At 49.6% G+C, this 67,788-nt stretch overlaps 7 protein-coding genes and 1 long non-coding RNA gene across 11 annotated transcripts; 7 read left to right on the top strand and 1 right to left on the bottom strand.

The window, feature by feature from the left end:
• The first annotated feature begins 30,985 nt into the window (after window positions 1-30,985).
• LOC136539450 (uncharacterized) lies at window positions 30,986-33,152 on the top strand. 2 transcript variants are annotated; one of them, XM_066531410.1, is made up of 8 exons: window positions 30,997-31,351; window positions 31,485-31,506; window positions 31,624-31,680; window positions 31,797-31,878; window positions 31,998-32,093; window positions 32,206-32,330; window positions 32,451-32,469; window positions 32,573-33,149. In XM_066531410.1, exons 1-8 carry the CDS (start codon window positions 31,243-31,245, stop codon window positions 32,657-32,659), a joined length of 597 nt encoding a protein of 198 aa, XP_066387507.1. In that variant the 5' UTR covers window positions 30,997-31,242; the 3' UTR covers window positions 32,660-33,149. The 2 variants fall into 2 exon arrangements, with proteins under 2 accessions (XP_066387506.1, XP_066387507.1); XM_066531409.1 differs by having other exon boundaries at window positions 30,986-31,351; window positions 32,451-33,152.
• Window positions 33,153-34,656: 1,504 nt separating this feature from the next.
• LOC136536927 (predicted GPI-anchored protein 58) lies at window positions 34,657-39,102 on the top strand. The gene is made up of 4 exons (XM_066529060.1): window positions 34,657-35,182; window positions 35,613-35,739; window positions 38,515-38,647; window positions 38,998-39,102. Exons 1-4 carry the CDS (start codon window positions 34,657-34,659, stop codon window positions 39,100-39,102), a joined length of 891 nt encoding a protein of 296 aa, XP_066385157.1.
• Window positions 39,103-41,082: 1,980 nt separating this feature from the next.
• Window positions 41,083-41,555, top strand: LOC136539449 (uncharacterized). The gene is made up of 3 exons (XM_066531408.1): window positions 41,083-41,201; window positions 41,321-41,339; window positions 41,443-41,555. The coding sequence occupies exons 1-3, from the start codon at window positions 41,083-41,085 to the stop codon at window positions 41,527-41,529; spliced, it is 225 nt and encodes a 74-aa protein (XP_066387505.1). The 3' UTR covers window positions 41,530-41,555.
• Window positions 41,556-42,949: 1,394 nt separating this feature from the next.
• Window positions 42,950-45,091, top strand: LOC136539448 (uncharacterized). 2 transcript variants are annotated; one of them, XM_066531407.1, is made up of 8 exons: window positions 42,966-43,278; window positions 43,418-43,439; window positions 43,557-43,613; window positions 43,730-43,811; window positions 43,931-44,026; window positions 44,139-44,263; window positions 44,384-44,402; window positions 44,506-45,086. In XM_066531407.1, exons 1-8 carry the CDS (start codon window positions 43,170-43,172, stop codon window positions 44,590-44,592), a joined length of 597 nt encoding a protein of 198 aa, XP_066387504.1. In that variant the 5' UTR covers window positions 42,966-43,169; the 3' UTR covers window positions 44,593-45,086. The 2 variants fall into 2 exon arrangements, with proteins under 2 accessions (XP_066387503.1, XP_066387504.1); XM_066531406.1 differs by having other exon boundaries at window positions 42,950-43,278; window positions 44,384-45,091.
• Window positions 45,092-45,379: 288 nt separating this feature from the next.
• On the top strand, window positions 45,380-51,545 carry LOC136539447 (uncharacterized). 2 transcript variants are annotated; one of them, XR_010779667.1, is made up of 7 exons: window positions 45,380-45,644; window positions 45,732-45,783; window positions 48,023-48,162; window positions 49,490-49,561; window positions 49,784-50,541; window positions 50,627-51,035; window positions 51,132-51,545. It is a non-coding gene; the product is annotated as an uncharacterized lncRNA (long non-coding RNA). The 2 variants fall into 2 exon arrangements; XR_010779668.1 differs by having other exon boundaries at window positions 49,478-49,561.
• Window positions 51,546-52,960: 1,415 nt separating this feature from the next.
• On the top strand, window positions 52,961-53,850 carry LOC136539446 (putative expansin-A30). The gene is made up of 2 exons (XM_066531405.1): window positions 52,961-53,114; window positions 53,219-53,850. The coding sequence occupies exons 1-2, from the start codon at window positions 52,961-52,963 to the stop codon at window positions 53,848-53,850; spliced, it is 786 nt and encodes a 261-aa protein (XP_066387502.1).
• A 1,007-nt stretch (window positions 53,851-54,857) lies between these two features.
• LOC136539445 (uncharacterized) lies at window positions 54,858-57,559 on the top strand. Its single transcript, XM_066531403.1, has 6 exons — window positions 54,858-55,191; window positions 55,747-55,874; window positions 56,180-56,241; window positions 56,350-56,407; window positions 56,486-56,629; window positions 56,928-57,559. Exons 1-6 carry the CDS (start codon window positions 54,918-54,920, stop codon window positions 57,273-57,275), a joined length of 1,014 nt encoding a protein of 337 aa, XP_066387500.1. The 5' UTR covers window positions 54,858-54,917; the 3' UTR covers window positions 57,276-57,559.
• Window positions 57,560-58,312: 753 nt separating this feature from the next.
• On the bottom strand, window positions 58,313-60,311 carry LOC136539444 (SUMO-conjugating enzyme SCE1-like). Its single transcript, XM_066531402.1, has 5 exons — window positions 60,082-60,311; window positions 59,902-59,985; window positions 58,974-59,126; window positions 58,777-58,890; window positions 58,313-58,686 (listed from the first exon to the last, which is right to left on the bottom strand). Exons 1-5 carry the CDS (start codon window positions 60,148-60,150, stop codon window positions 58,624-58,626), a joined length of 483 nt encoding a protein of 160 aa, XP_066387499.1. The 5' UTR covers window positions 60,151-60,311; the 3' UTR covers window positions 58,313-58,623.
• Window positions 60,312-67,788: the final 7,477 nt, after the last annotated feature.

Below are 67,788 nucleotides of genomic sequence, written 5' to 3'. Positions count from 1 at the left end.
CCTCCACTAAAGACCGCTCTGACTGCCTCCTCGCTAGAGGTGTGATTTGTGGCGATTTTGAGTAGGCCATGGGTGGTATAGGGCTTTAGACAGCCAAGCTTGTGGATCAAGGACTCACATGTTGTCCTAGAGAGGAACGCGCTAATGATGTCTACGTCAATGACATCAGAAAGGGAGTTGCACCATTTTGAGAACCTATGGATGTAATCCCGTAGGGACTCATTGGGCTCCTACTGGTAGCTCTTGAGGTCCTAGGAATTTCTAGGACAGACATATGTCCCCTGAAAATTCCCGATAAAGACCCTCTTAAGATCCGCCTAGTCGTGGATGCTGTCAGGCGGGAGGAATTCGAGCCACGCTTGAACATGTTCCCTCACATAGATGGGGAGGTATTGAATGATGAAGTGGTCATCATCCACTCCTCTGGCTCAGTAGGCGAGCCAGAAGTCTTTGAGCCATATATCGGGGTTTGTTTCCTCGGTGTATCTGGCGATGTTGGTGGGTGGTCAGAAGCATTATGGGAACGAAGCTCTCTGGATGCGACAGCCAAAGGCCCATGGCCACGGGCCATCTGGGCTAGGGCTCTAGTCATTTGGTCGGCCACCATGCCTAGGATGCGTGTCCCCACACTCCTCGATGGTCAGGCCGAGGCCCATGCCGCCTGCTCTTGCCACCACTTGATGGGCGTCATCATCGTGCTGGGCTTGGTGCCGATTATTGATGATGCTGTGAGCGTCACGGTTTGGCCTGAGCCATTCACGTACAGGTGGTCGGGCCATGGTGTAGCCGTGGCCTCCTGCTCCATGCTTGACACTATAGTGGTGAGCGGATGGAGCGATTCGATTGGTGCGGCCCCATTCTCCCGGTGGGGCAAGAGGCTATGAGTCGGTGTCGCGATGCAGAGCTCTCCGCCTGTTGAACGGTGGCGGTTTCCACCAGCGCCCGAAGGTTCCAGTGGATTGCCTGCTCCTAGGGGTCGATAGGCTTGGGAAGACCTCGTAGAAGCATCACCGCAGCAGTGATGTTTTGACCGGCCCGAGCAAACTATGGGGGATCATTTCCTCCATCCAGGATGTTGCGCTGGACCTGACGGGCGTGACCCTAGGCGTAGTTCATCGAGATATGAGTGCATGGCGTAGCATGCTGCGTTGAGTGCGCCAGTGTAGGTGGCGGCTGGCTCTACTGCCTTTCTCGTAACTCCTCGCCATGCTTCTATGAGGGCCTCCGCACGAGGGTCTAGAGGGGTGTGAGTCTGTAGAGACTTCGCTACCACCGATGGTTGTCTCGAAACATCCACCATAGCACACTCCCAGGACAAAGGGTGGCCAGGTGCCATGGCGTCGCTGATGCTAGAGCCATCGCTTTTGACCTCATCCTCCACGAGGTCATGAAAAGAAGCGGAAGCATAGCCCGCCATCCCCATGAATTTGGATGTGAGGGGGCGGCGGTAGTATTCTTCGAAGCCCCCATGAATACGCATCCATAGGGGATGTGAAGCCATAGGGAACCGGTCACACGGCGGTCATGGTGGGGATAATGGGGTCCCTCCAGAGAGCCAGCGGAAGGTATTAAATAGCGAGTAAAGAACGACATGTGTGTTACTCACCGTGGAGTTTGAGCCCAGCGTGGGCTTGAAGCGAAGCGCAGGTGTCTTGACGTTGAGGTCTTTGAGTGGCCGAGGCCGGTAGAGGGCGCTCCTCCTCCAGTGGGCGCCGAGAGAAGTGCCTTCTCATGGAGGCGAAGTACGCCGAGCTGGTAGGCTATGAAGTCCAGACTTCCAAAGAGGAAGGTCTAGAATGGCTTGAAGATGGGAGCAACCCACACCCCAACAGGTGGGAGCATGGGAAACTCTAGCGAGCTGAAGTGAATCATATCTCTTGAGCCCGCCATGCCAAAGATGGTGGAAAGATAGGCCATCCGATGACCAAAAGCTTGAATGCACGGCATTCTCCCCATGGACGATGCCAGCTGTCGGTGTAAAAAGTGACCAACAAGTAAATATTTATAGTTTTGTCGTGTGTTGTGATCGGATGTGGCCTAGCACTCAATGACATAGGATTTATACTGGTTCAGGCAACATACCCTACATCCAGTTTCAGTCGGTCGGAGACTTTATTCCTGAGCCCAGGTGCTCAAAGTTTGTTGTGGAGTTACAAACGAGTAGGAATAAGAAGGGGGTGTTAAAGGCCCGGTCAGACTCTGAACCGAAGGGCTGAGAGTGACTAGGGCTCTAATGTGCGCTAAGTATTGGAGTGTGAACTCTATGTAGCTTTAGAGTTCTAGAGCTGTGGATCTGTTTCAAATGCTTAGATTGTCTAGAGCCAACTAGAGAGTCTGAATGGCCGTCCTCTGTTGGGAGAGAGCGCATCCCCTTTTATAGATAAATGGGATGGTCTTACAAGTTTAGAGAGAAAGTATATGTGTGCTTCCTAGTCTTGTTGCCCACGCTTTCGGGTATAAGATGGTTGTCGGCGTCCACAATACTGTTTATGTCGAGACGCGTCTGGCAGGCTCTACCATGTTCGCCTGGCATGCCCCAATGGCACCATCCTATAGGTGCATAGGGCATGGCAGGGTACGGCAGATGACGGCGCCTACAACATTGTTTGGGTTCTGACACGCCTAGAAGGTTGCATAGTGCCTATCTGGTATGGTTTGGTGGCACTGTCCTACAGGTGCGTAGGGTATGGTCCTTAATATTGCAGTTTGACTTGAGCGCCTTACCTTATCTGCTCCACCTGATCCCCAGGACTCTACCGAGCAGGCGTCCCTAGTCGATCGTTCCCTGTTGGCTCCGACCATGTCGGTCGGAGAAGAGCTACAAGCAGAGGTTCGACATATTTTTAGCCGGAGACCGAATCGTTCACCTAGTCGGTCATTTAGGTAACTGGGCCAGCCCGAGAGGCACGCGTTGTCGCTACACCGTCTGCTGGGTTGGGTTTTTGCTAAGGAGCGGGCCTATCTGGCTTGTGGGTTATTGTATTTGTAGGAAGCATTACTAAACGTGTGTCCTTATATTCAATTTTATTAGCAGTCATCATTAGTTCATTAACTAACCATTCTATGTAAGCACCTATGCTACTTTCAAGCAGGTGGTAAGCAATCAGAACCATTTCACCATCTTTCATATTCCAATTCTTACTATGGTGCTAGACCATAGCCAAGTCGTACTGTCTTACAGAAACGGCGATTCCCGAATCAATGTATCCCAGCTAGGTACCCCGAAACACACGCTTCGCTTGTACCCTAGGAACAAACAAGACCAACCCGTTCCACTCCTATCAAGGGGTCTAGGTCCCCGTCCAACTTGGACTCCAAGTCCCCACACTTGAGACCCCGTCTCAGCATGGTGCTTTGACCTCCACCTTTTCCCACCTCCAATCAATCGGTTCGAAAAGAGCCGGAACCCACGACAAGAGCGCAACGAGCCTTCCAGCTCCCCTTTTCCCACCTCTAATCAATCGGTTCGAAAAGAGCCGGAACCCACGACAAGAGCGCAACGAGCCTTCCAGCTCCTATAAGTAAGTATGTGCTCAGGATAATAAGTCTGTGACCTGACTACCATCCACAGCAACGGACGGTCCTGAATTGATACAGGCAGACCAAATACAATCCGAGCCTCGCTCGAATGCCTAGACAAGTCTAGATCCAAAGTACCATTCCGCCTGGTCTCCAATTATCATCTATATATATTCCATGTGATAGTAATATAATAACACCAATAATGTCTTTCCTATCTCTCGCGGGTGACAGGTAATCACTCTACTTCTACCGGATCCTATAGCATAACAATCTACACAATCCTAACATACTAGTAGGACTCATAGGATAAGGATATATATGCAAGTAGGTTTCATTCAACTCCTCAAAACTTAATGCACAAGCATAAAATAAAATGTAGAATAATTAACCAACAGCAATCGTAACTCTAAGAATACGATTACGTCTCTCACGCTAACGAGCTAGCTTTAACAGCTAACGCACTAGGCTACGTATCCATGTTGCCGAATAAGGCATTCTTTCCCAATAAATGTTTCCGTTCTACCATCCCAAGGTGTTTCGGCGTTTTATTGATTCAATATATATATTCGAACTATGACTCATTTAGCTACCTTAGCAACTAAATCTTATGGAGCTACAAAAATTACAGTGAGACCCTAATAATGTTAGGAATTTATTGTGAAAGTTTTAGAGCCAATACTATCACTTATTTATCACAATAATTCCTACAAGTTTATATCTTACAATATTAAGTATCTCAAATTAATTAGATAACTCCTAAAAATATTATAAAACTATATGAATAAAATATACTAGTAGATAGATCATGATTTTAGGAATCTAACAAAATTAGTTTCATAATTTTTGGCCAACTACACAAATTTATATTGCATTTACAAGTTTGCCTTTGAAACTAAATTAGAAAATGCTTAGAAAAAGGAAAAGGGCCGGCAGCAACACATTCTGGCCTGGCAGCCCAGCGCGAGCGCGGCCTCGCACGGGTCATGATGGCCCAACACGGCCCAAGGCCGGGAGGCCCACGCATGGCGGCGGCTTTGCAGAAAATCCCCTGAGCTTTCGGATATTAATACAACTACTATGCGTACTATTCCTACCGTTAGCAACCTTGCAACCAAACATTCGGATGTTTTCACCTTTACCATAGGGAGATCCCTGAGATCCACGCGCGTGCTAGCATAGTGGCCGATGGCCTAAGGCGGTTACACCAGGCAAACCAGACTCGCTATGACGGAAGTAAGAGGCCGACTACAATCGACGGCTAAACACGCGAGGATGGGTGGCGGTTAGGGGCTCAGAGATGCACCGGCACGAGCTGTAGTGGCGAGCGGCTATCCGCGTGCCAGTTCCGATGAGCTAGAGCCGCTAGAGGACTAACGCGTGAGCGAGTGAGCATGAGGAGCTTACGGCGAGCTTGCCCGTGATGATGGTTCAGTCAGAGGTGGTCCGAACAGGGCTAGTTACATGCGACCGAGCGGGGCGGCGGAGCTCTGCGATGGACACCGGCGTGTCACCCCACCGACGATGAGCACCCTGGGCAAAATAGCGTGAGCACCGGATGGAGGGAGTCAAGGCGAGCTCAGGGTTACGAGCAATCGAATTGCTACCACTCCTACATGCCTTACCTCCCAACCTACCGATTCGGCAGCGCCCATGATCGGCGATGAGCAAAAGGCCAAATTGTCGGTCGGTAGGGCAATGACCGAGCTTGAGACGGAAGAGACGGATAGCCTACTTCCTAAGCTACCCACTAGAGCGAGGAATTATACGGCGAAGCCACTGGCGCTAGGAGGAAAGGAGGAGTGGAGGCTCAGCACACCGTGCAATCATGGAGAGGGCACACGAGCGAACCCGAGCAAGTTAAGATGGGTGGCTCCGCTCGATGGTGGTAGCAGTATGAGCCTATGTGTACGAACGATGAGACCTCGAGGCTTAGAACGAAGCGCTCAGAATGGCATGGCCAGACCCGAGCTGGCTCCCCAGCGTTGGCTCACGAGCGCAAGTGAGGCAGGGAGGTATCCCATCGCCGCTATGACTGGGGTCGTCGACCTAGACGTGGCGTGCAGCGGCACATGCTCAGAGACTCGACGCGGTAGGTAAAATAAAGGGCGAGGCGAGCGCCACGATGGCGACAGCCGCAGCTCTATCTCGACCACGCGCGTAGCTCGGCGACTGGATGTTGGCGCGCACACACCGCGGTAATGGGACCAGACCAGAGCCAGCCAGGTCAGACAACGCAAGGCCAGGGTGCAGCGCGACATCGGCCTAGAGCACGAGCTAGCTAGCGACCGTAGCTCGGTCATGACGTGAGCCCGGCGCCAACAGCGTTGTGCCCGCGGTGACCGTGAACTCAGACCGAGTGACTGCTATTGGTGGCATGCACACATTTTAAAGCGAAGTGAAAGCTACTAATGATCACAATTAAGGTCCAACTAATTTTCCTATCCTAAAGTCAACATTACCAGCGACCTAGCAAAGTCATCGCCATGGCCAGAGAGCAACCAGAGAGGGAGATAGAAGGATGCCAACATGGGCTCGTCGCGTTGAATGCTAGTTCACGAACAGAGGGTCAACAACACGGTTACAACACGTTCCAACGAAGTTTGGGGAATATTTAAGGGAGCAACGCGACATCCAACGCAACTATGACATACCCCATGCCCAAGAGCTTACTTAGATGCAACCAACAATATAAGAATATGAAACTAGTGTTTAAACATTTTAGTTAGAATTTAAACACCAAAATGGCATTGTCTACTACTCTTTCAAACTTAGAAAAGACAAGAGTTCACTTTGAACTTAACAACCATGAACACTTTTGCCACAATTTTTAAAAGGCCTAATCTTGATTAATTTCAACCAACAAGTAATCCATGCAATAGTCCATACTTTATACTAAATCATAGGAATAAAATATTTAAGTACTATTTAATTACTTTGCTCAATATAACTCGCCAAAAATAGTACTTTAACATAAGTTCAGATCTTTGCTGACTTAACGAAAAGGTTGGTTTTCATTCCCAATTTGATTTTTGGAGCTTCCAAGAACATTAGTTAACACGTTTATTTTCCAAAAATTAAAGTTGCATTTTCACCTATACCACTTGCTCATCATCTTTACATAAGCACTATACACAAGTTAAATTTTATTTTTGTTTATAGAAATTATTTTTCGTACCAAATAATTAAAACTACTTATTTTATTCTTCTTGTTAGGATTTTCATTAGCACATTTACGCACTGAGTAAATTAAATATTTATTTAATTTCTCTCAACCATAAAAGTGAGTCGCGTAGGGTTTGTTTATCATTTCATGTGTGTTTTAAAATTTTAAAACTCGAGAACTTGTTTTGATAATTTCTCTTAGGCCTTAACCTAGGTGCTAAGCAAGCTCGTAACACCAGAGGTGTTACACTTGTTCGGCTGCTAGTTGCAGCTGCAGCTTTCATCCATCCAAAAGGTTTATATTGTCAGCAATACTCATGCAGCAGCAGCAGCTGGATCAGTGGTCTTGACAATCAGCCGAACAGGCTAAATAAAATCGTTGATATGAGCATCTCCGAACGAATGAGTTGGCAATCGCAGATCTAAAATTTAATAGAAGAGGAGGCTGAAGTCATCTTCGTCCTCTAGAGCCCCTCATTTTTCGTTCATGTCTAAAAAATTAGGAGGGGCTCCATAGTCACGGAGGTGGTAGGAGGGGCTTGAGCCTCACTCGCCCCACTGTTAGATCCACCCGTGTGAGTCGGTACTCAAGATTTACGAAGTTTCCGTAGATGTCTTACTATCAGCGGGCATGTTTCTTACCATTGAAACAACATCGCCAGATTCTAGGATATACATATAAAAAAAATACAAGAACCCATCAGGTTAATGAATTTACATAGACGCCCAACAAGCACCACGAGAAACCTAACCAGCTACCTCAGTTTGTCATGTTGGCTCTTTTTGACTGGCCCTCCTAATTTGGTTTATGTTGAAATTTACTTTATGCTGATGTTTATGCTGAAATATTATGAGAGAAAACTACTATTTCATTACTGAAAAATAGCTATGAATAAGCTCGAGCCAACGGCGCGTATAACTCCCGGCTCCGCTCCAGCGTACACCCAGACACGCCCTTGGTATCGGGACGACCGCAAGATTGGCCGGCGCTATCGCGGTGGAACACATGGCGGACATGTGTTGCGTGCGGCACCGGGGGAGGCAGAGCCCAAGCCGACCCAGCCAGCGGGGCTCGAAGGCTCGAAAACCACATGGCGCGCACGCAGGACGCGAGCGAGTGCACGCTGATCGGCATCGCATTTACGTAGCCAATAGCCACGGGGGCTGCCCTGCAAGTGGCACGGCGCCACCCAGCCCCGGCACGGTGCGCGCGCGGGTCTGCTCATCTTGTCTTGTTCTATATCTAGAAGAAAGAATCAAAGAAGTCGGAACCGATAGCCATCAGCCAAGTGGAGGCGGAGGCGCTCAGCGTAGCGCCCCCGATAACAGCTAACCGCCTGCAGCCGATTAATTAATTAATAGTTGTGCTACTACCCAACTACTCGTAGTATAATTGAGACACGACACGATACGATACGAGCACGATGAATCAGTCTCCTTCCATTTTTCTTATAAGGCCGTGTTTAGTTCGAGAAAATTTGGGAATTTGGCTACTGTAGCACTTTCGTTTTTATTTAGCAATTAGTGTTTAATCATGGACTAATTAGGCTCAAAACGTTCGTCTCGCGATTTTCACCCAAACTGTGCAATTAGTTTTTTTTTCGTCTACATTTAATGCTCCATGCACGTATCGCAAGATTCGATGTGATGGCTACTGTAGCACTTTTTGGAAAACTTTTTGGAACTAAACATGGCCTAAACAAATAAACGTGAGCAATAAGTAGCTCTCGTACAGGCCAGCACTTCAGCTTAGCTCTGTTTGGATATCAGGGTTTATAAAGTTTAGACGCCTCGCGGCCTAGCTTAACACGGACGAATAATAGGTAACAAGATGGATGGATAATTTGATAGAGCTGTCGTCTGATGAAGATATAATAAAGTATTACTCCTTAATTAAGGCTTAAGTACACATACGTCGCTTCTGTGGCCATATAAAATCATAAAAAACTAGGAGTACACTCCAGGGTCTCCAGCGGTACAGATTTTCATTGGTAGATCAGGTGGATATACTCTGGACTCACAAGGACGTACGGATCAATCGAAGCAAGAAATGGAAGCCGCTTCGGTCAGCTCTGCCCGCACAAGAACGATGCAATTCCTTTCCACTTCACGCTCAGTTTTATACGCACTGTTCGCTTGAGCTTATTCAGAACTACTTTTCAGTCATAAAACATTGTAGTGGTTCCCGCTACTAGCATACAGCCCACCTGCTGGGCTTAGCGGCAAGGCGCATCAGGTTTGTGGACAGCTGCCGACGCTTGCTTTCAATTGCGAACGAGATGGAAGACAAAAACAACACATAGCACGTGCCACAAATTAAGGTCGAAAGTGTCTCAAAAAATTACAATCGCGGCCATCAAATGGGAGGCACGCCGTTTGAAGGCAGCCCGCACCGCCGCAGGCGAGAGATGAACGGGTGGAGGCTGGAGAACAGGGACCGGCGGCAACCGGCAAGGATGCTCTGCGGATCAGTGGACCCTGACTCCCTCCTGATGATGCAGGTGACGGAGGATTGGTAGGTTCAGAGTTCAGACGATTAATAAGCCTAATAGACGTTGCAGGCCGGCCCACTTATGGAAGCGCAAGTGTCTGCATGGACTGCCCAATGGTCTTTTTGCATGCCGTATGTAGCAGGTTGCAGGCACACAAATTTTCCATCCAACGAGACAACTAAACATAATTTACTATTACTTTGCAAAAACCAGAGAAATTGGTAGAAAAAAAATCTCAATTTCAGTAGTTGAACTTTTGTGCCTAGAACAAAATTAGCCTACTACCATGTTCTATAATAATTCAACTTCTTGACTTTCCTAACTCGAAACATTTCAAATTTGACTAACTTTACAGTAAGAAGTACCAACATATATAACCACAAATAAATGCACCATGAAAATGTATTTGACAGTGTATATAATGATACTAATTTGACGTCAATATATATATATATATATATATTACTATACGGGTTATTCAGTACCCAGCAGACTAATAGGCAAGCAAACAGGCCCACCCCTCCCTTCGGCCTGGAGGCTCACTTGGCCCGGCCCACTTTGTTAGGCCGAGGTCCAGCGGCATCTCAGCTCCTTAGCTCCCCCGCCCACGTTCTTTGCGGTTCCAATTTCTCAGATCCTGTCCGCTCGGTCTCCTCTCACTCCGCCGGCACCGCCCGTCCCCCTCCCTCTCCCTACCACCTCCCGCCGGCGCCGCCCCTCGACTCTTCCGCATCCGGCACTGCTCCTCTGCCCACCCACCGCTGGCACTGCTCCTCTGCCCACCCGCCGCTGTCGCCGCTCTCAATCCACCCCCGTCGTCGCCGACCGTTGCCCATCCACATCCCTCCTGCATCTGCGCCGCCCCTCCACATCCCTTCCCAGTCGGCGCCGCCCCTCCACATCCCAACCCCACCTACCGGACTTCTAGACCATGACATTCAGGTAGGTATCTACGGGCGCCGCCGCACAGGTCTCGCCCCTCCCTGCAGCGGTGTGGCGGCCCCGCTGCCCTTCCAATGCTGTTGCAAGCAGGCAGCCTTGCCACACCTCCATCTGGGAGGGAGGCTGCCGATTTAGTTGAAAACCAACGCAATCCGGCTGTGGGACAGTAGCATGTTCATCAAGATCGAGGTATGCTACGAGCCCTGCTCTTCCCCTCTGCGAGATCCATGAGATCCACCGTGATTTCAGCTCTGGATTTCCATATAATTTTGAAGTTTCTAGCCCACAAGACAATATTTTTCAGCTCTTTATCTATTTGCTTGCCAAAGTAGCACTTGTTGAACTAACTTAGGCCCCATCTGTGATCATGATCTTGCCCGCCTTGATACACAGATGTTGCACATATGTTTTTTTAACTTATTATTTGTTCGTTTACAGGTAGTTGTACCATTTATTTTTTGCATTGAGATTTTTCGATTATCAAAAACAGATGTAATTCTTGGTTACCTCTATTACCCGAATACCATCGATTTCCCCCTGCCAGATATGAAGTAGCATTAGCATTATAGTACCACTGCTTGTGAAATCTACATATTTTATCATGATCTCATTTTTGTATCTGCCACAAAAACTAAACAAAAACTGAACTCTCAACTTCTGTCAAAATAATACTGAATTTGTTAATCACTAAATTTTTATAGGTGTAAGATTATTATTTTATAGGTGACTTTCTGAATGTCCGCTTGTCTGGTTGTTCAGGAGGACCTTAACAATCTCACCAAGATCTATATGGACTGGCTTCTTTGAATTTTATCATTTGAGCTCACCATCAAAAGGTACTCTAGATTTTTAAAAGTCTATTTGCTGTCCATCTTTCTGATTTCCAGTTTAGCATAGTACCATATTTATCATATTGTCATAAATTAAGAGCTTCAATCATGTGTGATGTGTGTTCAACTATTGATGTTTGGTCATCCTCATCCATTAGGGGGACTATTAGACTTAGTTAAGCAACATGTCACATAAATTTCTGTTTCTTTTCAGAAGGGACTATGCTAAACATCCATGGATACTAACATAACACAATATATTCACCAGGTACTTTCTAGATCAGGCTGCCCGTATGTACTCGTGTAAGTAATCAAGCGGCCATCCCTCAATTCTTGTTTATTTGCCACTCGCATGTACTGGAATTGTCTTTTAATTAAGATATGGCTAGCTAGATGTGCTATGCGCCGGTCTCTGGATTAGGTTTGCTGATCTTGATGATTCATTGTCTGTGATTGTTCCCTTCAAAGCATGCTACTATGCTGCTAGTTGATTACTGTCGATGTTTCAGACCGGAGGGTCCTCAACCGACTAGTGAATTTGTTCTGCGTGCTCCCGATTCCGGATGGTGATGCAAAGAGACACAAGATTTATACTAGTTCGGGCAATCGGTACCCTGCGTCCAGTCTGAGGGATCGAACTTGTATTCCTTGCACCGAAGTGCTCGTAGTAGGGGGTTACAAGCTAAGGGAAAGAGGGAACTAGTCCCGGGTCTCGGCAAGGTGTCGTGTGGGCCGTCTGAGACGTTGCTCTCAAGCGGCGGGAATATGTGCGTGTGTGCGTTCCAAGGTGTTCTTTTTTCTCTCCTTCTAAGTGGCCCAAGTCCTCTCCTTTTATAGTTGAAGGGAGGACAGGGACAATACATATATTACTATGCGGCGTCATGCCAACAGGGGCGGCATGTCCGAACCCTGTGGCCTGTTCCTGTGGCGGCGTGGTCGTCGGAGTGGTCCGTCCTTGGAGTACCGGGGTGGCGTGGTCGTCCCATCAGATCCTGTGCGTCGTGGGAGCCCCGGGAATGCCTCGGAGTGGACGCGGTGGCGAACGTGCAAGCCACTGTGGATGGACTGTGCATGAGGCCGAGACTTGGTCGGTGCCGAGGCTTGTACTGCGGTGGGGAGGTCTCGGCAGGCTCGAACCCCAAGATCGCCGAGGCCCTGGTGTACAGTGCTGAGGCCTTGAGCGGGCGGCCGATCATGGGTACAGCGTTTGGACACAGTGCCCGATAATCCCCGTCGTACCCTGTCCCAGCCGGTATGGCACTGATCGTGGAAACAGTGGTAGGACACAGTGGCCGGAAATCCCCGCCGTGCCCTGTCCTGACCGGTATGGCGCTGATGCAACCTCGGGTCACGTCGGCCGTCCTGTGGCGTTGAGCCACCGTCCGGCTAGGATTGCGGGAGTGGTTGAAGCATTAATGAGACATGACACGCTGTCGGGAGGGTCGGCCGAGGCAGGGGGCGACGGACCGCTGACGAGCCGGCCTCGTGCGACACGGAGAATGAGGCCTCACGCGAGACGGAGATCAGGCTCCTTGCCGAGGCCTCAGGCGAGAGGCCTCGCGTGATACGGAGAATGCGCCTCCTGCCGAGGCCTTCCGTGGAGAGCCTCGGGCGGGGCGGAGACGTCGCTCCCTACCGAGGCCTTCCCTGGGGAGTCTCGCACGAAGCGGAGTTTGCGTCAGGATGCCGAGACCCCCTTCTCGAGGCTCGAGACGAGGAGGGGGAGGACCCAGTGGGCTCGGTCATGGTGGGTGAGGGGCCCACGACTTACCTTCTAGCTGGCACCGACCCATTTGATGTTTTGCTTGGGGTACCCCATTCTAAGGTACCCGACAGTAGCCCCCGAGCCTCAGGGGGAGTGCGTGCACTCCCCCCGAGGGTTTTCTGAGGCTTGGTTTATACCTACCCCGTAGGAATTGGGGTTTGTTTTTTGAGGTTCCGGTGGGTGCACGCGAGCGCACCCGCCGGGTGTAGCCCCCGAGCCCCCGGAGGAGTGGAGTTACTCCTCCAGGGGCTTTCTTCATTTTCGTGTTTGAACGAGTAGTTCTTATTGCATTTGCTGAGCCCCCAAGCGCAAGTTTGGGTTGCGGGGGTCTCGGCAAGGCTGCAGGAAGAAGCCCTCTAGCCTCCGCACGGAGCGAGAGGTTCGTCAGGGGTCCCCTGACTTTGGGTATGATCCTCACGCTTCCTTTCGCTCGGAAGGAGGGGTGGAATGTGCCAGGCTACCCTCGATGGGCACAAGCGTGGACACTTTCGATGAGCTGTTAGCGGGTAGTCCGAGTGGAGGCCCAAGCCCCATTCGCTGGGGGATGGCTAGTGGTCCAGAGACGCACTCCAAGAGTACCAAGGGGTTTTCTAGTGGGTGCCGAGGCCGTTCGCGGGCCTCGGTGGCTCGGTGCCTCCCTACGGTGGGATCCCATTTGGATACTTCCCCACCGGTCTCGGACACGACTTAGGATGCCCCGAGCGACCGTTCGCTCGGGCCTGGGCCATTCATAGGCTCGCCCCGCTGCCGTCCCTGACTCTGTTGCCCTAGGGCGGCTGTCGAAACCTTTTGGAGGCCCAGCCTTCGAACCCCTGGACCGTAACGGGCTGGTTGCCCTTTTTATCGTGTTTGTAGCGAAACTTCTAGCGCGGTTTTGGACTGTTTGTCTTTGTCTTGGGTGTTCTGGCCCTTTCATCTGATCTTCCCATGTCCTTTTCGTTCGGACGGAGGGTTAGTTTGCCGAGCCCATTCTGGTCTCGGCAAGGTTGCAGGAAGAGCCCCTAGCCTCTGCGTGAGAGGGCCGTCGGGAGTTCTCCTGACTTTTTATACGCCCCTCGCGCGTGAGGGTTTGTTTGCCGAGGCCCCTTTGGGCGCGAGCCTAGGTCGTGGGGTCTCGGCATATTTGCAGGAGGAGCCTCCTAGCCTCTACATAGGGCGAGAAGGCCATCAGGGGTTCCCCTGACTTTTTATGCGACCCTCGCGCTTCCTTTTCGCTCGGAAGGAGGGGTGGAATGTGCCTCGCTACCCTCGATGGGCACGAGCGGTGGCACTTCCGGTGAGCTATTATCGGGTAGTCCGAGTGGAGGCCCGAACCCCATTCGTTAGGGGATGGCTAGCAGTCCAGAGACACACTCCAAGAGTACCAGAGGATTTCTCTAGTGGGTGCCGAGGCCGTTCGTTGGGCCTCGGTGGCTCGGTGCCTCCCTACGGTGGGATCCCATTCGGATACTTTCCTACCGGTCTCGGACACGACTTTGGGCGTCCCAAGCGTTTCGCTCGCTTGGGTCTCGGCCCCGTATAGGCTCGCCCGCAGTCGCCCCTGACTCTGTTATCCTAGGACAGCTATCGAAACCCTTTGGGGTCCAGCCTTCGAACCCCTGGATCGTAATAGGCTCAGAGCCCGGTTCCTTCCTATGAAAGGAACAGGCCGTGGGAAATATCTTCCCTATCGGCTCGGCCGCGGGTGGCGCGCCTTTTGAGGCGGTTTCATGGGGAGGCAAAACGACGCCTGCTGCCGTAGTGGCCGAGCGCGACGTGATGGACGGGACATAACTGTCCTCGCATTTAATGCGGGAGACGTGGGCGCGTGGGCCGCCAAAATCGGCTCGTGGTTAACCGCGCCGGACGAGGAAAACCTCCCCGATTTCGTCGCCCGTTCGTTTCGCCTCCTCCCTGCATAAATACCCGAAGAGTCTTGCCCCTCCTTGTCTTACCTTGCCTGCCACCTCTGTCGAGCCGTCGCCAGAGCAGCGGGTGCCGGGAAGAAGAGGAGAGAAGAGCGAGCCAAGGGAGAAAGCGAGAAAAAAGCGAGAGGGAGAGGGAAAAACTCACCGCCGTGCCCGATTCCTCCATCGCACTCATGGCCGGCAACGTCGTCGTTGTTGAGGCGGACCCTTGGGATCCATCGGACGTCACCGAGGAGATGCTCCAGTCGCTTGTCGATAGTGGACTCCTCCGCCCGGTGACAGACCCAAGTAGGCCGGAGTGGATTGCTCTGTACGGCGAGCTGGAGCTGAGGCCCCGTGACGGCTACGTCGTGAGCTTCGTCTCCTTCCACGAGCGCGGCCTCGGTGTTCCGGCAGACCGGTTCATGCGGGCGCTCCCGCACTACTACGGCGTGGAGCTCCACAATTTTAATCCCAACTCCATCGCTCAGGCGGCTATCTTCATTGCCGTCTGCGAGGGGTATTTGGGGATCGCTCCCCATTGGGATTTGTGGCTCCACCTGTTCCGGGCGGGGCATACTACCAAGCCGACAGGCACGTCGGGTAAGAGGAAGGCATCGAGGGCCGGAGGCTGCACTCTCTAAGTGCGTCAGGACTGCCTGCACCTCTACATCCCGGCCCAACTCGCGTCCTCCAACCGCCGGTGGTACACGAGTTGGTTCTACCTTCACAATGACGACGGAGGACTTCCCCCTTACACTGGGCGGATTGTGGGGAGTTGCCCGGAGAAATGGAAGTGGGGTGTCCCGAAGGTCAACCAGCCCAAGCTGGAGCCGCTCCTGGAGGGGCTAGCGAGGCAGCGGAGCCATGGCCTCACTGTCGCTGTGGTCGTGGCCGCCTTCCACCGTCGGAGGGTGCTGCCGCTGATGGCTCGGCGGCGGCGGCTGTTCGAGATGAGGCCGGGTGAGCCCGTCGAAGGCACCCGGATGTCTTCCTCCGCCCTCTCCGACGAGGAAATTCACCGTCGGGTGGGGGAGACGGTAGATGCGAAGTTGAGGGGCGGCAACCTGACCCCCTTCGCAATGCGACCGTCGCGGGGGTTCCTTTCGCTGGTAAGTCGAGTGCCGCTGTAGCCTCTGAACCTCCTCAATCTCCCTTTATCCCTTGTTTCCTTATGCACGTTTGTCGTTCCTTCAGGGGATGAGGGACGTGCGCTCCTCCTCGTCGCCCGTTCCCGAGGACGCGGGGCAGCGGGCGATCAACCGCGCTCACGCCGACGCGTAGAAGAAGCGGAAGGACGCTCAGGCGGCGAAGCGCACGAAGCACATCCTTGCGCGCGAGGCGTTGGATAAGTGCCGCCGTCAGCAACGGAAGGATGGTCTCCCATTGGAGGAATCCCCGTCGACGTCGTTGTCGACGGAGGCCTCGGACGGGAATGACAAGGGCGAGGTAGGGCGAGGCCCCCTAGACCACCTTCCTGACATCATGGAGGTGGCACCCGGGGCATCGGTAAGCAGCCCGGCACCCCCGGGCAGGGGAGGAGAAGCAGACTCGGGGCCGGCGGTTGCCCGCTCCGGGGTCGAGGCCGACACGCCCGAGGCGCGGGCGTTAGGCAAACGCGCCGTCAGCCCGGTAAGCTCGGCAGCCGCAGCGGAGCAGGTGGCGGCGGAGGCGACGCCACCGCCCCCGCAGAGGACCGAAGGGGCACCGGGGTCCGCTAAGGACCGATCGGCGCCGATGGAGACGGATGCGACGCCACTACCGCCACCTCCGCCGTTGCGGATGCGGTATGCCGTGGCGAAGCGGGGGCCGCCCCGTTCCAAGTAAGTGTATTTTTGGCAGGGTCATAGTGTCTTCCGTTCGCTTTTTTGGTCTCGCGTTGACCTTGTAGGTTAATTTTCTTTAGTCGGAAGTGGCCTACGGATGGCCTCCCCATGGCGCCCCTTAAGGCGCTTAAGGCGAGCCCTGGGTCCTCCGCCCACTGGGTGGCGGAGGCACAAGCCGCTATCCAACGCGGAGCGGCGTCGGCGAGGGTCGACCCGAAGGGACCGGCTGCCCACGGATGGGTTGCCGAGGCGGCCCCTACACAGTCGGATGGGGCTGTCGTGCCCTTTGTTGCCGAGGCTCCTGGGGCCTCCGAGGCTGAGGCGATGGAGGCCACGGCGCCCACAACTGCCGAGGCCACGATGGCGGAGGCCGGAGCCCCCGAGATCGCCGAGGCCGTGATTGCAGAGGCCGGAGCCCCTGAGGTTACCAAGGCCGTTGTGATGGCGGCAAGGCCGTCTGTGCAGGAGGCGGAGATGCAGGCGGTGGAGGCCTCGGCCGTGCCCTTGGCTCAGGGCCCGCCGTTGTTGCGGGAGAGCGCCCGGGAGACGGAGGTCTATCCGATCTCCTCCGACGATACTTCCCGGGCGCGGGAGGTGGTCGGCGCCGAGGAGACTGATGTCGTGGAGCAACGGCGCCACTCTTAGACGAGGGAGGCTCGGCCCTCGTGCGGGTGCGACCTGAGCCCTGCGGGTGGGATCACCCGCGGGTACTGTGGCGGAGCCGGGACGACCTTGAGGGGGAGCCTCTGTTTGCCCTTGAGGACACGGCCAAGGGCGGGCGCTGGAGTACCTTCGAGCAGTACCACGAGCTGGCGGAGCGGTCGCTACGGACGGCGCTATCCGTGGTGGCCGACGAACTGCCCGGAGTCGCCCAGGTTCATGTTTTCCTTTCTCGCGTGATGTTGTTCTTTCCTTGGTTTTGTTGCAATCGACGACCTCTGCTCTGCCTCCTCAGGAGCTCGAGACCCGGTCCCTCGGGAAGTCGGTCTTCCTCCGGCAGGAGAGGGGGATCTGGGACCAGCTTCAGCGGCATAGGGGCCTTCTCGCCGATGCTAACGAGCTTCTGTCGGCACAAAGCGCGGATGTGGAGGACCTCCGCCTTCGCTGTGCCGATGCGAAGGTCGAGGCGGCCACAGCCCAGACATAGCTCGCCCCCTTGGCGGCGCGGGTCAAGGAGCTGGAGGAGGAGCTTACCCGCGCCATCAGCGATCGGGATGCCTTCAGATCCCAGGCTGAAGAAGCAACGGCCTCAGGCAAGGCCCTCGCCGGGCAGCTAGGGGCAGAGGAGAGTGCGCACCAGCTGACTAAAGGCGCTCTGAACGAGGCCCTTGCTGCGGTTGAGGCCTCGCGAATCGAGGCTATGGTTTTGAGGGGGACGGTCGAGGATGAGTTCGAGTCCCTTTGTTTTGTTTTCTTCCCCTTATGTTCGCTCCCTAACTTCCTTGTATGACGCAGAGCTGGGGAGTGAAGCTTCCAGGGCGGCCGAGGCCTCTCGAGTCGAGGCCCAGCGGTTGAAGGAGAAAGCTGAGGCCTGTTAGGCCGAGACCCGACGCTGGGAGCTGAAGGCCAAGGGTGAGCTCCGTGGTCTTCCGTCCCTAACTTAGGTTGTTTTTTCTCTGGCTCGACCTCATTCCATTTTCCATGGTGCAGAGTCAGAGGCGGAGTTCACCCGGGCCGCCGAGGCTTCCAGCGCAGTACAGACAGTGCTCGATACCAAGATCAAGGAGCACGAGGCGCTGAAACATGCCGCCCTTTCCGCCTGCGAGGCCTTGGAGGTCGAGGGGGTTCAGTCAGGCAGCTCCCTTGGGAGCCGCTTGATTGTGCTGAGCAGCCAGATGCGCGAACGGCTCCGAGGGGCGTTGCACACGGGTGTCAAGCGGGCGATGGCCGTCATCTCCTCTCACTACCTTGGCATCGACCTCCCGGCCATCAGTGATGGCTACGTTCTGCCTGATGATGATGAGGAGGCCGACGCGGCGGTCGCGAAGCTGATGGAGGCGGCGGAAGGCCCTGGCGCGGCGCTGGCGACGCTCTTTGAAGAGGAGGTGGTTCCTCCCCTACCATCTACCGGTGCTAGAGGCCCTGAGCCTTAATCTGGGCCCCGGGGGCTATGTAAAGATAGAATAGGGGTTATTTTTGTATCATAACGTTTGTGGCCGTCGAGGCTTTTTGTCGGTGTTTGTGTTTCTTAGTTGTTTTTCTCATGTTTCCGAGCCTTTGCCCTCTGTTGCTCCTGATCAGATTTCGTTTGCAAAACACCCCTTTGGGGCCTAGGTCGTCCCTTGAGCGAGAGGTAGTGAGGGAGTGCCATAGCCCGGGGGCGTAGGCCGTCTCGTGACTCTACCGGCCTCTTGCTTAGGAAACAGACCTTGGTCCGAGGAGTCTCTACAAATGATTTGTCAGAGCCCGCTAGAGTCTTGGCGTAGGAATTTTTGCGAAAAACCACTAAGGAATAGTGCATGGGACCTAGGGGGAGTCCCCCATTTAGCCCCCGAGGGAGGCTTGGTTCTGCCGAGGCATAGCCGAGTCTCCCTTGTCGTGTTTATTATACTGCCGAGACCTACGACGGGCCCGGGGGGTTTCTCGAAAAATAAGACCAATTAAAGAACGCTTAGTAGTTGTATTTCGAGAAACGACATATACAATGCTTGGAAATTTAGGGATAAAAGCGACGTAGCTGTTCTATGTTCCAAGCGTTGGTGAAGATTTTGCCCTTCTCGTTGGCCAGCTTGTAGGTCCCGGGCTTCAGTACTTGGGCGATGATGTACGGTCTTTCCCATGGTGGGGTCAGCTTGTGGCGACCCTTGTTGCTCTGTGCTAGCCTCAACACCAGGTCGCCTACCTTCAAGTCTCTGCCTCGGACGCGTCGGGTCTGGTAGCGCCGCAGGCTCTGTTGGTACTTGGCCGAGTGTAGTAGCGCGACATCTCGAGCTTCCTCCAGCTGATCAAGGGCGTCCTCTCGGGTGGTGCGGTTACTTTGTTCGTTATAGGCTTGCAGCCTCGGGGAACCATATTCCAGGTCGGTGGGGAGGATGGCCTCGGCCCCATAGACTAGGAAGAAAGGCGTGAATCCCATGGCTCGGCTTGGAGTATTCCTCAGGCTCCAGATGACCGACGGGAGTTCAGCAAGCCATTTCTTGCCAAACTTTTTCAACCGGTTGTGAATCCTTGGCTTGAGGCCTTGTAGGATGATGCCGTTGGCACGCTCTACTTGGCCGTTGGTCCTTGGGTGTCCTACGGCCGACCAGGCCACACGGATGTGGTGGTCGTCGCAAAATGTCAGGAACTTTTTGCCGGTGAACTGCGTCCCGTTGTTAGTGATGATGGTGTTGGGGACCCCAAACCTGTGGATAATGTCAGTGAAGAACAGCACTGCCTGCTCGGATTTGATTCGATTGATCGGACGAGCCTCGATCCATTTGGAGAACTTGTCAATTGATACCAGTAGATGGGTGTAGCCCCCGGGGGCCTTTTGCAGAGGCCCGACCATGTCGAGCCCCCACACGGCGAACGGCCATGTGATGGGGATGGTTTGCAGGGCCAGGGCCGAGAGATGTGTCTGCCGAGCATAGTACTGGCATCCTTCGCAGGAGCGTACTAGCTTGGTAGCGTCGGCGACCGCCGTCGGCCAGTAGAACCCTTGGCGGAAAGCGTTCCCTACGAGCGTCCGAGGCGCCGCATGGTGCCCGTAGGTGCCTGCGTGTAAGTCCCAAAGTAGGGCTTGGCCCACCTCGGAACTGATGCATCGTTGAAGGACACCTGAGGGACTTCGCCTATACAATTCGCCATTGTAGAGGGCGTAGGTCTTGGCTCGGCGCGCAAGTCGTCGTGCTTTAGTTCGGTTGTCGGGGAGCTCCCCCTGATCAAGCCAACCGAGGAACGGGACCCGCCAATCCGCGTCCTGATTGGTCTGCGGAGGCTCGGCATTGACCTCCATGACCTCAGGCTCGGTCGAGGGGGTCTCGGCAGCAGAGGGGGTGTCGGGCTTTGCCATGGGTTCCCCAGGTGGGCCCTCCTCTGCTGTCGAGGTGCAGCCGATGGAAGGTTTGTGGAGGTCTCTGGCGAAGACGTTCGCGGGGACCGGGGCCCGTGCCGAGGCCATCTTTGCCAGCTCGTCGGTAGCCTCGTTGTATTTTCACACGACGTGATTTAGTTCGAGGCTGTCGAACTTGTCTTCTAGGCGTCGTACCATCTTGCAGTAAGCCTCCATTTTAGGGTCGAGGCAGTTTGACTCCTTCATCACTTGATCTATGACGAGCCGCGAGTCGCCTCAAACGTTGAGGCGCCGTGCCCCAAGCTCGATGGCGACTTGCAAGCCATTGATGAGGGCCTCGTATTCGGCCACGTTGTTGGAGGCGGTGAAGTGGAGCCGCACCATGTAGCGCATGTGTACTCTGAGGGGCGAAATGAAGAGCAGGCCCGCGCCTGCCCTGGTCTTCATCAGGGATCCGTCGAAGTACAAGGTCCAGCATTCCGTCTAAATTTGAGCAGGTGGCAGTTGGGTATCTGTCTATTCAGCCACGAAATCGGCCAAGACCTGAGACTTGATCGCTTTTCGAGGCGCGAAGGTCAAGGTTTCCCCCATAAGCTCGACAGCCCACTTGGCTATCCTGCCCGAGGCCTCCCGGTTATGGACTATCTCGCCCAGGGGGAAGGATGATACCACAGTCACCGGGTGCGACTCGAAGTAGTGGCGCAGTTTGCGCCGGGCCAGGACCACGGCGTAGACCAGCTTCTGGATGTGGGGGTAGCGTGCTTTGGTCTCGGAGAGTACCTCGCTGATGAAATAAACGGGTCGTTGGGTGGGCAGAGTATGCCCTTCTTCCTGCCTCTCTACCACTACGGCGGCGCTGACCACTTGGGTCGTTGCGGCGACGTAGAGTAAGAGGGCCTCGTCCATGGCCGGGGGTACTAGAACGGGAGGATTGGTGAGCAGCCTCTTGAGTCTGTCGAGGGCTTCCTCGGCCTCGGGGGTCCAAGAAAAACGCTCGGACTTTCTCAAGAGTCGGTATAGAGGCAAACCTTTTTTGCCGAGGCACGAGATGAAGCGGCTCAGGGCCGCAAGACATCCCATGACCCTCTGCACTCCCTTGAGGTCTCTGATTGGTCCCATGCTGGTTATAGCTGAGATCTTCTCTAGGTTGGCCTCAATGCCATGTTCCGAGACTATGAACCCCAAGAGCATGCCTCGGGGGACCCCGAACACACACTTCTCAGGATTGAGCTTGATGCCCTTCTCCCTAAGGCATTTGAAGGTTATCCTCAAGTCATCAATGAGATTCTCAGCCTTTCTGGTTTTGACCACGATGTCATCTACGTAGGCCTCGATGGTCTGCCCGATGTTGTCGCCAAAGACCTGGGTCATGCACCGCTGGTACGTGGTGCCTGCGTTTCTGAGACCGAAGGGCATCGTCACGTAGCAGTACATGCCGAATGGTGTGATAAAAGAAGTCACGAGCTGGTCGGACTCTTTCATCTTGATTTGATGGTAACCGGAGTACGCATCAAGGAAAGATAGGGTCTCGCACCCTGCAGTGGAATCAACGATTTGATCGATTCAGGGTAATGGGAAGGGGACCTTTGGACAGGCTTTGTTCAAACCAGTGTAGTCTACACACATCCTCCATTTCCCATTTTTCTTCTTGACTAACACGGGGTTAGCCAACCACTCTGGGTGGGACACTTGATGAACCCGGCCGCCAAAAGTTTCTGTATCTCCTCACCGATAGCCCTACGCTTTTCCTCATCAAAGCGGCGCAGGCGTTGCCTCGTGGGTCTGGATCCGGCCCGGATGTCCAGGACGTGCTCGGCGACCTCCCTTGGTATGCCCGGCATGTCTGAGGGACTCCATGCGAATATGTCGGCGTTCGCACGGAGAAAGTCGACGAGCACGGCTTCCTATTTGATGTCGAGGGTGGCGCTGATCCTTAGCGCTCGGTCGTCGGGGCAGGCGAGGTCGACCGGGATGAGTTTGATGGTTTCTGCGGGCTCGAATGCCCCCGCGCGACGCTTGGAGTCAGGTACCTCACCACTAAGTTGGTCGAGGTGGGCGATGAGGGTCTCAGCCTCTGCAAGAGCCTCAGCGTACTCGATGCACTCGATGTCGCAGTCGTATGCATGTTCGTACGTGGATTCAATCGTGATGACACTGCTAGGGCCTGGCATCTTGAGCTTGAGGTAGGTATAGTTGGGCACTGCCATGAACTTGGCGTAGCACGGCCGCCCCAGGATGGCGTGGTAGGCTCCCCCGAACTCGACTACCTCGAAGGTGAGGACTTCCTTGCGGTAGTTGGAAGGGGTGCCGAAGCAGACAGGAAGGTCGATACGCCCGAGGGGTCACGTGCGCTTCCCTAGCATGATGCCATGGAAGGGTGCAACGTCGCCTTGGAGCCTCGACCGGTCGATCTCCAAGAGCTCCAGGGTGTTGGCGTAGGGGATGTTGAGGCCGCTGCCTCCGTCCATCAACACCTTGGAGAGTCGGGTGTTGCCGATGATCGGGTCGACGACCAGTGGGTACTGCCCAGGATTCGGAATATGGTCGGGGTGGTTGTCTCGATCGAAGGTGATCGCCTCTCGAGACCAGTCGAGGTACTGGGGGGTGGCCACCTTGACCGAGAAGACCTCTCGGCGTTCCCTCTTGCGTTGCCGCGATGTAAGGCCTGCCGAGGACCCACCGAAGATCATGAAAGCGTTGTGTACCTCGGGGAACCCGTCGTCCTTGTCTTCGTCCCGACCGCTGGCGCCCTTTTGCTTGGTGTCGTCGTCGGGGAGCCCGAGCCTGGCGTAGTAGCGCCGCAGCATGGTGCAATCCTCGAGAGCGTGCCTGACCGGGCTCTGGTGGTAAGGGTAGGGTTTCTTGAGCATGTCGTCGAAGGGCCTACGGCCTTTGGAGCCTTGGGGATTCTTGCGCTCTGTGGCCGCGACCAGATCAGCCTCCAGGACCTCCCGCTTTCCCAGGCGCCCCTTTTTCTTTTTCTTAGGGAGGTGGGAGGCTGAGGCCTCGGGGGCCTCTTCCCTCCGCTTACCCTTGGCGTCGGTGTCGGGGAAGATGGCTCCGACAGCCTCTTCACCCGAGGCGAAGCTGGTGGCGATGTCGAGGAGCGCGGCGGCAGAGCGCGGCACGTTGTGACCTAACTCTCGGACCAAGTCCCAACAAGTGGTGCCAGAGAGGAAAGCCTGGACGATCTCCGAGTCGCCGACGCTGGGTAGCTCGGTGCACTGTTTGGAGAAGCGCCGGATGAAGTCTCGGAGAGACTCGTCTGGCTTCTGGCGACAGCTCTTAAGATCTCAGGAATTCCCAGGGCGCACATATGTGCCTGGAAGTTCCCGACAAAGATCCTTACCAAGTCGCGCCAGCCGTGGATTTGTGAGGGAGGGAGATGCTCAAGCCAGGCTCATGCTGAGTCCGACAAGAGCAGGGGGAGATTACGGATGATGAGCAGGTCATCGTCCGCGCCGCCCAGCTAGCAGGCCAGGCGGTAATCAGCGAGCTAGAGTTTCGGGTTGGTCTCGCCACTGTACTTCACGAGATTGGCCGGCTGTCGGAACCGGGCAGGGAAAGGAGCAGCGTGGATGGCCCTGCTGAAGACCCAAGGGCCTGGCGGCTCAGGGGAAGGACTGCGGTCCTCACAGCTGTCGTAGCGACCGCCCCGGTGTGGGTGGTAGCCCCAAGCGGCCCCCTCATTGTCGTGGCGTCGTCGCCTGCTGACCACCTCGTGGTCTCCTTGCACCTCGCATCGATTGCCGAGGCGGTCCAGGAGCACGGGGACCCTGTGGGCTATTGGCGCTCGGTCGGGCTCGGGACGAGCCGGGGCTTCCCTGTCCTGCCGAGGCGGTGCCGTGAGAAGGTTCGAGGCGCCCCCGTGCCATCGGGAGGCGGAACTCTCGGCCTGCTAAACCGCAGCGGTCTCTAGGAGATCGCAGAGCTCACCGCGGACCCGTCGCCCCTCTGTGGTAGAAGGCTCGGGCATTGCGCGGACCAGCATTGCCGCAGCCACGACGTTCTGGCTGGCGCGATTGAAGACTGGGGGTTGCTCGCTCCCTTCGTCGTCATGGATGCGGTGATGCACATCGCGGGCCCTTCGTCGGGCTCCCCCGCCTTCGCCGCGGCCTCGCTGTTCCTATTCGAGAGAGTCTCGAAGCTGCTGCAGAAGGAGTTGGTCTTGTTCGACCTTGGCCTGGAGCTCACGGAGTTGCTCTAGGTCTGGGCGCTGAGGTCGTGCAAGAGCGACGTTCTCATTTCGTGCGGCCGGCAGGACATTGCGTGGGGGCGTGATGGCGCCCGCCCCTGGATGAAGTGGGGAGCGGCTACCTGCCCCCTCATCCTCTTCGCCTGCCCTCGGCATCCCGAGCCCGACGTGGAAACACTCGCGAGTGGGGTCATAAGTGCCTTCGTCGTCGGAGTCGGAGTAACCGAAGCAGTAGTCGCTTGCGGCCAAGAATTAGCGCAAAGCCCTAGGGTCATGGAGCCCAGAGAAATCCACTCCGGGCCATGCCTCGTCCTCATCCGAGGAGTCGGCATGGGTGCTTAGGTCGAGACCGAAGCGCTGGCAGCGCTCTGAGGGATCCTCATGAGCGACAGCGTATGCATAGGCGTAAGAAGCGGTGGCATTTCTCAACCCAAAGGGGTATGGGGATGGTGCCGTCGCCAGATTCTGCTCCGCCGGGGTCGGTTCTTTAGGGAGTGGTGGAGCGGAGCTTGACGACTGGGCGCCATCGCAAGCCACCGGTGTTTTCCCTTTGTCCAAGCTCAGGCCAGATAGGTCCCCAGCCAGGGACCCCATACCAACAGCTGGTCGTAGGGTATCGGCGGGGAGTGGCGTGCCACCCCGGGTTCGCGTAGCGTCGGGGTGGCCTTGCTCGCGTCGTGCCTGGCGAGCGCGGTGAGAGTGGCCGCCCGGGCGCCGCCTGCGCCTGGGCTGCCGGTGCGTAACTTCATCATCGGACGGTGGGGCTCGAGGAGTGAGGAGTACCATGTCATACTCATGCCCTACAGACATGAACTCTAGGCTCCCGAACCAAACTACGGTGCCGAGACGCAATGGTCATACGGGGTCTGCCATCCGGAACCTGCTAGGATGACGAAACTGACACGCAGAGGCCCCTACCTGGCGCGCCAACTGTCGGTGTTTTGGACCGGAGGGTCCTCAACCGACTAGTGAATTTGTTCTGCATGCTCCCGATTCCGGATGGTGATGCAAAGAGACACAAGATTTATACTGGTTCGGGCAATCGGTACCCTACGTCCAGTCTGAGGGATCGAACTTGTATTCCTTGCACCAAAGTGCTCGTAGTAGGGGGTTACAAGCTAAGGGAAAGAGGGAACTAGTCCCGGGTCTCGGCAAGGTGTCGTGTGGGCCGTCTGAGACGTTGCTCTCAAGCGGCGGGAATGTGTGCGTGTGTGCGTTCCAGGGTGTTCTTTTTTCTCTCCTTCTAAGTGGCCCAAGTCCTCTCCTTTTATAGTTGAAGGGAGGACAGGGATAGTACATATATTACTATGCGGCGTCATGCCAACAGGGGCGGCATGTCTGAACCCTGTGGCCTGTTCCTGTGGCGGCGTGGTCGTCGGAGTGGTCCGTCCTTGGAGTACCGGGGTGGCATGGTCGTCCCATCAGATCCTGTGCGTCGTGGGAGCCCCGGGAATGCCTCGGAGTGGACGCGGCGGCGAACGTGCAAGCCACTGTGGACGGACTGTGCACGAGGCCGAGACTTGGTCGGTGCCGAGGCTTGTACTGCGGTGGGGAGGTCTCGGCAGGCTCGAACCCCAAGATCGCCCGAGTCCCTGGTGTACAGTGCCGAGGCCTTAAGCGGGCGGCCGATCATGGGTACAGCGTTTGGACACAGTGGCCGGTAATCCCCGTCGTACCCTGTCCCAGCCGGTATGGCGCTGATCGTGGAAATAGTGGTAGGACACAGCGGCCGGTAATCCCCGCCGTGCCCTGTCCTGACCGGTATGGCGCTGATGCGACCTCGGGTCACGTCGGTCGTCCTGTGGCATTGAGCCACCATCCGGATGGGATTGCGGGAGTGGTTGAAGCATTAATGAGACATGACACGCTGTCGGGAGGGTCGGCCGAGGCGGGGGGGCGACGGACCGCTGACGAGCCGGCCTCGTGCGACACGGAGAATGAGGCCTCACGCGAGACGGAGATCAGGCTCCTTGCCGAGGCCTCAGGCGAGAGGCCTCGCGCGATACGGAGAACGCGCCTCCTGCCGAGGCCTTCTGTGGAGAGCCTCGGGCGGGGCGGAGACGTCGCTCCCTGCCGAGGCCTTCCCTGGGGAGTCTCGCACGAAGCGGAGTTCGCGTCAGGATGCCGAGACCCCCTTCTCGAGGCTCAAGACGAGGAGGGGGAGGACCCAGTGGGCTCGGTCGTGGTGGGTGAGGGGCCCATGACTTACCTTCTAGCTGGCGCCGACCCATTTGATGTTTTGCTTGGGGTACCCCATTCTAAGGTACCCGACAATTACAATTTATATGCAATATATATTCTTGGTTGGTTGAATTGTAGTCAAATGTATGCATGTTACCTGTAGTCAAATGTATGCATTTTACTTGCATGTGATTTCTGATTAGTTTATTGCTAAACGTATGCATTGAGGCATGGCATTTTACCTGTAGTCAAATGTATGCATTTTACCTGTAGTCAAATGTATGCCCAAGGAGTTCTGGGTCTTCTTTAGTCTCCAGCAGTTGTCTTTTGCTTTTGTTTATGTGGACTATTCCAGATGCATCTATGTGTTCCTCCATCTATGTTCTAAATGCCTGAACTGCTATTCTGGATTCAACTATGTGTTTGGAGCACAATTTATAAAATGAAAAAAGTACTAAACTATGTACACTGTCATAAATCATTAATCAAATGACAGAAAACTATCCTACTATTCCTGATTCCACTTTCATACTATCTTAAATTGAATTCTGATGATTTGTAGGAAAAATACAAGCAACGGTGGAGCTACGTGGGGGCCATAGTGGGCCATGGCCCCCCCTTGGTTCTGGAAATTTTCTGAAGTTCATATACTGTTCAGAGGGAATAGAAATACAAATACAAGGCCATGACTTAATAATAGTGCAGAGCCATGGCAGCTAGCAAGCAATCAGTCCATCCACAGGCATGGCAAACAACGCAATCCACATTCAGTCTTCATTTCTCCCTTCTGCTTTTCTTCGTCAGAGTGGAAGTGTCTCCGTGGCTATACATCTCTCACCGCAGATTTTGTTTTTAGCTTCAGGGTTCGGACTACAGCCCCTTGTTCTTTCTCTATGCAATGCTGAATATCCAGAAGCCAATGACTGTGTAGGGCTGTGGTGTTAGGGGCTTAGGGCCTTCAGTGGTGGACTGGTTGCTGTTGGCCAGTGCAAGCTTCTGGAGCATTTGTTGTTAATCTATACGTGTCATGTTTTCTTGTTGTATGGAAGATTTTTACTTTTGTCCTTATTTGCACAATTTGTGGTACCCTAATTCTTGTGCAGGTTAATTCTGTCCAGGTTAATTCTTGTGCAAGTGTAAGTGGTCACTAGATGATTTCTGTCATGCTTAATTCTTGTGCAAGTGTATATTCTAATGCTAATCCATGCCAATTGAAATCATAAATGGACAAATGTACTGTAAAGTACAGTACTGATCCAAACAGTCAGCTTGCGTTGTGGTCGGCCTGCAATCCATTGGGGGCTTTTCCAGATGCATGGCTGCAGGTCCTCTTTGTCTAGATTGGTGATGTGCCTATGTGAATAAGTTCAACGGTTCTGTCCTATAGAGTTTTCTCAATGTTTTTCTTAAACTTTAGAATAAAAGTAAAGTCAATTAGTCAGTATGCTTACACTGTCAAGCTGGAGAAATCAAAAACAAAAAACAAAAAAATGCAAGAAGATATATTCAGATTACCGTCAATCGACTAAGGTAGCATTTTTTTAGCTTTAACGTGTTGACAACAAATCTTCTTTGTTAGTTCTTTTATTTGTTACATTCTTCTATTATCCTTATTTTTTCCTAAATTGTTTTCCATAGAAAATGCAGGCCGACATATTTATGTGCAATTGATTCCAACAGATTCTTTTTCCTTTACTTATGCTAGGTTCAGAAACCAAAACTATGATTCACTGGTTGTATTCAAGGGCATTGGAGAGCTTGGTGTTCTTGCGTGTTGTGGCACTATACCTATATATGTGATTTCAGTTTATCTCCCAAATGAAGGGCATACTGTCATCAGATCAGGGCCTCAAACACCATGCATTGGTCAATTCAGGTACCATGTTAATCTGTCTGAGCTATTTATACAAAATATTGTAAATTGAATTGCATTTTACTGAAAGGAGCATATCCTGATTGCAGGAGTTGCTTTTTTAATTTTGTATTATTGTTCCGGTGCTCTCTAATTTTGTTTATATTTGGGCTGTAATTTTTGCACTTAACTAATCTTAATCTAGCTAAACATAACTTCTTTGTATTTTTATTTGTTACATTCTTCTATTAGCTAGTGTGGTTGTTTGTTCTTATGCTTCACTCACTTCATTTGGATGATGATAGCAAGGTTCGAAGCAAAACCTAACCTTGTTCATATTGCAGGCAAGGGACGGACATTGAGTATAGGGGCTCAGAAGCAAAACCTCATTAACGAACACAAACACTGATAGAAACAAGGTCAATGTGATCTGTTTCTAACATGTAGACCACAATTTAGTAGTTCAGTTCAGGGTACACTTGTCTAGTTGCATACGGAGTATCTATTCAACATGTTATTTTTCATGGTCTCATTGCCATCTAAAAGGGCCACAGTGCACGTGTGGGTCAAAGGACACTGAAAGTGACGACCACTGATCATGGAACTTTATCAGAAAAAAGGACGATCATGGAATGGATGGAGAATAAATTAGAATTATGTTTCTTACCAATGATGTATATACAGATATTTACATTCATACAAGACATTGTTTTAGCCTGAAATGACTTAGGATCATTAAAATTAATACTTTGATGAAAAGTCTGAAATTTACATCCTGATGTATTTGTGCTCAATATATGTTCGTTGTTGCTGGTTGGAGGAGTTTTTGCTTTGGATTTTCGAACTTCTGTAATTTCGTTGCAACTGAGTAATGAAAAATGAAATTCGGTCTGTTCGTGGTGGAAATAATTGTGCTCAATATATTTGATTTCAAACTGCAGATTATGACAAATTTGTGCCAATCGTATGGGCATTGAAAGTCGATTTCCATGGCAAGCAAATCTAACACGTATAGATTATTTTGAACAATAATAAAACCGGCCAGTCAATATCTATTAATAACGTGGTCACTTTTAAAAAAAAGGCTTGAGAAACCTGCCATGTGAGTCTCACGGCAAAAAAAAAAATCGGTCAACAAAAAAAAACAGCAATCGGTAAAAAAAAAAGACTTTTCCCTGTGTGCCATTATAAAAGATCGTAATCCTCTGTGTGCCCCTGAAAAAATTCAGCGGTCTTCAGCGCCACTACTCCAACTTTTTCGTGTTCTCCATGCCACTTCCGTCAGTTTGGACTCTAACGCCGTCAAACTGCAGGTGTGAAAAGACGAAAATGCCCTTAAGTTCAAATATGTTATTAATTTTTTTAGCATCTTAACGACTTTAAATGAAAAAACTCAAAACTAGAAAGTTGTAGATCTCGTCGAGATCTATAATTTTCATATAAATTTTTTTCATTTAATTCCGCAAAAAAAATAATATGATTTTTCTAAGATATATTAATCATATCAAATCATATTTTTTGCGGAATTAAATGAAAATAATTTTTATATGAAAATTATAGATCTCGACGAGATCTACAACTTTCTAGTTTTGAGTTTTTTCATTTGAAGTCGTTAAGAGGCTCAAAAAAATTAATAACATATTTGAACTTAAGGGCATTTTCGTCTTTTCACACCTGCAGTTTGACGGCGTTAGAGTCCAAACTGACGGAAGTGGCATGGAGGACACGAAAAAGTTGGAGTAGTGGCGTTGAAGACCGTTGAATTTTTTCAGAGGCACACAGAGAATTACGATCTTTTATAATGACACACAGGGAAAAGTCTAAAAAAAAAGCTTCAGGACCAAAAAAAATACAGCAGCCCAGGTGCATGGGCGAGAGGGAGAGTTTGCACGCTCGGTCCGAACGTGGGATGCGCGTGCGCGCATGTAGGACGCAGGGTACCAAATAACTCAGTAGTACCCGGGTCCTAAATAGGGTTGATATATATATATATATATATACATATATATATATATATATATATATATATATATATATATATATATATATATATATATATATATATATATATATATATATATATATATATATAACACTGCTATTTAGGGCGTTGGGCTCAAAAAAACAAATACTACAAATTATCAAAGAGACCGATTGGCTGGGAATCCATTGCCTGCAAACGAACGAAGCCTTAATGTTTATTGCAATATTATTTCAGTCCGGCACTGGAGGCGACAAACGCTACGACCAAATTGGTAGCCGGCTCCCGGACGCGCAACTGCACGGACTTTTCCTGCAAGCTTCTTCTACAATCCAAGCAACTTTACAATCGAGAAGTGACTGCTGACACTTGACAAGTCTCCAGCCCGGCCGTTCCTCGACCGCCTGCCTTGGGTCGTCGCGCGCGTTGGACCGTCAAAGCTTCCAATGAACGCCGTGGTGCCGGCCCGGGGCGTTACGCGAGAGGAAGAAATGCGACGCGCACCCGACCATTAAAGCAGCTCACAGCAACCGTCCCTGGGCGTGCGTGCACTGCCAGAGCTCCCCGTCTTGTGCTAGCTTGCGGTCGCCGGCGCAGCAAATCCGAGCGGCGAGATGGCGGGGGCGCAGACGCAGGCGATGCTGGAGAAGATGGAGCTGCGGCAGAGCTACCGCAACGTCTGGCACACCGACCTTACCAACGCCGTCGCTGCGGACCTCCCGTGTGCGTACCCGACATCCCTGCGAACCTCTTCTCCCTTTTCTTTCGGGCGCTTGGCCTTCTGGCTGTGGCTGTGGCTGTGGTCTCGTGTGATAGAGGAACTGATGCGGGATTTTCTCCCTTTGCTCCTCTGCAGGGTGCTGCCTGTCGCTGTGGTGGTGAGTGGGAGCTCGTTCTCTGATTTCTCGACTTCTCACTTCTGGTTGATTGCTTGCTCAGTATCATGTAACTTAGATACACGTCTTTGTTGTTTTTCCCCTCCTGTTGGTGTCCAGCGGCCCCTGCGTGTCCTACATGCTGCGCAGACGCGCGCTCTACAATGACATGTCAAGGTACTGAAACTTCTGGTTCTACCTTTTTTTTCTTTTGCACCTTCCTCTGTCATCTTGCAGCTAACTTGCAGCGTTAACTCTCTCCATGCTTGCTTGTGTTCCTGTGCGTTTTCCAGGTACGTGTGCTGCGCTGGGTACATGCCGTGCAGCGGCAAGTGCGGTGAGAGCCGGTGTCCGGAAGTATGCCTTGCAACCGAGGTGACGCCGGCGTGACCTGACACGAATATGCTATCGCTGTTTCTCTGTTCCGTTTTCTCAGCCGGATACACCTCGCGTCGTATGCATGGTGCTGACCACGCTCCCTTGTCCCTTCTCAGGTGTTCTGCTGCTTCGGCAACTCGGTTGCTTCCACCCGGTTCCTGCTGCAGGACGAGTTCAACATCCAGACGACGCAGTGCGACAACTGCATCATCGTGCGTAGCTTCGATTCGCCTCCTGATGATCTGATTTGATCTTCCGAACTGATGATAATTGCAGCAGGCCGGCCTGTCGAGTGAGTGACACTCATCTTCCCCGTCGTTGCAGGCCTTCATGTTCTTCTTGCAGCAGCTGGCCTGCATCTGCTCCCTAGTCGCCTGCATCGTCGGCAACAGCGAGCTCTCGGAGGTGGCGCACGTCATCTCCTGCATGTCCAACTTGGTCTACTGGACGTAAGCCTGCCTCTCGCTCGATCCGCCGCCCCAGGCTCTGACGACTCTAATCCATCTTGGCATCTTTAAAACTGACACCCACAGCCTTGCTAATCTTGTGCTGCTCTGTTCTTTCTGCAGGGTTTGCTCGTGCATGCAGGTAATTGCACATCCACTTCTCATCCATGTCAGCTCAGGTATTCAGGTAATCCCCTTCTTGATTAAGACTCACAATCTGGCATACATTGCCTTGCAAACTTCAGACGCAGCACAAGGTGGAGATGGACAAGAGGGACGGCACGTTGAACACCATGTCTGCGCCCCCGATGCAGCAGATGTCGCGTTGGTAAACGTACGTGCCTGCGAGTGAGATAATGTGACGCTTCTATGAGCGGAGCCGGCCCCGTCTCAAGCCGGATTTAAATGGAGGGTAGCTGCTGGAGGCTGCATCATCCATCTCGTACTCTTGGTTAGGAGGACGAGTCATTTTTCAGATTTTGGGTGCGACACCATGTCTAGTGTGTAAACTATGTCCCATTTGTTTGGGCGATTTTCCGTGTTTAGTGAGTTGTGGTTTTCCTTAGGGCTCGTTCGTTTGAGTCATTTCCCCTCGGAACGAATCCTGCTCAACTCTGTTACATACAAATTAAATAGATATTCCTGGCCGGAACAGTTCCGGGACCTCATTCCCCGGGAACCGAACAGGCCCTTAGGCTTCGTTCCTTTGCAGGGAATTGATTCCCAGCCGATCGGTCTCTTCGATAATTTGTACTAGTTTGGAATTGTTTCTGTCCTGGAACGGCCAGGAATGGCCTAACCGAACAGCGCCTTAGGGAATTTTGATCCTCGTCTGAGACATTGTCATCATCGCCTCCGAACAGTGGTGGAGCTTGATACGAAACTACATCCTGAGTTCCCGACTGTAAAAACGATTGGAATGGTTTGAAATAATCGACTATCCTAAAAATAGCATATGCCCTTGCATGAGACGAGCCAATGAGAGTCCATCCGTTTACGGTTGTCCACAATGCTCAGTGCTTCTGGCTGGTTGGGCTGCTGCTGAATGGGCTGATCAGCCCAGCCGTTCTGCAGCCCATGTGCAACCGTTCGGCTGACCTTCAAGGAGGCTCGGCACACGGCGGTCGCTAGCTCGCCCTCTCAAATGCTGCCACCCATCTAGGGTTCCTCCCCTCGCGCAGTCGCTCTCCTCACGTCCAGACACGGGCGGTGGCGGCGGCGGCATCCCTCTCAAGTCGTCCGGGCCTTCGACCTGAAGACCCGCCTTGTCACTGTCATCGGCCCACTCCGCCCTCCCTGCCGAATCGACACCGTCGTTGCCTGTGCCGTAGAGCCCTTATACATCTACCGGACACCTCCGGTTCATCCCCCGTCTCTCCCTCCGGTTCGTGCGCCACTTCGTTCTCCTCTTCTCTGCTTTTGTGAATCCATTCGCCGCCTGCTAATCCCTCCCTCTCACTCTGTCTTCCAGGATCTGTCGATCTGTGTCTCATACATTCCAGTCCGTCTTCGCTGTTCTTGAGGTATGGATCCACGTTCTTAGCTTTGTTCCTTTTGCTTTCTTGCATGTACAGTGGAGAGGCTCCGAACCAGAGTGCCTTGCAACATCTGAGATTTTGAAGCGTAGCCCCCTACCATCTGAGAAGCAAAGTTTTAGAAATATATCTACAAAATATATTTAGATCTGAACCTTATTTCTCCATTTTAGTTCTGTCACAAGTGATCGCATGTGGAGATGTCTGGGTTTTAGGCATCCGACGTCGCAACTTGTTCGAAACCTTCTCAATTTTTTACCATAGACTCTACATGCGATAACACGACGCCCCGACAAGTTTCATCATTTTTGGACTTCGTTCAGATTTTATATAATTTAAATACACTTTTCCCACAGGTACCTCATCATGTTACGTCAACAAGATGCTCGAAATTTCATGTGAGTTCCTGAATACGGCCTCAACATACACCAAATATCATGAATATTATTTTTTGAATGACCAAATTCGATTATTCCATGCACCTGCAGTTCAAATTTGAAATATTCCATAAAATTCAATGAAACAAAAAAAACTAACGAAATATAGCAAAAAAAGTCAAAATTGTGCCAAATATGAACATGGAGTTTTAAATAATATATTAAGGCTGCAAAAAAATAATGAGGCAAAAAACAACAAAAAAAATTTGCCGAGTGCCGGCCCTGGCACTCGGCAAAGAGGGCCTTTGCCGACTGCTAGGAAGTGGCACTCGGCAAAGAATTTTTTTAAAAAAAACAAAAGCCTTTGCCGAGTGTCGGCCCGGCCCAGCACTCGGCAAAGGGGGACACCCTAACTAAATGTGTGGGCCGGCCCACACACTCACTCACTCCACACAACTCACTCACGCACGCACACCCCCGCGCCCGCCGCCGTTCGCCGCCGCCAGCTCGCCCCGCGGCCGCCGCCGGCCGCCGCCACCGCGCTCGCCCCTCGCCCGCCCCGCTCCACCTCGGCCCCGACCGCCCTGCGCCGCCCCATCCCCAACCCTCCTCGTGAACCCCGCGCCGGCGCGCCGCCGGCCCGGCCACGCCCCGCCGCGGCGCCGCCCCTCCCCACCCCGGCCAGCTGCCGGCCACCGGATCTGGGGCGCCCCGGCCGCGCCCGACGCCAGCGCGCCCTGCCCGCCCTCGCCCTGCCCTGGCCACGCCCCGCTCCGGCGCAGCCCCGCCCCACCCCGGTCGGCCTCCGGCCACCGGTTTCGGGCCGCCCCGGCTGCTCGGCACCCCGCAGCGGCGCTCCCGGCCGTGCCCCGCCTGCCCGATGCTGGCCCAAGGCAGCGGCCCCGGCGAGTCCGCGCGCGGCCCTGGAGGAAGGAGGAAGAAGGTAGCAGGAAGAGGAAGGAGGAAGAAGAAGGAGGAAGAAAAAGGAAGAAGAAGGAAGAAGAAGAAGGAAGAAAAAGGAGGAGGAAGAAAGAGAAGAAAAAGGAAGAAGGAGGAGGAAGAAGAAGGAGGAGGAGAAGGGGAGAGGGGGAGGAAGCCGAGGTGGAGGGGACGAAAGTTCGTCCATGTCGTCCACGTCGTCATCCCCGCCCTCGCCGGAGGAGAAGGTAAAGCCGCAGGGTTGTCGGCCATCGCGCCGTTTATGTCGTTGATGGCCTTCGTGCCGGGTTTGTGGTTGTGTTGGCCATCGTGCCCCAAATGTGGACGTCGGCCATCGTGCCGACGGTTTTTCTTGCAGGTTTTGGAAACCTCCCCGTGCAGGGGAGGTTCTACCGAAATTTTCAACTTTTAGTGATGTTTTTCTTCTTTTGCAGAGCAGGACCTGTCGGAGGGGACCCGGAGCACCTCGGTGACCCTGATCGTCTTCGTTGGCGTTGCGGTCCTGCCTGCACAACGGCGACTCGCCACTACGCCGCTAGCCTGTCTCCACCGCCACCCTAGGTATAATTGAGCTCTCTTCCTTACTGTTGTAGTACGTAGATCGGTGTAGCCCAGTTAGGCGTCTCCCATCTGAAATAGATACAGTTGGAGGTATGCGGATCTCTGCATATCTATGACCGTATCTGTTTCGGATTGTCCATGTTTTTTGGACAGCCCGCGGATGCGTAGATGGGTTAGTTTCCATGTTCTGCTCAGATCCAAGACGGAGTTTCAGCACCACCTCACTGTTGTTCTCCGGATACACACTCTCCCTTCCAGGACGTGTATCGGGAGAACAGCGGGGAGGTGCTGCCGAAATTCTATCTCGGATCGGAGTAGAGCATGGAAACTAACCTCATCTACGCATCCGCGGGTGGGATTAGGACCTATCCTCACCTATTAGACAGTAGGCACACCGTGCGGATGCAACTGATGGTTATATTACTCTGTTATGTGTATATGCTAGAGAATGAATAACCGTGAGTGGATGTACATGGGACGCCGAAGTCAGGCTCAAATCACCCATGAATTGATGGATAAGACTGAGAAATTCTTGGACCATGCATTTAAGGCAGCTAAGGGAGCGAGAGACACGTTCTGTCCCTGCAGCCAATGTGAAAACAAGAAAAGAAAAACAAGGGAAGTCATGGTGCAGCATCTTTGCAAGTATGAATTTATGCCAAACTATACCCGGTGGGTGTCCCATGGTGAAGCCTATCATCCTAGAGAGGAGGCTGTGAGACGACGCTTGGAGGCATTTGACGGTGATGGCGGGGTACCAGGTTGGTTAGGTGACTATGAGGATGAGGCCTACGGAGGACGAGCAGGAGGATGAGGAGGAGGAGCCAGAGCCAAGCGCTAAGGTGTTCTTGGCCATGTTGGATTCGGCACAGAAGGTCCTACATGAGAAGACAACGGTTTCTCAACTGGATGCCATTGGCCGCCTACTGGGGTTGAAGTCCCAGCACAACATGACTCAAGCCTGCTTCGATGCTATGATGACAATTATTGGGGGCTGCTTCCGGAGGGTCATCATCTGCCGAGCAGCTTGTATGAGTCAATGAGACTCCTTCAGGCACTGAAGATGCCGTATGAGTAGATACATTATTGTCTGAAGAGGTGCGTCCTATTTAGGAAAGAACACAAGGATACAAAGTACTGTCCAAAGTGTAAATCCTCTAGGTATGTGGAGGTAGACAAAGGTGATGGAAAGAAGGAGCAGAATGAGGACATCCCCATGAAAGTCCTAAGACACCTTCCGATCATGCCGAGGCTCCAACGGCTATTCATGTCCGAGGAGTCCGCGAAACAGATGACATGGCACAAGAATGGTGTTCGATACAATCCTGACAAGATGGTACATCCAGCAGATGCCGAAGCATGGAAAAGCTTTAATGGCAACTATCGTGGCAAAGATGAAGAGGCCCGTAATGTACGTGTTGCACTGGCAACGGATGGGTTCAATCCTTATGGAATGATGTCGGCCCCATACACTTGTTGGCCCGTGTTCGCTATTCCCCTCAATCTCCCCCCTGGGGCCCTACTTCAACGGCAAAACATATTCTTGACGTTGATAATTCCTGGACACCCGGGAAACAAAATGGGTGTGTACATGCAACCTGTTTATGATGAATTGATCAAGGCTTGGAATGAAGGTGTATGGACTTACGACCGAGCTACAAAGAACTTCAGAATGTATGTTTGGTACCAGTACTCTATGCATGACTTCCTGGCGTATGGGATATTTGCCGGCTGGTGTGTCCACAGGAAGTTTCCATGCCCGGTATGCAAGGCAGCTCTACAGTTCATTTGGTTGAAGAAGGGTGGGAAGTTCTCGTCGTTCGACAAGCATCAACAGTTCCTCCCTCTTGACCATGCATTCAGAGGAGACACCAAGAACTTTACGAAAGGTGTCACGGTGACCGACCCTGCACCTCAGAAGATGACTAGTGTCCAGGTTCATGCTCAGATAGATGCTCTCGTGCTCCCGGCGCAGAAAGATAATCCAAAGAAGGGTAAAAGAAAGAATGTTAATCCAAAGAAAGATAATCCAAACAAAGATCGCTTTGTGGGCTATGGTGTGAAACATATGTGGACTCATAAGTCGAGATTAGAGAGGCTTCCCTATTTTGATGACCTTCTCCTTCCACATAACATAGATATAATGCATACTGAGAATAATGTCACCGAAGCACTTTGGGCAACACTCATGGACATTTCTGATAAGACAAAGGACAACCCTAAGGCCAGAGTAGACATGGCAACACTATGCGATAGACCAAAGCTGCAGATGCTGCCTCCAAGAGACGGCAAACCATGGAAAAGGCCTAAGGCCGATTACATCTTGGAAAAGAAGCACAGGACGAAAGTGATACAATGGATGTAGACGTTAAGTTTCCCTGATGGGTTTGCAGCGAATCTGAGGAGGGGAGCGAACCCAGATACTAGCCGAGTCTTAGGGATGAAGAGTCATGACTTCCACATATGGATTGAGCGGCTTCTTCCGTCGATGGTTCGAGACTACATCCCTGAGCATGTCTGGAAGGTGCTGGTAGAGCTAACCTTTTCTTCCGCCAGCTTTGTGCCAAGGAGATATCTCTGAAAGTGGTTGAGGAGTTGGAAAAAACGGCACCCGAGTTGCTCTGTAAGTTGGAGAAGATCTTTCCACCTGGCTTTTTCTTGTCGATGCAACATTTGATTTTGCACCTCCCAAATGAGGTACGAATGGGGGGACGTCAGAGGACGAGGTACGAATGGGGGAACGATGTAGCATTTGATCCTGGGACTTCTGTGCAGGGAACACTTCCCTGGCCTGGTGTGGACGTCAGAGGATGAGGACCCAGAGGTACCCTCGTTCGACGACTATGCCCTCGTCGCCACCGATGCTCCGCACAGAAACTTGGCGGATCGGGTGATTTCAGAGTTGTGGGTAAGCCTCAATTCATTGCATTCATTAGACATTCTTCAAATAGAATAATGGATACCTCGTGTCTTTATGCAGGACTTCTTCAGATGCCAGCCGGGCTAGGAGGCAAGGGCGTATCAGGTGGCTTACGCTTCTTGTAAAAGGCGTGTCTCGGACTTGTATTACGAGGCCCGCCTCTAGGCGCACGTTGACTACAACGCCACCTACCGTAAAAGAAGAATCAACAAAACACAGGCGAGGAGACAGATAGAGATTCTGACAAGGGAGCAGTACCTACAGGTAAATAGAAAACATCTCCTGTTGATTTATTTTGAGATTAACTATGCCTAATTTGATCTTCTGATGGCTTGTAGGTGATTCCAAGCTGGTGCACCACCCACCCCGATTGCTGGGCTGCTATAGTGGACAAATGGCTGGACGCGGACTGGCAGAAGGAGCACCAGGAGAAAAGCGACTAGGAAGCGCTGATGCCAGGTGCCCCTCACCATCAGGGCAGCGCCAGCCTTAGCAAGTATGCAAAGACATATGTAAGTCTGCACCATTTGTCTAATCTAGCCGCGCTCAATTCTGCATGATTTCTAATCACATGTTGTTGTCTTTCTAGCAGTCGGCGGCGCATGGTGGCCAGCCAATTGGCTAACTCACGGCGTATGCTCTGGCCCACATGGGCCCGGCAAGGTCCAACATCGAGTACAACCCGGATGCGGGCCTAGAGGCGTAGACCAACTCCAGCATCCACACTCGCCTCACTTCTTACACGGAGGCGGCAAGGTCAGTCCACGGGCCGACCTACGATCCGAGGACCGAGGAGCGCCTTGATCCTGAGATCGTGATGAGGGTGGGGGAAGGCAAGAAGCATGGGCAGTTCTGGCTTGGCGACGGCGTCCTCAACATGGGCACTACTCCTCCTCTGAACCGCCTCCGAGCAGCGAGCACGAGCTCTAGCGTGCCCATAAGCCAACGGCCGACAACGGTGGCGGCACTCCAGGTAAGTATTCCAGTTTCATTCGTCGTTCTTTGACTTTTACGTTCCTTAGCTCTGCAATATTGAAACATTGGGGTCAAATGTTGCAGGCCGAGATGCAGCAACTTCGGGCCTAGCTGGAGGCCTAGGAAGCTGAGCGGGCGGCTGAGCGGGCCGAGCGGGAGGCCGAGCGTCAGAGGCTACAAGCTGTTGAGGCCCAACAAGAAGGTTTGCTTAGGTTCGTGCAACAACTTGGGGAGCAACAAGGTTGGCAGATCCGACTACACCTGCTTGCACCACAGCCACCACCACAGTCTACTCTGGTGAGTATGTTTTACTTTCTGTACTCATGCTTAGTGTCAAACCTAGAGATGGCCTTCGTGCCGGATTTGTTGATGTGTGGGCCTTCGTGCCGGGTTAGTTGATGTGTCAACCTTCGTGCCGGAAATATGGTTGCCGGCCTTCGTGCCAACGTTTTTCTTGCAGGTTTTGGAAACGTCCCCGTGCAGGGGAGGTGCTGCCGAAATTTTCAACTTTTCTTTAAACACCTTACATTTTTATCTTGTCACTCACGTGCAATTTCTTCTTTTTTGTGCAGCGGACATCGGGGGCGGCATCGAACCAGGTCGGAGGGTCGCCGGCATCGCAAGTCGGACCATCCGCACCTGGACCGTCGCCGGGATCGCACGCTGGGGCGCAGTCGCCGTGAGCCGCTTGCGGAGTAGTTTCTATGTATCGAACTTGTGAACTTGTGGACTATGAACTTGTGGTTTGTAATAAATTATGGATTTCGAACAAATTTGATCGTTTGTAATATATAAACGTGGTTTGTAATTTATTGTTGTTGAATTGTGGTTTCTATTATATATATATATATATATATATATATATATATATATATATATATATATATATATATATATATGCATTGTTGTTTAAATGGAAAAGCAAAAAACAAAAAAAAAAGAAATTTAGAGGTGGCTTTGCCGAGTGCAATGACCATTGCACTCGGCAAAGAAAATTTAAAAAAAACACGCTTTCCGAGTGTAATGGTCATTGCACTCGACAAAGAAAATAAAAATAAAAAATAAAAAACACCCTTTTGCCGAGTGCCGGTGCTGTGGCACTCGGCAAAGAGGTTTAAAAAAACAGATTTCTTTGCCGAGTGCCGGAGCTGTAGCACTCGGCAAAGAGTTTTTTTTAAAAGAAAAAAATTAGACGACGTCGGCCGTCGGCCAACGGCGTCAAATCATTGCCGAGTGCCCGCACGGCACTCGGCAAAGCCTTTGCCGACTACCTGAAATTTGGCACTCGACAAAAAAGCTTTTACCGGAAGGTAATTCGACGGAGGCTCTTTGCCGAGTGTTGCACTCGGCAAAAGCTTTACCAAGTGCAAAGCTGTCTTTGCTAAGTGCAACAGGCACTTGCAAAGGGCCCGCCTCCAGTAGTGTCTTCCCCGTCGTTGCAGGCCTTCATGTTCTTCTCGAAGCAGCTGGCCTGCATCTGCTCCCTAGTCGCCTGCATCGTCGGCAACAGCGAGCTCTCGGAGGTGGCGCACGTCATCTCCTGCATGTCCAACTTGGTCTACTGGACGTAAGCCTGCCTCTCGCTCGATCCGCCGCCCAGGCTCTGACGACTCTAATCCATCTTGGCATCTTTAAAACTGACACCCACAGCCTTGCTAATCTTGTGCTGCTCTGTTCTTTCTGCAGGGTTTGCTCGTGCATGCAGGTAATTGCACATCCACTTCTCATCCATGTTAGCTCAGGTATTCAGGTAATCCCCTTCTTGATTAAGACTCACAATCTGGCATACATTGCCTTGCAAACTTCAGACGCAGCACAAGGTGGAGATGGACAAGAGGGACGGCACGTTGAACACCATGTCTGCGCCCCCGATGCAGCAGATGTCGCGTTGGTAAACGTACGTGCCTGCGAGTGAGATAATCAGCCTGTTCGGTTAGCTGGTTCGTATCGTTGCTGGTTCATTTATGTGAGAGAGAAGTACTGCTGACTGGTTCTGATAAACAGTGCTTTTGTGAGGGGGCTGGCCAGCCCAGCGCCAGCCAGCCAGCCCAGCGATCACGCTGAATGTGACGCTTCTATGAGCGGAGCCGGCCCCGTCTCAAGCCGGATTTAAATGGAGGGTAGCTGCTGGAGGCTGCATCATCCATCTCGTACTCTTGGTTAGGAGGACGAGTCATTTTTCAGATTTTGGGTGCTGACACCATGTCTAGTGTGTAAACTATGTCCCGTTTGTTTGGGCGATTTTCCGTGTTCAGTGAGTTGTGGTTTTCCTTAGGCTTTATTCCTTTGCAGGGAATTGATTCTCAGCCGATCAGTCTCTTCGATAATTTGTACTAGTTTGAAATTGTTTCTGTCCTGGAACGGCCAGGAATGGCCTAACCGAACGGCGCTTTAGGGAATTTTGATCCTCGTCTGAGACATTGTCATCATCGCCTCCGAACAGTGGTGGAGCTTGATACGAAACTACATCCTGAGTTCCCGACTGCAAAAACCATTGGAATGGTCTGAAATCCTAAAAATAGCATATGCCCTTGCATGAGACGAGCCAATGAGAGTCCGTCCGTTTACGGTTGTCCACAATGCTCAGTGCTTCTGGCTGGCTGGGCTGCTGCTGAATGGGCTGATATTATCGAAGAGACCGATCGGCTGGGAATCAATTCCCTGCAAACGAACGAAGCCTTAAACAAGTCTGACTACCCAACAACTATGTGTTTTATGTAGTTTTAACACATGAATTTTTTTACACAATAGAATTAAGATCCAACAACATCCACCATCCTTCTACCTCCAGCCTCTAGTCCTCTTTTATCTTCAGACAATCATAAATCACAATATCATAGATCCATAGATCACAAGAAATAATTTTATTTTTCTATGGAAGGACAAATCACAGCAGAGAAGGAGGAGAGGCCTACTAGAGCCGGCTCACGAGCACGCGTGCATAAGAGAACGAACGAACGCGTGCGTCAGAGAACGAATGAACAAACTACGTAGTCAGAAAACACGTGCGTCAAAGAAGGAACGCGTGCGTGCGGCAGGAGCACGGAGTGCTAGCAGAAGGGAGGGAAAGAGAGAGAAAAATCTATGTGTTTTTTTACGCTAAAACACACGTGTGTTGTATAGCATTTATGTAATGTTTATTGCAGTATTATTTCAGTCCGGCACCGGAAGCGACAAACGCTACGACCAAATTGGTAGCCGGCTCCCGGACGCGCAACTGCACGGACTTTTCCTGCAAGCTTCTTCTACAATCCAAGCAACTTTACAATCGAGAAGTGACTGCTGACACTTGACAAGTCTCCAGCCCGGCCGTTCCTCGACCGCCTGCCTTGGGTCGTCGCGCGCGTTGGACCCGTCAAAGCTTCCAATGAACGCCGTGGTGCCGGCCCGGGGCGTTACGCGAGAGGAAGAAATGCGACGCGCACCCGACCATTAAAGCAGCTCACAGCAACCGTCCCTGGGCGTGCGTGCACTGCCAGAGCTCCCCGTCTTGTGCTAGCTTGCGGCCGCCGGCGCAGCAAATCCGAGCGGCGAGATGGCGGGGGCGCAGACGCAGGCGATGCTGGAGAAGATGGAGCTGCGGCAGAGCTACCGCAACGTCTGGCACACCGACCTTACCAACGCCGTCGCTGCGGACCTCCCGTGTGCGTACCCGACATCCCTGCGAACCTCTTCTCCCTTTTCTTTCGGGCGCTTGGCCTTCTGGCTGTGGCTGTGGCTGTGGCTGTGGTCTCGTGTGATAGAGGAACTGATGCGGGATTTTCTCCCTTTGCTCCTCTGCAGGGTGCTGCCTGTCGCTGTGGTGGTGAGTGGGAGCTCGTTCTCTGATTTCACGACTTCTCACTTCTGGTTGATTGCTTGCTCAGTATCATGTAACTTAGATACACGTCTTTGTTGTTTTTCCCCTCCTGTTGGTGTCCAGCGGTCCCTGCGTGTCCTACATGCTGCGCAGACGCGCGCTCTACAATGACATGTCAAGGTACTGAAACTTCTGGTTCTACCTTTTTTTTCTTTTGCACCTTCCTCTGTCATCTTGCAGCTAACTTGCAGCGTTAACTCTCTCCATGCTTGCTTGTGTTCCTGTGCGTTTTCCAGGTACGTGTGCTGCGCTGGGTACATGCCGTGCAGCGGCAAGTGCGGTGAGAGCCGGTGTCCGGAAGTATGCCTTGCAACCGAGGTGACGCCTGCGTGACCTGACACGCATATGCTATCGCTGTTTCTCTGTTCCGTTTTCTCAGCCGGATACACCTCGCGTCGTATGCATGGTGCTGACCACGCTCCCTTGTCCCTTCTCAGGTGTTCTGCTGCTTCGGCAACTCGGTTGCTTCCACCCGGTTCCTGCTGCAGGACGAGTTCAACATCCAGACGACGCAGTGCGACAACTGCATCATCGTGCGTAGCTTCGATTCGCCTCCTGATGATCTGATTTGATCTTCCGAACTGATGATAATTGCAGCAGGCCGGCCTGTCGAGTGAGTGACACTCATCTTCCCCGTCGTTGCAGGCCTTCATGTTCTTCTTGCAGCAGCTGGCCTGCATCTGCTCCCTAGTCGCCTGCATCGTCGGCAACAGCGAGCTCTCGGAGGTGGCGCACGTCATCTCCTGCATGTCCAACTTGGTCTACTGGACGTAAGCCTGCCTCTCGCTCGAATCGCCGCCCCAGGCTCTGACGACTCTAATCCATCTTGGCATCTTTAAAACTGACACCCACAGCCTTGCTAATCTTGTGCTGCTCTGTTCTTTCTGCAGGGTTTGCTCGTGCATGCAGGTAATTGCACATCCACTTCTCATCCATGTCAGCTCAGGTATTCAGGTAATCCCCTTCTTGATTAAGACTCACAATCTGGCATACATTGCCTTGCAAACTTCAGACGCAGCACAAGGTGGAGATGGACAAGAGGGACGGCACGTTGAACACCATGTCTGCGCCCCCGATGCAGCAGATGTCGCGTTGGTAAACGTACGTGCCTGCGAGTGAGATAATGTGACGCTTCTATGAGCGGAGCCGGCCCCGTCTCAAGCCGGATTTAAATGGAGGGTAGCTGCTGGAGGCTGCATCATCCATCTCGTACTCTTGGTTAGGAGGACGAGTCATTTTTCAGATTTTGGGTGCGACACCATGTCTAGTGTGTAAACTATGTCCCGTTTGTTTGGGCGATTTTCCGTGTTTAGTGAGTTGTGGTTTTCCTTAGGGCTCGTTCGTTTGAGTCATTTCCCCTCGGAACGAATCCTGCTCAACTCTGTTACATACAAATTAAATAGATATTCCTGGCCGGAACAGTTCCGGGACCTCATTCCCCGGGAACCGAACAGGCCCTTAGGCTTCGTTCCTTTGCAGGGAATTGATTCCCAGCCGATCGGTCTCTTCGATAATTTGTACTAGTTTGGAATTGTTTCTGTCCTGGAACGGCCAGGAATGGCCTAACCGAACAGCGCCTTAGGGAATTTTGATCCTCGTCTGAGACATTGTCATCATCGCCTCCGAACAGTGGTGGAGCTTGATACGAAACTACATCCTGAGTTCCCGACTGTAAAAACGATTGGAATGGTTTGAAATAATCGACTATCCTAAAAATAGCATATGCCCTTGCATGAGACGAGCCAATGAGAGTCCGTCCGTTTACGGTTGTCCACAATGCTCAGTGCTTCTGGCTGGTTGGGCTGCTGCTGAATGGGCTGATCAGCCCAGCCGTTCTGCAGCCCATGTGCAACCGTTCGGCTGACCTTCAAGGAGGCTCGGCACACGGCGGTCGCTAGCTCGCCCTCTCAAATGCTGCCACCCATCTAGGGTTCCTCCCCTCGCGCAGTCGCTCTCCTCACGTCCAGACACGGGCGGTGGCGGCGGCGGCATCCCTCTCAAGTCGTCCGGGCCTTCGACCTGAAGACCCGCCTTGTCACTGTCATCGGCCCACTCCGCCCTCCCTGCCGAATCGACACCGTCGTTGCCTGTGCCGTAGAGCCCTTATACATCTACCGGACACCTCCGGTTCATCCCCCGTCTCTCCCTCCGGTTCGTGCGCCACCTCGTTCTCCTCTTCTCTGCTTTTGTGAATCCATTCGCTGCCTGCTAATCCCTCCCTCTCGCTCTGTCTTCCAGGATCTGTCAATCTGTGTCTCATACATTCCAGTCCGTCTTTGCTGTTCTTGAGGTATGGATCCACGTTCTTAGCTTTGTTCCTTTGCTTTCTTGCGTGTACAGTGGAGAGGCTCCGAACCAGAGTGCCTTGCAACATCTGAGATTTTGAAGCGTAGCCCCCTACCATCTGAGAAGCAAAGTTTTAGAAATATATCTGCAAAATATATTTAGATCTGAACCTTATTTCTCCATTTTAGTTATGTCAATAAGTACACCGTCAGCCCAAACTTCAATCCACCTGTAATCATGATCAATTATGAAGTCAAGTCCCCCTTTTCGGTCAAAAGAATACACAGATCATGTAATGTACTCTTTCTGGAACACATTGAACACGAAATAGACGAAAGAAACCTTGATACGTTTGCATCTACCAACAGGCTCTCCCCATGGCGCCATCCATTTCGGAAATGGCCAAAGAAGATACTCCCATTATTGGCATAAAATCTACCCTCGCCATTAGCCGTCCCCTTCCAAAAATTTGCAAACCAGCGGTCACCGCTGTGAAAATAGTACCAGCCCTAGATTTGGTGGGTGGGGAGTAAGTCAGTAAATCAAACTTTTTTTCGTCAAACAGAAAGTAAATCACATGGAGTGTAAAGAGTGTTACATTGTCCTACTTGATATAAAATAAATGTTCAGAACTTGCAGCTTGAATAAGTTAAGGTGCTTGGATATTTCATGGCTTGATAGGTTATAATCAAGAATTCAAGACTAACGGTCTTTATATAAAAGATGCTGAAGAAATAGCTCTAAGCACATGGCAATCATGCTTAATAGGTATATAAAGTAGAGACTGTGAATCTGAAAAGCACTCTGTTAGTGTGTCCATTTCACAGCTTTGATGTGCAAGATGAAAGCAACAGGGCCGGCTCTACAATTTTAAGGGCCCTTGGGCAAGCAAGACGATGAGGACCCATTGAACTATGTAAAGACCAAATAATAAAAGTTGATTTGTAGCATATACTTAGTTTGTATAAAAGATAACGATAGTACAACAAGAAAATTAAAAGAACAATAATTGTTATGATTACCTCAAATAAAAATATAATGCTTCAGTGCCTCGTAAAAAACTGTCTTTAGGCATTTATTGATGCAAAATCTTTAAGAACAATATAAAGATCAATGTGGTCCAAAACATTCTTCCCAATATTTTACTTTTCTGGCAGCATCTAATAAGTATCTAAATAAATACATTGAATTAGAACTTTATAACCCTACCTCTGTACAAGTAAAGCGCATACACAAAACAATTAAACAAATAAGAAAAAATAGGCTTCGGTAATGTCCCTAGCGTTAGCTTCCAGAGGTCCAAGTAAAAAAATGGAAATTGGAAAATACTAATCGGTCATGGGTATTGGCATGTTGGGGTTGCTTACTGTGATCGCATCTGCTGTTCGCCGTCCTTGCATGCAGTTGCAGCTCGCGCTGTCGCGACACCACGGCGGTGTGCCGGTGTGCGGTGCGTCGGCGAGTCGGCGACCAGGTCAGGTGAGTCGGCATCTCCACGCAAGAATAGCGCGTCCACGTCGATGAGCAAGAACAGGAAGCGCCGGCGCCGGCGGAAAACGAACGCTAGCTCCTCGCTCGATCCGCGGCCTGCACGGTAGAATAGAAATAGGTAGGTATGGTATGGTATGGGCTGATGTTTGTTCAACCTTTGAAAGCTTATGCCAAATAAGAAATTATATCTACTAATTACCTATATGCTCTTGGGCCCCCTAGCTCCTTGGGCCCTTGGCGGTCAAGGCCTGGAAAGCAACTGTAACATACTGCCATACCTTTCCATGAATAAGGTCATCCCTCCATGTCCCATGATATACATCACCCTTACTGTGAAATAGAGTCCCCCAACCAGATCTCTTACCATACCTCCAGAGTCCATCATAAAAGCTTCTGTCACTGAAGGTTAGACGTCCCTACACTGTTTAACAAGGTAAGATTGTTGGATTCTACAATGGAGACTCTCGGTACGTTAATCTGGTGAGAATTATACAGATGCCACCAAATTGTCTTGGTGCATTGGCATAAACATTTAGAGCTATCAGCTAGGTGGCAGTAAGCTACTTACGTTCATCTTATTGTATTAGACACCTTCTTCTTATTGTAGAAAGAAAAGGACTGAACAAGGTACAAACAAAGGGACTTCAACTAGTAGAAAGAAAAAAACTTAAACAACGATTTAGTTACTTGCACACGCACGAACCAGCCTTTTCCTATTCTCTGTCATGTTCACTAGTCCTTTTTCGTTGTAGGTTTTCAGCGGTTTCAACAAGTTTTCAACGGCTCTTGCGCAACGGTGCCCACACTGGCACCGTCGTCCTCTTCCTTGTGCTCACCACCTAAAGCCAGGCATTACTACTGGCGTTCCAAACGCGCGAAGCTGCTTGAGAAGGCAAGTGTACTCATATTTATTCCTTACTAATACTGTTTATTTGTTCTGTGCATCATGACCATTTCTTTACTGTACCCCCACATACAACTAGCGTAAGTACACCGTCATAGTAACTACACCTAGGTACAGATGTCGAGGCATTGTGAACAGACGTCCAACGACTGGGCCCATTGGAAACCCGAGGAGTCAAAAAATTTCCTAGACCTTTGCATTGCTAAGAAGAACAAAATAAACTTCAACCAGAAGGGCTTAACTAATCTGGGATGGAGAAATGTGTACCGCGGCCTTCAGTTGCCCAATAAGAAGCTGCAGAACAAGCTATCGGCCATGCGGCGACAATACTTCACCTGGCGCGACCATACCACCCATACAGGACTCAGACGTGACCCCCAAACTGGAGGTGTCATAGCTGATCCCAGCTTGTTCGAGGAAGAGGAAGAGGTAATTCCTTTCATCTATTCTTTGGGTCTGCTCGTGCAATGACATGTACGGTTCGAATACTAACTTGTTCACCTGCAGGACAATACTGAGGAAGGTGAGGATCCCGGGGCGCCACCGGATTTCCTTGACGAACTGAAACTCTGTACGAGCACACCCCCAGAGATAGGGGCACAATGCTCAGTGCCGGTGGACACCGTGAGAGGACACCGACACTAATGACCGAAGCCACTCCAGCAGCTATGTCACAGGACTTCGTAGCTGGATCCAGTGTTGGTCAGTCGTCCAAAAGGCGCACCAGGGACCAGGTGGTTGACAGCCCACAGGATAAAGAAGAGTGCCAGCTTGGAGGACTGCGTGAGAGACATCTCAGACACCGTGAAAGAGATGGCATCGGGTGATCAACATCTCAGCCGAGAGGAAGTGGAGATGGACCAAGTGCGTCAGATTTTAGAATAAGATGGTTTTCCAGAGGGGACCGAGGAGTTCCTGAAAGCCACGTACCTATACAAGAAGAAACTCAACCGTAGGACGTTCCTAACCCTGAAAACACCCGATGGCCAACTATCTTGGATCAACTTTAACTGGGAAAACAAGTAGACAAATGGAACTGCAGCAACGCTGATGTTTAGTCATCCTTCGTTTAATTTCTTTGCATGTGTGTTCATATGTTTCAATCGATGTGTGTTTGCTTGTTCGAATTCATTTCATGTACTGTGAGCATTTGGCATGAACTCTTTGTTCTTCATGTACTGCATCATAATTAACTTCAGCCGCCCTGTGTAGTAATAATCTTTGCCTCCGCTACAAATTTATTAATGTGAGCTTATTATTATTATTGTCGGATGTGTATGGGATCTAAAGTTACATTTTGTAGTGGAATCATCAGCACCACAATGATGGGACGTAGACTCACCAGGAGCAGGGACGCCTGATAATGAACTACAAATGTAGCATCCAGGTAAATGCAATAGGGGAGGACTAGTTTTCAATGTTGTAGTGGTGTTCTGTTTGAATTGCTTGCACTGGAATAATTAATTTGTAGCGGACATATTATGATAGTAATGTTAGTAGTGTTTAGTAATTGGTGGATCTAGATCAATGGTATGATCACACGTTGGCGGGTGACTGAGTACGAGGTGTAGGTGACTGATGTCGCATAAATATTTTGTTGAATGAGCAGCACTGAACATTCCGACGAATAGTCAAGCGTGAGCACAACTTTGAGTGATGGGGCCAAGAAGAAACTCAAGGCAAAAATTGTCAAGTTGGCGGGTCTTGGAGCTGCTCTTGCTGTTGTGGCTTTTTCTAGGAGAGGTCCTGTGACGAATCCTCAGTGCCCATTCGAAGACATGATCGGGTGGCAATGGGTGGAAGCAAATTTGTAGAATGAACGAAAGTGCTTCGAGAACTTTTGGATGTATCCTCACTGTTTCATGAAGTTGCACAATGAGTTAGTGCAGTATCATCGACTGGGTAGTTCACAAGACATGGAGTCGTATGAGTCACTAGCTATGTTCCTATGGGTGTGTGCGACAAAGCAGGCAACTAGACAAATAACCCAAAGATTTGGGAGGGGTTTGAGCACAGTTAGTCAGAAGATGGGTGAGGTTGCAGACACCATGTACTCCTTTGCCCAGACGACTATTGCGGTAAAGGATCCGGAGTACAGAAAAATCCATCTTAGGTTCGACGAATTCAGACCCTACTTTGATGGGTGCATAGGGGCTTTGGATGGAACACACATCAAAGTGAAAGTTAGTCGCAAGTCACAGTTGGACTTCATGAATAGAAAAGGAGAAGTTACCATGAATGTGTTAGAGATAGTGGACATGGACGGGCTTTTCACATATGTTGGTGCGGGATCGACGGGGTCTTCTCATGACATGTCAGTTCTAATGTATTATATGGGGCGACCAGATTACCTGCATCCCCCAGCAGGTAAGATTGCATTATCGTCGAGTACGTTGTCAGTTTGTAAGAGTACCTTTGTGAGTAATGGGTGAAATGACTTGATGAATTGCAGGAAGATACTACCTAGTGGACTCTGGATACGCCGTGCGTGCAGGATATTTTAAGGTACCATCTGGATGACTTCAGAGGCAGAGAGGCGGAAGGATATATGGAGAAATTCAACTACCAGCATTCAAGGCTTCGCAATGTTGTGGAACAGTTGTTTGGGAAGCTGAAAGCTCGGTGGCACATTTTGGAAGGAGTCCCAAATTATGTGAGACATAAGCAAGTGAAGGTGGTAATTGCATGTTTTGCTCTGCACAATTTTGTGGAGGGCGAAAATGAACAATGGGTTGCGGCGATGAACCTTCATAGGGCTGTAGATTACAACCTGTCAGCATGGGCGGCATCAGTTGAAAGTGAAGATATGTCAGAAGTGCGAGATTGGATCGCTATGGGACTATGGGCTATGTAGTGCACATGTATGTACACTGAGGCTGCTATGTGCTACAAGTATTGATAGATGTAGAAAATGAGTGGTGCTGTAATTTAGTTTATGACAATCTGTGTGGCTGCAGGTAATAATGCAACGGCAAAGGTGCACGTGGAGTAGAGGATTGCATGAAGAAGTTTGCAGATTTGGACCGAGCTTTTGGTGAGTGCTGTGCCTTCTTTGTGCTATTCGATATGTGGCTTCGGAATGGCTACAGGTTTTGTAAATGCTCCATGTATGCCATTTGAAAAAGGTTGGAGTTGGGCCATATGTAGATTGTAATATGTTGTAATGATGTGTAGTTTGAATTGTTGTATTCAATTGTAATTTCAACTGTTGTAGTGAACTGTTTCAGCTTTTGGTTCAACTTAGTTGCCAAAGGTTGGAGTTGGCCTATATGTTGTATTGAACTGTAATCTGTAATCGGTATTGAGCTGTTGTATTGAACAGTAAACTGTCTTGAGTTGCCTTTCTAAGAGGTTGGAGTTGGGCTACATATAAGAATGTGATGAGTTCTATTGTTTGGCGCCATAATTTGAATGGCTCGTTGGTTTTGGCGCCAATATTTGAATTGAGATGCTTGAATTTGAAATGGCTTTTAGCTGTTCGGCTGCTGCATTTCGGCTGGTGCTGAAAGTTGCCTGCAGCTTATTGGCTGGGCTGATCAGCAGCAGCTGCAGCGCAGCCAAAATATTGGCAGCCGAACAGAATGAAAATTTCTTGCTTTCTTGTTTCATGGCAGCAGAGTTGTTGCGAATGCACCGGGCACTGCAGGTGCACACCGGCCTTCATGTTGGGCTGACTTAGAATCAGGCGTTGTTTAGTTTCTCTCCTACAAAGTTTACTTTCTATCACATCGGATATTTAACACATGCATAGAGTATTAAATATAGACTAAAAAATAACTAATTGCACAGATTACGACTAATTTATGAGACGATTTTTTTTAAAGCCTAACTAGTCTATGATTTGACAATGTAGTGCTACATTAACATGTGTTAATGACAGATTAATTAGGCTTAATAAATTTGTCTCACAGATTACTGAAGACTTCTGTAATTTATTTTATTATTACTATCCAAACACTCATAAGTCACATCTGATGTGACATTCGATACGACGTCCCTAAACTTTATTCATTGAATTTAAACACAATCTTACTAGGATGAATGATGAAACCATCTCACTCTCTGCACAACAGAAAAAGCACTACACTACACATCTCCACTACCCCCACCACACCCACCCACCCCTACACCCACACCCACACCCCACACACACAGCAAAAGAAGGCACTACACAACATGGGTTGACCATTTATCAGCACCAAGTAATAAAAGATCAAATCATTATCCAGACCTTATCGGCCGGAATGAACACCATATTTATTTATAATGTCCTGTAACTAAATCATTATGCTACATTCCTCCAGTACTTTTTGTTTTGAAATTCCCTCCAGTACTTTTTGGATAAGATGGAATTGTTTTTCCCTATATGATTCTCAAGAAGCCCAGAGTCCGAACCAAATGTCAACCAAATACACGAAAAAGCATTCTCCCCATTCTAAAAGGACATAACACGTTAAAATTTTCAGTCAGAAGACACATTCGCAACATCCAATCAGCCGTGCCGGCAAAAAACCGATAGAATATCAGGGTACAGCCCTGTTTCTTGCCCGCACGTATGGCCGGTGCACCGTGCCAATCTCCATGCCTCACCGGTGTGCGTGCACGTCGTTGCCGATTTGCGGGAGGTCGTCGTGAATAATGTGTTGGTCCCAATCATCACCGGATTCCTCTCTGATTGATCCAGCGCAAGCTATAAATACAGTCGCCCCTTGCATTGTCTGCAGGGCTCAACTGCCTTAAGCGAAGAACAGCACAACACCACGAGCAGCAACAAAACAGAGTAGTAATGGCTTCTCCCTCCACAGGCACAGCCTTCTTGGCCCTTGTCATCATCGCCTTGCTATGTGCGGCCACCACGGCGAACGCGAGGTTCAGGGCGATGCAGTGGACGCCGGCGCACGCCACGTTCTACGGCGACGAGACCGCAGCGGAGACCATGGGTACGTTGCTCACATCGCGGCCGGCATTGCACTGCCACGCTCGTTTCCTCTTGGCATGCATTTGTCATTTCTCTTACGGCCGGGGCGTCCGACGGTTTCCACAGGTGGGGCGTGCGGGTACGGCAACCTGTACGCGACCGGGTACGGCACTGACACGGCGGCGCTGAGCACGACGCTGTTCAAGGACGGGTACGGGTGCGGGACGTGCTACCAGATCCGGTGCACGGGGTCCCCCTGGTGCTACAGCGGCTCGCCGGTGATCACGGTGACGGCCACCAACCTGTGCCCGCCCAACTGGGCGCAGGACTCCAACAACGGCGGGTGGTGCAACCCGCCCCGCACCCACTTCGACCTCTCCAAGCCGGCCTTCATGAAGATGGCGCAGTGGCGCGCGGGCATCGTGCCCGTCATGTACCGCCGGGTGCCCTGCGTGCGCAGGGGCGGCCTCCGCTTCGCGCTCCAGGGGAACCCCTACTGGCTGCTGGCGTACGTGATGAACGTCGGCGGCGCCGGCGACGTCGTCGAGATGTGGGTCAAGACCGGCGCCTCCAGCGCGTGGATACGGATGAGCCATAACTGGGGCGCCGCGTACCAGGCGTTCGCGCAGCTCGGAGGTCAGGCGCTCAGCTTCAAGGTCACCTCCTACACCACCCGGCAGACCATCGTCGCCACCGACGTCGCGCCGGCCAACTGGTGCCTCGGGCTCACGTACGAGGCCCGCGTGAACTTCTCCTGAGAGGACGACAGATCACGCCGATTTGCGACTGAAGCTGCAGGGGCTGCCAACGATCTGCTCTGCTCCTGCTCTGCTTTCGTAGTTTCATTTCAAAATTCGTAGAGTTAGGACGTGCTTTCGTAGTTTCATTTCACTCGAAGAGCTAGCACTTGTGTGTGCTGGCTGCTGCGCGTTGCCCCCGTCCATGAGGAGCAGAGGGGTTGACGCGAGCGTTGTTCATGTAAATTGAGCTTTACTTTCAAAAGCAAGATGATAATTTTTAATGTCAAATTTTAAACCCGTCAACTGTCATGGTTGGGCGGTTCATGGACATGAATGACAGGTCCACGAATTTCAAAAGCTTGTGGTCATGTACTGTCTATAAGGCGACGCATCCTATATATTTTAATCTCTACGCTAAAAAGACCTTTGAGTCTATTCACTTTGAACTTATCAGCTAAATTATCAGCTAGAATCTACGGTATTTTTTTTTCTCACAACAAAAACAGATTTAGCCGACTTTAGTACCAGCCGAACAAAAGTCATCACCTAGACGGTGATACCAAATCTTGATCTACACTCACGCGTCCCCCTCCGAAACGAATTATACTCCACTTTAAGCTCACACATCCACGTCCTACCTAGTCACGACACGAAGACCGGATCCATATATCCGCATCCCATATAAAGTTGTCGGAACTCACAGGTCTGCCTCCGTTTACTGAAGTTTAATTCAAAAAAATTGTGACGCCAGTGAAATACACGGGCACATATCTAATAGGAAAAAATATATAGTACTAAAACGTAGCAAAAATTCTGACAGGAAGCAGATATCTTTCATTCATTCATGAGGTGCCTACCATCCCTCACTAGACAGCGGGACCCGCCCGTAAGACATGGCACAAAACCCCCGTAACGCCACACGCGCGGCGGCCGATGTCCAAAACCCAAAACGCCCTCTTCCGCTCCGCGCCCCTCTCTTCTTCACCAAGGCGGCAAGGCCCCACCCCCAAACCCCTCATCCCCTGCTCCGCTCCGCCCGCACCCCCTGACCAACCAGGCTGCCGGAACCTTCTCGGCGCTCCGTGATGCCGCCGCGGCCGTCCCTCCACTCGCCGCTCCTCATGGCCGCCTCCGCCTCGTCCTCCGCCGCCGCGTCCGGCGGGGACTTGGGCCTCCTCTTCGCCGCGCGCCGCCGCCTCCCCGTCGCCGCCGCGTCGATGGCCGCCGCTGGGGGACACCGCATCCGGCTGCTCCACTCCTCGCCGGGACGCGTCCCCAGGCGGCCCGAGGTGGCCTGCTGTGTGCGCAGCGCACCGGACGCGCGGCGGTACGCCCCCGCTCCCCTGCGCTCCAGGAACGGTAATGCGCTGTGCCAGCTGTGGAGCATTCGTTGCTCTGTGTCTGTCCCTTTTTTTCAATTAAATAAGTGATTGCGTGTGTCACTGCTTTGGATTGGGAGCTAAGCACCTGGGAAAGGATGGTAATTTTTCCATGTTTGAAGTTTTATTTATTTCGTTGCCAATGGTCGTATCTTTGGCCGCTCGTTATAGCTCAGAAGTGTTGTGTTTCTATGGCCCCAAGCGAGCTCACACTTGAAAAAAAAAAGCTTCAAACTCCACTACTTCCTATTGGACTTGTAGCAGAACAGCTCAATGCACGTGCTCAAATGTTTGTTTAGAACTTTAAGTTAAATGGTGTTAGCCTGTTTGACGTATATTATAAATTAAAATTGGTGATACGCACAGACTATGCCTCAGAATTTCAATGTTTCTGCAGTTTCGGTGCTCTCCTCTACTTAGGATCTACTTTTTTACAATTTAATTTAATTATTGTCATTCTGCTTATAACAACTGGATGCAGAAGCATATTTCTTTTTTAACCGATGCGATGTGTTTTTTTTTTTTTGCATTACAGTTCATTCGGCAAACTACACGGCTTCGTCTGAGGAGAGACTTGGGCAGCTCATTCAGAACTTGAAAAACGAAGGTATTAATCCCAAGCAGTGGAAACTTGGAAATTTTCAGCGCATGTTGTGCCCACAGGTATGAAGCATCTGTTTTTTACAACCTTTGTGCTGCTTCCAGTTTACTGTCTTTTCATGAATTATATCTAGCTTTATAACCAAGCAGTCTATCTGATTTAAGACATGAATGATAAGAAATTGTTCCCCAGAGGTGACGCATCTCTAAACCATCCATTCAACATTTCAAATTGACTTGATTCAAGATAACATTTCAACCCACACGCAATACTGGTGTATTATTTCTTTTTAGCGATCCATTGCATTTTGGATCGTTGAGCTATCTAGCGACAAATAATGAAGTATAACTTTCCTTTTGTTCGCTAGTGCAATGGTGGATCTAAGGGTAAGGGGGATTTGAGCCTCAGTGTCTACATCCGAAGGGACGGGTGAGTTGTCCACACCTGAATATGTGATTTTGTTGGTCTGTTGTTTCTTTAGCTATATATTTCAGGATCTAACTATCATCTGACGTTCCTTGTATGTCATTTCTTCAGTATGAATGCAACATGGAACTGTTTTAGATCTAAATGTGGCTGGAGAGGTTTTATCCAGGTGCGCACACGAATCGAATGAAACAAAAATTGAAGTAAAAAGCCATCTTGATGTCACTCTCTCTCTCTCTCTCTGCAGCCTGATGGAGTTACCAACATATCCCAAGGAAAGACTGACATAGAAAGTGAAACTGACCAAGAGGTTAAAGCTAAGAAGACGGCGAATAAGGTTTACAGAAAAGTCAGTGAAAAGGACCTCAATCTTGAGCCACTTTGTGAAGAGGTAATTAACTGTTGCTACTTGTATCAAAGTGGTGTTTTGTGAACCATAAAAAAAATTAAAACCCAGTTGTATGTTACTTTACTTTTGATGTATACTATTAAAAGCATCTGTGATCTATACATTGGCATTCTGTAAAATGATGGCTTTGGCAGCTTGTAGAATACTTTTCTACGAGAATAATTTCAGCGGACTCGCAAAAAAAAAAGAGAATAATTTCAGTGGAAACACTTCGAATGTCTAAACTGTCCACATTTGTTCTTTATTGAAACATCTAATTAATTAACTTTCTCTTCCATAGGTCTCCAAGTCCACATTTGACCTCATGGAAGCCCTGGATGCAAAGGTTGTTGCCACCATCATGCAGAAGCTTGACGCTGTGGCTGGGCAGGTCAACGACCTTAGGAAGAAGGTGGACGTCATGGTTGAGAAGCTTGACGCTGCGGCTGGGCAGGTTGACGACCTTAGTAAGAAGGTGGACGCCATGGTTGAGAATCTTGACGCTGCGGCTGGGCAGGTCGACGACCTCAGTAAGAAGGTGGACGCCAAGGCTGAGAAGCTTGACGCTGTGGCTGGGCAGGTCGGCGACCTCAGTAAGGTGGATGCTATGGATGAGAAGCTCAACGCCCCCACTGCAGACAACAAGTGATCCATGCATGTATGGGCAATTAGCAGTAGTTAGCTATAGTTTGACTTTGGGCAGTGATGATGTAGGGCAGTGATGACTTTGGGAAGGCAGTTAGCATATAACTTTTGGGCAGCTAGCAATTAACTATATATTATGATGTAATTTGAGTTAGGACGTGCTTTCGTAGTTTCATTTCACTCGAAGAGCTAGCACGTGCTGTGCTGGCCCGTCGCGCGTTGCCCCCATCCATGAGGAGCAGAGGGTTTGACGCGAGCATTGTTGATGTAAATTGAGCTTCACTTTCAAAAGCAACATGAAAATTTATTGTGAAATTTTAAACCCGTCAACTGCCATGTACTGTCATGGTTGGGCGGCTCATGGACATGAATGACAAGTGCAGGAATTTCCAAAGCATAAGATCAAGACGACGCATCCTATATTCCTATATGTCCTAGAATATAAGGAATCTAAGTTTGGCATAAGTTAGCTATATTAAGCTTGATCATACTTGTGAAGAAGCGTATCAAATAGATAAGTTATGAAACTACATTTCATAAATATATCTAATCATGCCGATTTGATGTCAGCCTAATTATTATTGTGTTTTTCTAAACTTGATCAAGTATAGGATAATGCATATACCTAGCCTATCGCTTACAATAATAAAAGAAGTTGTTGAATACTTGGGCCACGGTGGAGCCAATGTGGGCTACAACCAAGGCCTTAGGAGTTAAGACTACAGGATAATGAGACGCAACTCCCTGGCAAGGGTGCTGAATTTTGCACCCAGTGGTCCACGTTTTTTCTTCCGTGTCTAGCTTTAGTGAGAAGCAAATGGATGTAAGAAAAGTTGGCTTTATCATTCAGCTGGGTCCTACATCAAGGTGCTTCACGCTCGATCGAAATGAACCGATATCTAGCGGATATTTAGTGCTGTGACGTGCCTTTGGTGTCGTTTCTGTATTGTGTGCATGTCCTAGCCATTGTAGATTTGTACATGCTATATGTCGTCTCAATGTAATCACTAAATAACATGTTCTTATAAAGGTACAACTTAATAGACAAACGCAGATAACTTTCTTTGATAACAGACAAAACATTTGTCTTCAAGATAGATTACCAACACAACAAATAGTTTAAGTTAAATAGACAAAATATCAGTGGCCGCAGCACTTACAGCATTAAACGAATCGGTTTTTGCTACCAATACCGGACCCCCACACATCATAAAAGGTTCAGGTTTACACTGGGCAATCCTCCAAACAACTTATATCTTGTCAAATCCAAATTGAGACCATAATTTTAACATGTTGCAACTACTATGCGGATGTGCAGGATGGATCATGGATCTCTTAGTATGCCAACATCCTCAGACCAGAGCAGGATATTGCTTGGCCTGCAGACGAACACGTCGCTTATATTCTGCTGGATCCTGCATTTTTTGGTTTGGTGGAAAGAAAAGCTGATTAATCTCGAGAGAAAGGAAAAACAAATAGCCGAATGATCAAAGTTTCTTTCGAACCTGGATGAATAGGTGATAACCATCAGTCTGAGCAGGATCAGCGGGATTGGGCTGATCAAGCAAGTCCTGTATTCCAACTAGAATCTGCTTAACAGTGATAGCAGGTCTCCAACCCTGAAATTGTACAATGAGAAGTGAAAATTTCTCAGCAGGCATAATGCTAGACAAAGCCTGTGAAATACAGTTTGAACACTTACGCTATCCTCATTGAGAATTGAGAGGCAGACTGTTCCTGAAGGATAAACATTTGGGTGGAAAAAACCCTGTGGGAACTTGCATTTGGGAGGCTTGCTTGGGTAGTCTTCACTGAAATGAAGGGTAAGTGGGTAGTACCCACTTTCCCAATCAGTCTGCATAGAAGAGAGGATAGTTAGAAACAAATGAAATGTAAGGTTCCAAAGTAAAATGGTACATCAGTCAAAACAAAATGGACACTGGACCTGAAAACATTCCAGAGTGCTGGGAAGTAATCAGCAAAAGACACTGTAGATCAAAGTTTCGAGATTGTTTACAAATAGTACACATACATACATGCTACAAAATAGGAACAAACAAACATTTTGCCAGGATCAGGGGATGAAAAGAATATCACGGAGTTATGGAGCTAGAAACCACTACAAAACAGCATGCCAATGTGACTACATGTTGGTAGAGTGGTGGAGGTGGCATATAATTCTTAATTCCTACAACACACTGGTATTCTAAATCTATTGACATGAATCACTGGGACAAAAAAGAAATACATAGTCAACACGATTTTCCAACTTTCTACCATGCGTTCCAACTTCGAAACGATAATGAAACACTTAAAAGGCAAATCGTGTGAGGAAAAGTCTTAGTAATTCTTTTAGCTTGTATTTGAATCAAAAGAAGTAGAACGCACAGTTCCTAATATAGAAATCCTTAGCTATTCAATAAGCAATACAGTCAAGAAATAATAAAAACCATAGACCATGTGTGGGGAAAATAAAATAAAATAATTAAAATTCATCATGGAGCAAAACTGCACAAGGGCGTTGATGCACACATCGCAACATCGTGTTTCCCTAAAAATCCTATCGAGCTTGATTACAATTATACTACCGAACCGGGTCAAATCGAATCCAGCGGGTTACCGGGGCTTACCCCCTGCTTGCCGGGGATGGTACAGTTCCAGACCATGAGGTTCGCCGACCCGTCGGCTAGCGTCTCTGGCCTCGCCACGAAACCCTGCAGAAGATGAAGGAGATCAGATCGAGACTTGAATCGGGCGGCGGCACGAGAGATAGAGACAAAGGGAGAGGGGATCGAAAGTCAGGCACGGACGTGGGGGTGGTTCTTGCGCCAGGCCTTGCGCTCCTCGGCGAGGCGGCCGCGCGCGATTCCTCCCGACATGGCGGCTGCGGCGGCGGCGGCGGCGGCTAGCAGCTCTCCTCGCACCCTTGGATTGGAATTGGAAGGGTTAGTTTGGTTTTCGAGGAGTCTTCAATGACAAACCGCCTCGTTACTTTCCCCTTTTCTTGTTCATTCATTTATTTTTGTTATCCTTCAAAGAGTTGTTCTTGACATTCACGATTGACTCGGAGGGATTGGTTATTGGCGGCGAGGTAGTGGCCTAGTGGGTCCATCGTATCAGAGAGTCCTTTTTAGAGTAAACGTATATCAGAGAGTTGGTGAGCCGGAGCAGATGTGCTGTGGTTGCGTTTTCTTTAATAACTAAAAAAGATCGTGTGAAACATCTTTCAGAGCCTGATTGGGATGGAGGAAAAGAAATCAGAGGAACAAAAAAAAAAAAAAAACACAGGAAATAAGGATATATGAAGTGAGAAAATAGAGGATTGGAAAATCACAGAAAATATGTGAGAAGAGGTGTTTGGAACGCAGGAATTATAACATAGGAATATGAAAAATAAGACTAATAAAATAACATTTCACACAATAATTTTCTCTGAATTAAGAGCTGCGTATAAATGATTTTGTATAGGTGACAATTTCTCTTCAATCACTAGTTAGGTCTGGTCCATAGACCTAGTCCATTCACAGGCTCTTCACGCACCAACAGTCCACTATACGTCTTTATCCTCTTCTATCCTTCCCCTCCCCCTCCCCCTCCCCCTCCCCCTCCTGTCTCCCATGGCTGTAGTTATTCTCTGTTCTGCTATCTCTACTCTCGATCTCTCCAATCAAGAAGCTAGTAGCTATAGCACATGGCAAATAGAACAGGCAACAATCAAGAAGGGTGGGCTACTGCTAGTCTTTGGGGGTGCACTCTAGGGCTCTTTAGACAGTGAGAGCGCGAGACAGCTCGGTCCATGATACCATTAATGACTCCTGAGTGCTCAAGGTAAGCACTCTTGTTAAGCAGAGAGCTGTGCAAGTGCCAACGATTCCCTTGGGTTGGATTGGATTCTTTTTTTCCTGTGTTTTGCCACTGAGACCAATCCTTTCCTCTGGAACATGGAAGTTGCTTTCCTCCATTCCAAACGCTACATGACATCAGCAAAATAGAGGAAGGCGATTCCTTTGAAATTTCTGTGAAGATCCTCCATTCCAAACAGGCCCTCAATGTAGACAAATTTCAGAGATGCATAACTCGCACGTTGCTACGAGAATCACGAGTGAACTTTAGTGAATAATGTGACATAGTGACGTGGATTGCTTTCGAATACATAATTGTCATTATTGTACGTGCTAGTGGAGTGGTGAAAAATTGTGTGAAACATCTTTCAATGTAGATAAACTTTTTTTGATAAATCAATGTAGATAAACTTACTAATACTAGAAGCATACCCAGCGCGTTGCTGCAGGAATCACGAGTGAATTTTAGTGGGTGATGTGGCATAATGACGTGTATTGCTTGCATGAATAGATAAGTGTCATAATTGTTCGTGCTAGTAGACCGCTGGTGTGGATGTCTTGCATATCTAGATAGAGTTGTAGTTGGGGTTTAGGATTATAAGAGATATAGAACATAAATATAAATTAATCTTTGCTAGAGAACTCTTTACTTATAACAATTAGCTCTTGGATGCTATATCTATTAAAATATTTTTTAAGAGTAGGTGGAAGAAAATTTAAACGTAAACACTATATTCTACTATTATATAGTTATTAATAAACATGATGTATGCATTTGAAGTTGGATAAAGACGAACGTTATATCAGAATTGTAGAACTCAGCGAGATTTACAACTTCGTGGTTAACAAGTTTGTATTTGCAATTATTTAGAGTGCCAAAAATTCTTTTTAACTTCTCATATTTTGGAATTCAAAATTTAATATTTTCAAACAACCTCAGATGTTGACACGGTTTTAAACAAATGTTGCAGTTATCAATATAATTTATAACTTTATAGTTGATATTTCTTATTTGTAGTCATTTTGAGTCCTAAATAATCTTGTTTTTCTTAGATTTCAAAATTTGAGATTTAGAATTTTCAAATGGCTTCAGTTGAAGTTGTTTGAAAAATCAAAATTTTGAATTTCTAAATCTAAGAAAATAAAAAAAATATTTAGGACTCTAAATGACTTTGGATAAAAAATTTATTAACTATAAAATTATACTACAACTTTTGTATAGGTGACGCATAGACATTTGAGGTCATTTGAAAATTTTAATTTTGAATTTAAAATGCTGAGAATTTAAAAATAAAATTTTGGCACTCTAAATAATATAAAATTAAAACTTATCAAGTACAAGGTTATAGATTTCATTGAACTTTAGTTCATCTTCATCCAACTTCATATGCGAAAGATATGGATTTTTAAGATAGCTATTAAGGGTTATGATATAATAATTAGGGGCATAATAGTCACTTTTAATTTTGATCCATCTACTCCTAACAAAATTATTTTAAGGGTATAGTGTCTAAGAGCCAATTGTCAAAATTGAAGGATGTCCTCTAGCAAAAATAATATTGACTATTTCCCATCAACAAATACCAACATTGAAGATGTACTACATCAAATTCACCGTTATTTTTTGTCTCTCTTTTTTGTATCTAGGATGAAAGTCATTGAGATTTTTTATTTTAATAACCAAAAATACTAATATTTTAAGAACAACATGTCTCGGATTAAATTATGAAGAACTAGCATTTTGAGTCACTGAAAGATCCTATGAACACCTAAGTAGGGTGAATTGAGTGTCTAATCAAACTTAATTCTAAGAGTTCAAACTAAATTGTAACTAGAAAAACCATAAATTAAACTACTCTATAAAACTATGCACCATTCTAGGGCCTCATTTGGCATAACTTCACCAACAATTTCATGAGCTATTTTTTTTTGCCAAACATCCTTTTTCAAAATAGCTGCACGGTGAAGCTCCTCTTTTATGCTCTCATGCACAAAGGAATGGAAAGAAGTGAAGCTGAAAAAGTAGCTTTTCACAGCTCTCTTCCTCATTTCCCTCTCTCAGTCATGCATGAAGCTGTTGGCGGAGCTGTTTTGCTAAACAACTTTTCCAAAACTACTCAACTTCAGAGAGAAAGTTGCTTGTAAAGCTGTTTTCCAAAAAAATAGCTCCAATGATGAAGTTGAGCTGTGCCAAATGGGATCTAGGTGAGCACCTATGCTACTTTCAGGCATGTGGTAAGCAATCATAATCTTTTTACTTTTCTGTTCTAGTTCTTACTATGGTGTCATAGCATAGTCAATTAAGCAGGTACCATTTGAAATGAAATGGGGATTCACGAATCCATGACTCCTAGCTGGGCACACAGAAACACGTCTTGCTTGAACACCAGCTCAGACAAGACTAGCCCTTTTCAATCCTATCACAGGGTCTAGCATCCCCATCCAACCCGAAGCCTAAGTCCCAACACCATGCCCTATGGGGCAAGTTGACACCCTTGGCCCTCCACCTGTTGTGGGGTCAAGATGGCGGACTAGAGAGGGGGTAAATAGTTCTTTCTAAAATTAATCGCGTTGGCTAACCGAAACAAATACGGAATTAAAACTATCAGTCTAGCCAAGACTACACCCCTCTAAGTTCTCAAGCACTTTATAAAAGATCCTAGTTAAGAAAAAAGGTGCCGGGTTAGCAAGAGCTCACCTAACTAATTCTAGGAGCAAGGTCATATAAACCTATACCACTAGTACTTTGCACACCGGGGAGCTCCTACACAACTAGTAAGCAAAAGCACAAAACTCCTAAGCTCACTAGCAATGCTCAAGAAATAAGGCAACCAATGCCAAATTATAGAGCACAAATTACTTAGCTACATAAACTAAGCAATGTGACTAACAATGTTACACAAACCAAATTAGTCACGCAATGGGAGCTACTTCTAGCTACACAAGAAAGAATGTAACTACCAAGCTACACAAGCTAACTAATTGCAAGAGCAACTACACAAGCACAATGTATGTGAAAGTAAATACAAGCTTGTGTAATGGGGATGCAAACCGATAGAATACAAGGTTGACACAATGATTTTCTCCTGAGGTTCACTTGGTTGCTACCAAGCTACGTCCCCGTTGTGTTGACCGCTCACTTGATGGTTTGGTGGCTAAGAGGTGTTGCACAAACCTCGTCCACACGTTGGACACCACAAGAACCTCACAAACTAAGTGAGGGGTAGCTCAATAACACGCTCGACTAGAGTTGCTCTTTGTGATCCCCACGGGGTGAGCACAATGCCCCTCACAAATCCTCCTCCGAAGCACCACACAATCTTCTCGCGTGCTTCAACGGAGTCATAAGCCACAAAGCCATCTAGGAGGTGGCAACCTCCAAGAGTAACAAGCACCACCAGCTTGCAACTCGATCACTTAGTGCCACTTGATGCAACCTCATGGTGCAATCACACTAGAATCGCTCACTCACTCGATTGGATGATCACTATCAAGCACAAGTGAGTTAGAGGGCTCCCAAGCACTCCCCAAGCATGGACACTCAGTCCCAAGGGTGCTCAACCAGCCAAATGCCCAAGCTCCACCTCTATTTATAGCCCCAAGCCAAATAGAGCCGTTGGAGCAAAGATCCCTTTTATGCGAGGGCACCAGACATGACGGTGGTGGCACCACCCTAGGGGTGGCGGTGCCCCTTCAACGGTCATGTAATGGCTAGGTTGACTGATCATGGGCACTGGATAGGGGTGGCGGTGGCACCGCCCTAGGGGTGGCGCCACCAGCCAGTCACCCGAAATACCCCTCTCTGGAAAAATAGTGGTAGTGGGACCGGACATAGGGTGGCAGTGCCCTGTTCGATGACTAACCCCACTTGTCTGCTCTCGGGAATAAAGGGGCGGTGCCCACGGTGGTGGCACCGGACACACCCTAGTGGTGCACCACCATCCCAGGGATGGTGCACATCACTACTAGCGGTGCCAGGCCTAGCACCAGCTCCTCTTGGCCTTCTCCAGCCGGTCACCGCCACAAGGGTGGCGGTGCACCGGACAGGGGTGGCGGTGCCCTCGGGGCACCACTCCGAGCCTAGTTTCGCCTCCTTTCTTCACCTTTTGACTTCTCCTTTGCAAGTGTGCTAACACCACCAAGTGTTCACCAACTTGTGCACATGTGTTAGCTTTTTATAAACATTTTCCAAAGGATTAGCACTCTTTTCTCAACGCCACATGATCCTAACACGTATGCAAAGTTAGATCGCTCAAGTGGCACTAGATGACCGATATGCAAACAAGTTTGCTCCTCTTAATAGTATGGCCATCTATCCTAAACCTGGTCATGCACTTCTCTACACAACCTTTGACCGGTAAAATGAAATGCCCTAGGTTATACCTTTGACTTGTGCATTCCATTCCATCTCCTTTGATGTCGATGCAATACATGCACCAACCAATCACCAAATTATATGATCCACTTCATATCATCACGTGGCCTTGTTGGTTCATCAATCTTGACCTCACTTGCTTTTCACCATTGCCTTCGTCCATCGGCGCTAAGTCTTGCTCAAGCTTCACCGCCATATGGTCTATCGCTCCAAAGCCTCCAACTCGATCTTCACGCTTGCAACCAGTCCATCAAGCTAGGTCTTGTCTTGATCTTCTCCACCTTAGTCACATGACTCAGTGTCATGTCTCATATGCAATGAGATCCTTCATCACATGTGTGAGCCTTGCAACAAATCCAAGCCATCTTAACCGTCATGGCATGAGTTGCTCACACAAGTGTACCTATGGACTAATCACCTATGTATTTCAAATTTAAACACATTAGTCCACCTAGGTCGTCACTCAATTACCAAAACCAAACTAGAGACCTTTCAATCTCCCCCTTTTTGGTAATTGATGACAACTCTACAAAGATATAGAAATTAAGCACTTTTGGATTCATGTTGCTTGCCCAAGCAATTTTACCATGTGTAAATAATTTTGGATAAGTACCACAAACCCAAAATGGTACTATTAGCTCCCCCCTACATATGTGCTAGTGTGTTTGGTTTAAAGCTTGCACATATGTATAGATTGGAATTCTAGGAGAGTAATTACTACCAAATAGTGCTAAGGTGTATAAAATAAACCTTTAAAATACCAATCGGAGTTGTACTTTTAACACCACCCTTAGCACCATGCGTAGCTAGACAACAAAATACTAGAAACCCCATGAGATCAACATTATAAGAAAGGTTCTAGTACCATGTGTAGAAATACAAGTCTAGCTACCATCCTATGCATGCTAGTTATCAAATCATCATTCAACTTCTATCACTAGCATACACCACACAAGCATGCATTTCAAATTTAAAGACATGCAAATGCAAGCAAGCACAAGAATATGCACATCTCAAATGCAATCAATCAAAGTTCATAAGCTTGCCCCCCCCTACTTGTGTGCTTTTCTTGTCTAAGAATTTTGATCCTTCTCTATTCTTCAATGTTGCTCCCTCTTTGTCCATTGTCCATGTCCAAATCCCCAATTGTAATATCTTTGTCTTAATCTCTCCCCCTTTGTCATAAATTTCCATAAAAGGTGTGTATCTCTTGATACAAAGGGTTGCTCTAGGGATAGATGGTTGACACTTGAATCCTGCATTTTTTATGGACACCACTTGTATAGCTCTTTAGACACCATGTGTAGGATCTTGTGACCTTGATACCACTTGTAGTGAGACTCCTCCCCCTATGTCCAAACATGGTCATAACACTTGATAATCTTGAGCTTGTGTACCACTTGTTGATAAGGGATGCATTCTTCACTTGATGATCACTTAAGGTTGAGGATCACTTGTGGTACCACCGTCTTGTATGATTGATACCATGTGTAGAGATGTGATACCACGTGTATGATTGATTTGTCAATAAAAACCATTTCTTGAATATTTGGTATATTCATGAGTACCACTTATATAATATCACTTGTAAGTTGATCTAGACACCACTTGTGAATTCTTGATAAAATGCTTGAGTCTAGATACCACTTGAAACAAACAAACTAGATATCCATTTGCATTGTTGTCTTATTCTTGTACTCTTGTTACTTATCATGGGCTTCTAAGTTGACTTGAACTAAATTGATTTGCCTGAACTTTCAAGTCCGGTTTGAACCAATGACAAGCTTCTTCACACCTCTTACAAGGGTTATCTTGCCAATGTTGTACTTGTCACCTATTAGCAATCCAAATTAAATCAAGTATATGGGTTCACTTGCTCATGAACAAATTCATATACTAACCACTAGATCAATTAATCATTCAAGCAATAGTGGTAGGCTATGAATTTCAAAGATTTTTATTTGTCATGCATGATCCTAATAAGCATATACTATATGCACTAACCGCATGCTAGTAAGGGATGAAATGATCATGCACATTACAATGATACATTTGCTATATTAGAGTAGAGGATAGTCACATAGATTCCAATTCATTACTCTAATAGCATGTGAAGTCCAATTATAAGCTTGGTGAAGACCAATCATCATAGATAGAGTCCATTCTTCACCCATATGAATTGAGAATCACTAATATGATCAAGTGCACTATCATGATGTGGTTGACTTGCTTTATTCTTTGATCAATGCTTGCAAGAGAGACTATTTGGAATACCACTTGAATTGCCATGACTAGCTCTT

The sequence above is a fragment of the Miscanthus floridulus genome, chromosome 2, assembly GCF_019320115.1.
Source record: "Miscanthus floridulus cultivar M001 chromosome 2, ASM1932011v1, whole genome shotgun sequence".
NCBI lineage: Eukaryota > Viridiplantae > Streptophyta > Magnoliopsida > Poales > Poaceae > Miscanthus > Miscanthus floridulus.
The sequence above is the reverse complement of the archived record's forward strand: the minus strand, read 5'-3'. Positions and strand labels throughout refer to the sequence as shown.

What these genes read in the sequence shown, in the direction of transcription:
- LOC136539450 (XM_066531409.1), top strand. Translation starts at nt 31,243, where the DNA reads ATGGCGGGGGCGCAGACGCAGGCGATGCTGGAGAAGATGGAGCTGCGG. An exon ending in CTCTACAATGACATGTCAAG is followed by an intron (nt 31,681 to 31,796) that starts GTACTGAAACTT and finishes TGCGTTTTCCAG; the next exon opens with GTACGTGTGCTGCGCTGGGT. An exon ending in AAGTATGCCTTGCAACCGAG is followed by an intron (nt 31,879 to 31,997) that starts GTGACGCCGGCG and finishes GTCCCTTCTCAG; the next exon opens with GTGTTCTGCTGCTTCGGCAA.
- LOC136536927 (XM_066529060.1), top strand. Translation starts at nt 34,657, where the DNA reads ATGTGTGGGCCGGCCCACACACTCACTCACTCCACACAACTCACTCAC. An exon ending in CTGGAGGAAGGAGGAAGAAG is followed by an intron (nt 35,183 to 35,612) that starts GTAGCAGGAAGA and finishes CTTCTTTTGCAG; the next exon opens with AGCAGGACCTGTCGGAGGGG. An exon ending in GGGTGATTTCAGAGTTGTGG is followed by an intron (nt 38,648 to 38,997) that starts GTAAGCCTCAAT and finishes GATGGCTTGTAG; the next exon opens with GTGATTCCAAGCTGGTGCAC.
- LOC136539449 (XM_066531408.1), top strand. Translation starts at nt 41,083, where the DNA reads ATGTTCTTCTCGAAGCAGCTGGCCTGCATCTGCTCCCTAGTCGCCTGC.
- LOC136539448 (XM_066531406.1), top strand. Translation starts at nt 43,170, where the DNA reads ATGGCGGGGGCGCAGACGCAGGCGATGCTGGAGAAGATGGAGCTGCGG. An exon ending in TGCTGCCTGTCGCTGTGGTG is followed by an intron (nt 43,440 to 43,556) that starts GTGAGTGGGAGC and finishes GTTGGTGTCCAG; the next exon opens with CGGTCCCTGCGTGTCCTACA. An exon ending in TCCAACTTGGTCTACTGGAC is followed by an intron (nt 44,264 to 44,383) that starts GTAAGCCTGCCT and finishes TTCTTTCTGCAG; the next exon opens with GGTTTGCTCGTGCATGCAGG.
- LOC136539446 (XM_066531405.1), top strand. Translation starts at nt 52,961, where the DNA reads ATGGCTTCTCCCTCCACAGGCACAGCCTTCTTGGCCCTTGTCATCATC. An exon ending in GACCGCAGCGGAGACCATGG is followed by an intron (nt 53,115 to 53,218) that starts GTACGTTGCTCA and finishes CGGTTTCCACAG; the next exon opens with GTGGGGCGTGCGGGTACGGC.
- LOC136539445 (XM_066531403.1), top strand. Translation starts at nt 54,918, where the DNA reads ATGCCGCCGCGGCCGTCCCTCCACTCGCCGCTCCTCATGGCCGCCTCC. An exon ending in GTCTACATCCGAAGGGACGG is followed by an intron (nt 56,242 to 56,349) that starts GTGAGTTGTCCA and finishes TCATTTCTTCAG; the next exon opens with TATGAATGCAACATGGAACT. An exon ending in TTGAGCCACTTTGTGAAGAG is followed by an intron (nt 56,630 to 56,927) that starts GTAATTAACTGT and finishes TCTCTTCCATAG; the next exon opens with GTCTCCAAGTCCACATTTGA.
- LOC136539444 (XM_066531402.1), bottom strand. Translation starts at nt 60,150, where the DNA reads ATGTCGGGAGGAATCGCGCGCGGCCGCCTCGCCGAGGAGCGCAAGGCC. An exon ending in GGCGCAAGAACCACCCCCAC is followed by an intron (nt 59,986 to 60,081) that starts GTCCGTGCCTGA and finishes CATCTTCTGCAG; the next exon opens with GGTTTCGTGGCGAGGCCAGA. An exon ending in GTTATCACCTATTCATCCAG is followed by an intron (nt 58,687 to 58,776) that starts GTTCGAAAGAAA and finishes CAAAAAATGCAG; the next exon opens with GATCCAGCAGAATATAAGCG.